Source organism: Anguilla rostrata, chromosome 12 (assembly GCF_018555375.3).
Source record: "Anguilla rostrata isolate EN2019 chromosome 12, ASM1855537v3, whole genome shotgun sequence".
In the NCBI taxonomy this organism is placed as follows: Eukaryota; Metazoa; Chordata; class Actinopteri; order Anguilliformes; family Anguillidae; genus Anguilla; species Anguilla rostrata.
Window position 1 is genome coordinate 34,767,084 of NC_057944.1, and position 72,089 is coordinate 34,839,172.

Genomic DNA, 72,089 nt, shown 5'->3' on the forward strand with positions numbered 1-72,089 from the left:
ACGCAATGTAAACTGCAGTCCGCAGAGATCAAATTACAACAAACACAAGCGTTGGCTAACCTGTCTTTATTATTGCCTTGAAAATGAAAGTCATGTGACGCATTGTCTTATTTGAAACCTGTTGGAAACAGGATGTAGGAGGATTTGCTCATAGTCAAAAGTAAAATTGTATTAACGTAGCAATCGCTAATCACACTTGGAGGCCTTGATACAAAATGAAAACAAATCAAACTGGAATGTGACGGAGTAAGATTTCTTTTTTTTTTTTTTAACCCTCTGCTGACTGTATATATCAATGTATGCTTTAACATGATGGCAGTTTGAATCACAAGGTCCTGGAATGACTCTGCTGCATGTCATGTGACCTGTTATCGTTTAAAAAAGCCACGCCTTCCCCTCATTTGCTCTCCTCTGTCTTGGGTAAAATGCACTGCACGTCACCTGTCCACTCCTTTCAGTATGACCACATGACAAATGGTGAACTCACAAGCATGTGCCCCCCCCCCCCCCCCCCCCCGAGTACTGAGCTCTGTGCTGTACACATAAGCCTGAACCATAAACAAACCTGCTAATGTTGATCTGCACTCACAAGTAATGCCTGTTTTTCTATTCTTTCCACCACTTCTTAAAATACTTATTTTCTTTTATCCAGGATTTCCTAAACTGTTTGGTCTCTTTGCAATATTTTTAACTCAAGACAAAAATATCACAAAGACATCTAAGCTCTTGTCTTGTTTATCCCACCCTGGTCAATGTTTGTATTTTCTAATAACCAGGAAGTTCAAGGAAAACCATTGGTTTGCTGCCAGAAGCAAAGGCAATATGATAAACAAACATAAATGTTTGTTTAGCATAAATGTTTACACATCAATTGAGAGACACATCTACTAAAACACAAAAAATATAACATTTATGGACACACAAAAACTGCAGTGTGTGAAACTGTAAATTTACCCTTACTATGATATTACAGTGCTACAGGCACAGTTTTATTGAGGAAATAGTGCTTTGTCATTTCAAACATAAATATCTCCTTCTGTATTGTTAAAGAAACGCAGCTTGCTTTTGCTTTCAGCATTTAAACAGAAGTGCAGAAGCCCAGCGAACAGTCTCAACACTAACCCCTCAAAATGGAACTGTGGTGAAAGCTCGCCATCTAGTGGCCACGATCACAGAAGGCACTCTCTAAGGGAAATGTTTTTCGACAATTCATGGGGAATTGAAGGGAAGCTCAACTGTTCATTAATGTTAACTGAAAAGAGCATGAATTCTCTTCAGTCTCCAGTCTCTGACTTTAGGCACTGTGTCTAAAACTACATTACTCTACCAAGCGATTGCCTGTGGTGCTACAGAAACTCTCTTCTATGCTCCCAGGCCAAAGCTACCTGACCACCCTAGCTCATTCACCCATTCATGGCTTGATTAGTCATCTCCATCCCTATCCAGGTCATCTCTCTCCCCTCTCTTTAGCGCCCTCTATTGGTTGCTAAATGCAACCCTCAGCTTCAACTCCCTATTCTGGAAAAGAAAACTGCCTCATTCTACAGCAGTGGTCCACAACCCTGTTCCTCGATATCTACTATCCAGTAGGCATTCACTCCAAACATAATAACGCACACCTCATTCAACAGCTAGAGCTAGAGATCTCGTCAAGCTGCTAATTTGTATCAGATGTGCCAAATTAGGGCTGAATTGAAAGCCTAACTGGACGGTAGATCTCCAGGAGCAAGGTTGGGAACCACTGCCCTACAAGCTATAAACCGCATACCACAGTCTTTGTAGACAGTCGCTAACCACAGAGGAAGAAATCAAGCAGAAAAAAATATTGCGTGCACTTGATCTGACTTGTTCGGTGACATCCACCCAGACCCATGTTCCTTACAAAGCGAAAAGGGGATCTGGAAAAGTCCTCCAGTATTGGCGAATTAGGTGACAAGGAAGTTTCACCAAGCCTTTGAGGTGACAAACCCCAACAGTTTCTGACCACATCTGAACAGCCATTTTCTGCAGCATCATGCGAGGAGACTCAGCCAATAGAAATGCAGCAATATGCAGTCCTAGGCTCAAAGAACAGCACTAGTACTCACCCTTGTATCACCAGTTAAATGCAAAACACCATAAAGCAATAAACCATCAAATGCAAAATTATTACGTGATATGATTGGATTGATATGATGGGTCAGTGACAGCTCACTGGGTTCACTGTCTCTCCCTCCCTCTCTCCCTCTCTCTCTCAATTCTTTCATCTGACTCACACATGAGTACACCTGTCACTCCTCAGCTATTTAGATGGTTTAATCATGACCTGTAGCATTTTGATCTTCTCTGTATAAATTATACAAAAATGATTTGGCACACTTAAACAGATGTAAGACATGCAGCAACTGGAATGAACACTAAATGTAATTACTATTGCTCTACAAGCCACTCTAGAGAATGGAGTCTGCCAAATAAATCAATAATAATATGCACAACCGAGGAAAAGTGACTAAAGCAGCTTGCTACTCAACCACACTTCAATCGATATTTCCGATTCCTTCTAAAGGAGCTTTTCCGAATAACGCACATTCCGTCAGGATGATATATAAATAAATAAAGTTTTGAAATTTTGTACATTCAATGGAGGAAGGAGAGATGAGATATGAAGCATGAGCCTGTAAGCGGAGCGCGCCTCCGTGGAGCTGGGGATGGCCAAGGAAACCGACACCTCCAGGCACCCACGGAACCCAGCGAGGCTGTTGCTATGGCGAGGACGGTCTGCAGCCTGGCGGGGGCGGAGCCAGGCCTGGTGAATAATTGATGCAGATCTAATATTAGGGGAAAGCTCATTTAAAGTTAATATCTCCTTCAGCCCTCAATTTTGTGTGTGTGTGTGTGTGTGTGTGTGTGTGTGTGTGTGCGTGCGTGCGCCAAGATCTAAATAACATCAGGAGCAGCAGAAGCAGTGCAGTTTGATGTGCGAAGCGCTGAGGGTTTGTTTATGTAAGAGGGGAACTTTGCGTTAATGAATGTGCACATGCACGGGAACACATCTGAGGAGCGTGACACGTACATCTGCTTTCCTCCTTGTTCGCTCCGGGCGACTGCTAAGTTCTACATCCTCTCCTGCAATCGAGCTACACGAGCCTCTTCCTCGTTTCTCTCGTGCCGTGGAGCTCTCTCACAGCTCTCTCTCTGCTGTCACAATCGCAAGCGCAAGCCTGGATCCCCCCGGAGGCTTTTAAAGCACAGCATTCCTACAGGGCAGCCAATCAGAATGAGGCTGTTGAGGAACTGAGGCCTACGCCGCTCTTTTTTTTTTTACACTCTTCTTCTTCTTCTTCTCGGTTTTTCACGCCAACTGCCTACAGACCCACAGTCAGGCATAATTGTATAAGCCTTACATAAACAGCAGATGCCTTGGAAATATATATAGTTTTTCAAAAAAAAAAAAAAAAAACACACACACACACACTACATACATGCACACATAAAAATACAGACATGCTTAAATGCATGTACACACACATACAGTGTGTCACACACTTGCACAAACATATGCACAAGTACACAAACTCAGGCATGCATGCATAAACATGCACACACAAGCACGCACATTACATGCTCTAACATGCTCGCACACTAACACACAGGCAGGCATTCTCTCACTCACACACACACACACACAGACACAAACGCACACGCACTTATGCACGTATATGTATAGCGCTGACTCCCAAGACCAGCACTGTAGCTTCCTAATTTAATATAATGACACTTGAACTAAACACCTACGCTTTCACACCCCCGTAAAGCTAAAAATACAACACGTCACAGTAAGGCAATGTGATAAACTGATGAAAACGACATGCTACATTACTGGTAGCCTGCAGGCTCTAAGCAGGTGTTCTACCTAAATCAACGCATAGTACCCTAACTAAAATCCAATAGCTTTCAAAGTTCACTTAATGTGGCAACAACAAAAAAAAACTGACACAGGGCCCTTTCAGAAGCAACAGAGCAGCACACGGCAGCCAGGCCAGTCCATTTAAATGTCCTCTTAGACCCCAGGGGGGTCAGACGCTCCAGCACCTGGTTACAGAATGGAGGGAGCGGCAAATAATGACCCCTTTCATTGGGAGCACGCAGATCACCAGGGCACACCTGTCCCTAACACACTGCCTGTCTGTCATCCGCCCAGGGGGGGCGGGGCCTGGTCAGGCCGCACACCCAATGAGGGAGCAGGAGAAGCAGGTGGGCGGCGCCCCGGGGCCGCTGACGGGCGAGGAGGAGCGGCTATCGCGTTACCGGCAGGGCGATTGTGTTCTTTCGCGTCTCGCGTCGACGCGGGGTTTCACGGATCCTCATTGTCCCCCCGGCTCCTAATGAAGGGCAGGGAGATCAGCGACCGGCCCCCTGGCCCTGACTGTGGAACAGCACACGCGGGGCGTCACCTGTATTAGGTGACACGCACGCACACACACGGAACGCTGCCGCTCCGCTTCCGCTCCTGACCGGCCCTGCCCTGCCGTCTTTCACTCCGAACAGATGAGAAAAAAAACAACGAGCTCGAAAAATCCAGTAGCTGCGTTCAAAATGGGGCGACATAGCTCAGGAGGTAAGACCGATTGTCTGGCAGTCGGAGGGTTGCCGGTTCAAACCCCGCCCTGGGCGTGTCGAAGTGTCCTTGAGCAAGACACCTAACCCCTAACCGCTCTGGCGAATGAGAGGCATCAATTGTAAAGCGCTTTGGATAAAAACGCTATATAAATGCAGTCCATTTACCATTACCATTTACCAAAAAAGATCAGCTCTAAACGCCCTTTAATTTAAAATGAGGCCAAAGGATTCAAGCATAGGTGAAATGGTGCCAGGCCTTATGTGCTGATAGTGGCCCTGTATACCTAACCCTTGAGCATTACTGCAGGTGAAGAAGCTCCATGGAGAGAGACTATCAGTCACAGCCTTGATTTTCAGGTAGTCTATTTACAAGTACTTAACTAGAGGCTGTATATCCAAATAACAATATACATTTAGAAATGGGCTCCTAGCTATATTACCACACTAAAAACAGACTCTCACAACTTCAGCAGACACTAAAGAGGGGGGCAATGAGAGTGTACAAAATATCAACAGACAATGTTGATTCACTGCTTCTTCTGAAGTGCTCTATATAAATGTTCAGAGTCAGTTCAACTGTAACAGAGGTTACGTAAGTCTACATCAGATCAGGTATACTCCTTTAGATAAATTATTTATTTTACTGTCGACCAAATATATCAGAGGCATTTGAATTGGAGATACATGAACAGAGAACTCCATAGCAAACCTATCTTTGGCTCCCTGTAGCTTCACATGACAGTTTGTCACCTAGGCGATGAAAGCGCATATTGTTTCACACCAAATGCACACTGTTTTACCACAGCGCCAACTGAAGCTCTGTGTGAAAGTTCCTTTTCAATACAAGCCTGACATCACCCGATTTCTCCTTCACAGGAAAAGATGTGCAAGCTGACAGCCACAACCAAGCCTACATTTGCAATGATCCTGACATGTTTTTGAATACTTTTGAATATATGAAAAGTTGAAGAAAAAAAATAATACACACACACACACACAGGTCTATACTGTTTTACCAATAGTTACTCAAACATTTCTATTTCATTACTTTATTTATTTATTTATTTTGCTTAGCTGATATCCACACCATCAGCATGTATAGAACTGAAACATTACTTATTAATGCTGGAATAATTTCAGAAGCTGTGGATAAGATATCCTGTTCGGTGCTGCAAGGGTGTGTCCAAACTGCTAATAGAACCAGTGACTGCCTATTCAAGACAGACAACAGCAGTCCTGGCAGATTGGGCAGGGCATGGCAAATATTTATATTTTCTTTAAAAGATTCGCAAAACAGGATTTTCTGTATTTGTAAAGAGAAAAAAAACTACTTTTGAAAAACAGCCAAACACACCCTTCCTTTTGAAAACACATGCCTCAAAACATTAAACACATGCTTCAAAACAAACTATAACTGTCATACCTTGAGAATTTTAAGAGCATTTTAATTTGTTTCAGAAGATAACTTCTCAAAGATACACTGCGACATAACAGCCACACGTGTTTATTTAAAAAACGAATTCCAGAAAAATTATTTACAGTCAATCCATGCAAGAAACGGGCTACAGCTGCGGAGCTCATTCACTGCGGGAACATATTCAAATTATGTTCTCGCATGTAAAGTCAAAAACAAGAGATTAAAAACAGCCCCCATCAGTCCAGCCACCCTTTCCTGAGTAATAGCCTAAAAGTCATATAGCCACATCGCTGATTCGCTGATGCAAGTTTGCATCTCGCGCTACAGGTGTTTGGCCGGCCGGCTCACGATAAAATAGTTTCCCAAATCGCAACTATACCCACAATGACTCTAAGCCACTGTAATAATGAAGAATACGACGCAGAACTTCTGTCAATTATTTCATATTTCGATGACAGCCGGCTTGCTAGCACGTTAGCACCTGCCATGTTAGATAACCAATGAACAGCAACGTCAAAATAATTTGCATCCGTATGGGAAATAACGTGCATTTGCATGCTCAACTAGGAATAAAAGGCTTGCAATCCAATAAAAGCATTTGGTTAGCAAGATATACCTCTCATCGGAAAATTCGAAATAGTTAAATTTACGTTATAAGCTAGTGTTACACGTAATTTCACCATTCAATACGATTAGCAAGAGGTGCGTGGTACTGTACCTCGCTATCAGCTAACACCAGCTACAGAAGCGAGGAGGCTTTAATGATCTTGCTATTTCAACACTCGCTCATTTACAGGCATTAACAGTTAGGCAGATTGCTTCTCGTTAGCTAGGGCAGACAGCTAAAATGGTTTATTGAGAACCACACTTATTTGATAGTTACACAATGCTCCAGAGTTAGATGCAGCAAGTGGTAGGCTACTGTTAGGCTTCTGAGCAAATATAGCTAATGAACATCTTTCAACGTCTTTCAACATCTAACGGTAGCCATTTACAACACGTTATTACCGCTTTTTGCTCGGGGCTTGTGCTTCACTTCCCCATTCCTTCTTGGAAGAACTTCGTCCAAGTGCAGCTTGACTGGGTCCCTGAATTGCACTTGCTCAAAAAAATTCTTCACTTCTTGCGACCATCATTTTTTTCCTCTTCCTCTCTCTCTCTCGCTCCTGAGTTGTGAGTGATGGTGAAGAGCAGGCTCCGCCCCCTGGTAACACATTAGATGTCCCCTTTACGAAGAAGACACCAGCGCAGTTCATTAGCAAGTAAACACCCCTGTCACTTTGGGTAGCCTACTAACTGATGTCCCAGAGCACATGCATTTCAATAATAATAATAATAATAATAATGTAAATTGTGGAAGACAGTAACGCCGTCTCTTTACGTCAAAATCATTTCCCCAATTGTGGAGTTTTGAATGAAGATGTCCCAAAACAGTCTCATTAATCTGCCTTTGACCTGGAATATGAATAATTCAAAAACTACTACCGACAACGATTTGCGAGCACAGTAGATTGAGAAAAACGAAAGAACCTGTAGAACCTTTTGATATGCCAAAACAGCAACGTGTGGTACTCATACCAATTTACCCACAAGATAAATTAAAAGAGCCCAGGCTTAATGTATTTTTTGTTTCACAACTTTTTAAAAAGTTCTTATGAAAGCATGCAGTGCTAATAATTCTGTGTGATGACAGTTCAGCGTGAGGTGGAGAATGTAAACTCGAGAGGATTCCTGTGCTAGAAATGACTCGTAAGTGGGACATTTGCTGCGAGCAATTTATTTTCTGCAAGACCATCAGCTTTTGACAAGAAGAATGTGTCACTTGGATACCATATAACGCAGCTTCTATCGCTCCTCTGATACCCTTTTTTGTGCCAATACAGAGGGTCGTTTTGGTCGGGAATAGTCCATATCTTAAAAACTCAGGCCCGGAGGCTGAGTATGTTTTAATGATCATCATAAAAACATTTAGGCTACACTAAGCTAAACATGCCAATTATAGAACAGTAGCGACATCAAAGGGAATGTTTTGCAACACAATTTTCATAACAGATGTAACACTATTTGCCGTACTTCTATAATGTAAAGCATCTAGAATATAACATGATATTGTATAACACCTATAAAATGTCACAGAGCCCTATACATAGAGCAATAGAAAAATAACTGTGAAATTTTCTTGCAATAACTGAGAAAAGAAAATGAAAAACGTTTAAAAGCGACAAGCTTTTAACAAGGATTTAGATTTCAGTTAAACAGAAATATAAGTATAAGTTATAGCCTACTTGTGTACATGAATCTTGAACATTCCAACGGAATGGAAATTTTAAAACTAATTATAGAATAATAACAACTGTGACAAAAGACCATTCAAACAATCAGAAGAATCGTGTACAGTAGCCTAAACGTGAAGCAATACAAGTAATGAACAATTGACTGCTGGAAAGGAGTGAATAATTGATTTGAACAAGATATTTCATATGCTAATTCCTTAATCCATATTATTTCAATAAAATGCCAATTGAAGTACAGAGTCAGATTGTCCTAACGGGTTAATTGGCCCTGAAGAATGCAGTTGAGTAGAAGGCAAGTGAACACTTGGATAATGAAAGCTGGAGGTGGCAGTAGTGAGGAAATGGTCCTACAAGAGAAAAAGAAACAGTTTGGAGACTCATATTCAGAACGGAACACTTCTAATCAGCACGAGTCAGAAATCATTTTTAAAAAGACTGTGGCTAAACCAGATTAAATGTGCAGTACAAATAAAAAGGTGACACACAGATGACATTTAATACTCCCATGGAGTGCAAAGTAAAAGATTTCACCCAAGGCAGGCTACATCTGTAAGCATGCAGGTCATTTGGTTGTGATGTGATGCAAGAGTAGCATACTGTAAATGAACAGAAAATTCAGTGAAAATTCTGTGTTCCAAAGACGTATAGCACTTTGCAGCCGAAGCAGCATATCTGACAAGCAGCTTATATTGAGGCCACATGCTTTTGTTCAGTCCCAAAATGTGTTTAATTTAATTTTTTTAAAAACCTTTTCTAGCTGGTCAGCAAACTCTAAAATGAGGCCAGGCAGTCTTTTGAAAACTGGGGAGTCATGGGGGATTACAAGAGATAAATTGGTCTTTTAGGTAATCTTGTAAGTAAGTCCTTTAACGCCATGTAAGTCAAGGGCTTACTTTGAAATCAATCCTGTATTTTGCAGGCAGCCAGTGAAGCAAGGCTAAAATGGATTCAATATTTTCAATATCTCATTATTAGGCCAGAGTCCTTGCCTCAGAGCTTTACAATAGATAGATGGCAGCAGATCAGGCACTTAAACAACAACCCAGAACAACTGACGATATAACAACAAGACATATATGCAATACAATATTGTGTAGAGACAGAACATGTCTGGCAATGGTTTTAATAGTAATTTTTATTTTATGTCCGTGAATAATATCTTCAAGCATGAATTGAATATTTGACATAAAACAAATACGCCTAAGAACCGAACCGTGAATTCAATTAAATTAATATTTGCCATGGACTAATTTTAAAAATGACTTCAGAATCCTGTCTTCATTCTGTCCACATCGGAAGGTCACAGACCGGGGTTTTAAATTATTATAATTTTAAAAGCGCACCATGGAGGCTCAGCTTAAATGAGGCAATTCCCAACCAAAAGATTGCTTACTAAAGAGGCCCCGGTACAAGATCACATAAGCAGTTCTGTGGGATTACATTACATTTATTTTTGCAGACACTCTCATCCAGAGAGACTTGCAGTGAAAGAGAGCAGCAGTGATTACAGGAGTTCATCCGCCACAGTTAAGTCAGCCGCAGTACCAGCCAACAACATTCCCAGACCGAGTGAATCTATGAGAGCATCATTAAATCACTGAACATAAATTAGCTTCCGCCAGCACAGCACCAATAAAACAAATCATAGATTCGCAACAGATAACATCTATATTACATTACAGGCATTTAGCAGACGCTCTTATCCAGAGCAACTTACACAACTTTTACATAGCATTTTTACATTGTATCCATTTATACAGCTGGATATATATACTGAAGCAATTTCGGTTAAGTACCTTGCTCAAGGGTACAACGGCAGTGTCCTACCCGGGAATCGAACCTGCGACCTTTCGGTTACAAGCCCAGTTCTTTACCCACTGTGCTACACTGTGTCATATATAAAGCCGTAACAACAGTCAACAGCAACAGCATTCAGCGTAAGGAGAGAGTGCCAAGTGGATGGGAACGGGACGGGAGAACAAGCGGCAGTCAGAAGAGGTGGGTCCTCGTTTGGGAAGAGCATCCTGTGATCAGATGCCAAGTATGGCTGGAGCTTCCGAGTCACAATCTATCCACTCTCTTTTTGTGAGTTCGTCTTGTGATAACCCTTAAATCAGTAACTTGCATTTATGTTTGCATTTAAATTACAGTGTCTAGGACCTCGTTGGAAAACTGAGCTTTCACTGGAGCACTCTTCCATAAAAAAAAAAACTATAAAAATTGACTCACACTATCTGAAATGGAACACTTCCTCTTAAGACTGTTAAGGAGCAACAGGCACAAATATGAGAGACAGTTACGTAGAGTGCAATATTTTTCTACCGGAAGCTTTGCCATGCCAAAACGTTGAACTCAGCTGAACTCATTTTGAAAATCCATGCGGTTTTTGGTGGAACCGAGGAAACACACAAATATTCTGAGCTCGTCGTTACTTCAAGGCCGAGTCGGACAGAACATAAGCTTATTGATCTGGCAGTCTGCCTCCTGAGCGTTAACAATGCGCTCTGCCTCCCGGACAGAGTCGAACACCAGATTTCCGTAGGATTCGTTGGGGAAGTGAAAGGTTATCGTCCTTAGCAACTAGCGGCTAAAGAACACGCCAAATGTACAACGGAGAGAAAGGCCATCAGACGATGGGATTATAAGAAATCCCTCTGTTATTTAGGGCAGACAGCTACTGCTGCAGGTAAACCGGAAATATGGCCCTGTTGGTTTCACCCCCGGGTGGATCCCATATTCACCGACTGCCGTTCAGTAATTGCACAGACAAAGCAAGCCTTCACATGATTACAGAATAGCTGTAATGCCAGGCTCCACGGTTTCTTCATATATCATGAAGCTCTGAAAGTCAGTCATACTGACAATCATTTATGACGTGAGAATTACAGGGTTCTAAGAGATATTTTTGTGGAAAATTGTTATATTCAAATAAATGCTTCATTGATCATTCTTCACGTGTCTGGCGCAAAAAAAAATTTGAACAGTTTAAAATCTGGGTGTACTTCCAGTTCTTTTAACTTACAAATTCCCAGTGATAAAACCAATGAACTGAAAAGAACTTTAAAGCTGAATATCTCAGAATTGTAGAAATGGCTGACAGAGCCCTGTAATCCCCAGGCTTTGCATCTCAGATCAGACTGAGACCCCTCCCTGCATAACCAACGCTACAGTAAGGCCTGCCTCAGCCGCATAATTATCAATACAATATTTTATTTACTCAGTTTATTTATTTTTTATTATCGTGGCCATTATGAAATTGCCATCTGGCTCCGGCCCTGGTGCATTATTTGCGACCTTGGTGGGGACGACCAATGGCGGTGAGCCAGCCGGAAGCACTCGTTCCCATTGGCTCAGGCATTGTACAGTATTAATGAACTGAAATGAACTCAGACGGTGCCGCCTTGCACACACAGCCCTGCTGTGGGGGGTGCACACCGGTGCCGTGACCTTCTGGAAGGCCAGAGGAACCCAGCGTTCCCCGGGGAAATTCGGCACAGTTCCCGCGCCACGCTCCAGGGGTTCCCTACCCCCGGCTGTGCTCACGTTGGCGAAATGGACTGCAAAGCAATATCACAGATTTTATATTAACTACTATTGCTTTATAGAATATAATAGACATTTCAATTGTCTATTAAACAATATAGTTATGTCTTTTTTTTTACCGCTAGATTTATACATCATACGTAGAACGACAACAGAAAAAGATAAATGAACACAAAACGAAACTCATAACACATGTTCCTGCCGGGCATCAATTTCCTGTCTCATTATTGTTCAAGTAGATGGCCATGAGATTGTTCAGACACATTCACTCTCATCAATGACACAGCACGCCTTCATTGTAATGGTTCATTTAACTTTCTGATTTAATGTAGTCCAAAATATATATATTTTTTAGTGTAGCCTGATTTGAAATATTTTATAGTTCTTCGTCCATATTTTTTTTAAAATGACGTTCTTACAAAAAAATTCCTTGATGGAATTCTTCATTTCTAAATTTTAGTAATAGTAATGTAATTTAAGAATGTAATTTCTGTAATTTTATGCCTTAACGTAATTTTTGTTTTGTATGCTGGCTACTTCACCTGAAGTTGCCCCTGGGAAAATATTCTATTCTATTCTATGGCTTGATCCAGTTACAAGTCCATGAGCACGAAGCAGCTCTGTCATCACAAAATACTGTATAAATAACTCAGTTACGTTTCAGCCCTGTTTTAAAACAGAACTAAAACTGACCCTGTCAGATTTTTCATGAATGACCAGTATGCACTGGTATCAATAATTAACCATATTTAACATTAGTAGTTTTACATTACATTTTTGCATCCATTTGTCCTTTTGTTTGCCTTGTTACCTGACATCGAGGTGTCAAAGATTCCATTCTTGGGGGGCCGCAACATCTGCAGGTTTTCAGTGAGCTTCTTTTAAGTCTGCGTTTGGTTCAGGAGTTCACACACCTTGTGTCCAAGGGCTAAATTTGCTGATTGAAAGAAAGTTTTTTTTTTTTTTTTTTAAAACCTGCAGACAATGCGCTCATTCAGGACATCTGTCCCATATTTTAATATGATCATCTGTATTGGGGTGCATTGACTCCATAAATGTGAATGTTGTGGAGAAACTTAAACTTAAAACTTAAACCAAATAATGTATGACTACATCGTCTATTGAATAATTTCTTGCTCAATCAATTAAAAAATATTAATTTTAAAAAAGTCAAACCAACTGACAAAATTGATGCAGGGATAACAAGCTTTGTCACAATTAACTATGTGTCCAAAAGGGGGCACTCTAGACCTTATTATCACCAAAATTCTGTACAACAGAATTGGTTACATTCTGATTCATCCTTTCATCCCTTCAAATTACTATCAAATCTGAACTTAAATCAAATAAATGTGTCATTACATTTGCGTGCAATTTCGTCACTGAGATTTAGGTTCAAGAAGTGAAACGTACTTGCAGGAATGAAATGCTCTCTCATATGCTGTATGTGAGAAAGCACTAACAATCCCTTCGTGCAAACTTGTTCCACTGCATGAAAATCCGGTGGGTTGACTTAACAGTCAATTTGCACCGGGAGATGAAAAGGGGGTAGAGGAACACACTTCTATTCCATCAATGACACAGTGAGACAGAGGAGAAGCGGATGACATCATTATAAAGGGGAGGCGGCTTTTACCTCCGCACGGCTCTGGCAAAACCTCTCCTGCAAATGAAAGCAAAAATATGAGCATTCATGATTTCAACTGCCCGAAGGCTTTCACCTGTTTAGAAAGGGCTATACGAATGCACAGTGCAGGCAAACATATCACATTTCAGTTCACTGTGTGTGTGTGTGTGTGTGCTCTCACTTAGGACCACCCAGTGCCACAGACAAGTGCGTTGTCAGTGAATTGTGTATTATAAGGCTACCCTACGCAGCTCACTCATCCACACTCCGTGTTCAGTTTGTTTTATTAGTATAAATAGATGAATCCCACAATGCACGCTGACATCACAGACAATGAGGTTGAGGTTTGTTCAGCTGGTAAGCTCCAGTCTGCTGTATTTTACAGACAGACCATGATTGGCTGTCTTATTACTGTAATGGACCTTGAGAATGAGTTCATGAGTAGGACAGGAATGGTATGTTCATCCTTGGCTCAAAAAAATAATCCAAAACAGGACTCTTTCAGTAGAGGCTTTGAATTTTACAGATGATACGCAACATGGTATAAAAATACACATACTAATAGGTACATATTATAACAGACACTGTCATGTTGATTACAGCTGAAATATAACACGTATTATAAATAAGACCAGGAATAATAATTTGTGCAAATGTTCAAGCTATGAAAACTTGCTGTCTGCTGGTATGCACATTTAATGTAAGCTCTAGCTCACCACAAATACAAATCTACAAATCTGTTCGGTAAATTCAAACTGGAGCTACATCCCCATGGGTCTGCAGTCGGAAGACCAGCCTTGGGTGAGTCAAAAGACGAGAACAGAACAGAACAGCAGGGTTATTTCTGCAGTTGCGTGTCACAGTTGGATATCACTTGGTTTTTTTTTTTTCACTTCCATTTTGTGATCTAATCTCCATCAGACACCGATGCTGTGTAATAAAATGAACACATTCCCCCTTTCGGTTCCAGAAGGCTTCCAGATGGATGGGGATTAAAACACAATCTTCCCCAAGGCCCCCCCCCCCGGCTCGGTCCCAAAACTGAAATGGGAGAAGAAACGTTCACGAGACCCTAAGTGTGAACTCCTGCTGACTGCGTCCCCTAAAGGTATCCTGCACTAGAAAATGGCAGCTTCTTGAACGTAGCTGCTCTACATACACGTATTCATATACAGGCAGTCCCTGGGTCGAGAACGTCCGAGCCCATTATATTAAAAATTTGAGTTAAATACAATGGTTCGTAATAACGAACGCACGCACTGCTTTGTGACGCTCAAGAAAACATGGCGCGGCTTATATATAGTATATATAGTAAAATATATACTATATACTGAGACAAACATTTGACTAACTGACACTAAATAAAAACCGTATGTACCTCTTCTGACTGACCCACAAATTCGACTTAAAGACAGACTTAGGAACGGATCTGGTTTGTAACCCGGGGACTGCCTGTACACATGCGTTCATACACAGCCCTATCACAGCCCTTGTTCCTAAGGAAGTGTCTCAGTCCTTCTGGGTCTGCGGGGGGGGGAAGGGGGGGCAGCGAGGCCCCAAATACAAGAGGGTGTTGCAGGTCACAGTTATAGGATGTGCCTGCTCATTCAGATAGCACCTCCAGAGTTCCGCTTCTTTTCTAACCAGTATTACAGAAGGGGTGTTTCTCTCTCTCTCTGTCTCTCTCTCTCTCGCTCTCTCTCTCTCTCTCCTCTCCCTCCCTCCTTCTCTCTCTCCCTCTCTCTCTCTCTCTCCCTCTCCCTCCCTCCCTCTCTCTCTCCACCCTCCTGCTTCATGTCCACTTGGGGTCCACTTCCGGGATGGGTACTCTGGGCACGTAGCCCCGGTGGTAGAAGTTTTGGCGGGAGGCCTCCACGTAGATGACCGAGCTGCTCAGGCTCTTGCGCTCCTTCTTCAGGACCGTGTGCCTCTGCCAGTGGCAGAGCAGCTGCTCCCCCTGCTCGCGGAAGAAGCTGGTGGTCAGGGTGTAGAGGATGGGGTTCAAGGCACTGTTAATGGGCAGGATGAAGATCACCACCCAGGAGGTTATGGTCCCTTTAGGGGTGGAGAGAGAGAGAGAGAGACTGGCATTGCAACGTTTAATACTATTGACAAAATAACTATAACTACACAGGCTTAGGCAATGTGTATTAATGAATACATAAATCCAGAAAAGAATTTCAATTGAAATTACATTGTGAACTAACACAGAGAGAGAGACAGACAGGAAGAGAGAGAGAGAGAGACAGAAGACAGAGAGAGACACAGACAGACAGACAGAGACAGCAGAAACAGAGAGGTGAACAGACAGAGAGACGCTGAAGAGACAGACAAAAACAGACAGACAGAGAGAGAGACATAGACAGACAGCCAGAAGAGTCAGAGAGACACAGACAGACAGACAGATGTGGTAAAAAAAGAACGCACGCAGCAGACAAAGACACTGAAAAGAAAAGTTGTTAAACAGTGGCAGTTATTCTAAAGGGCACCTTGGGTGGCTGACGGGGAAAAGTCAACTCAGGAAAGGCTTTGTGCCTCCATCAGATGTACTCAGCATGAATAAATCGGGCTTGAAAAGGCCACTGGCTGGGGATGGCCCAGCTCTGCTGCACGCGAATAAAGCTTTTAAAGCTTACTGTAAGCCCGCAGAGCACTGGGGAGAATCACCGAGACATAATATTATTCAGCTCAACTGCTCTTTAAATGTTCAAGGAAAACATATTTGCTCTTCAGAAACAAAAAAGGATAACAAGGATAAACAGTCGACGCGCACTCGCCTAACAAAGTCTCCAAGTTTTCATTGTGGGATTTGCTTGTTGTTGTTTTTTTTTTAACTGAACAATTATTTTGATTCAGATTAGTGCATGGAAGTAGAGCACATGAACACGCAAATTGCTTTTATTTTAAGAAAATATTTCTAAATTTCTTCGCGATAAAATGGCATTCGAATAAAATAAGACAGACTAATTTGATCAGAGTACAGAACCAACCACCTGTATTTAATTCAATTTAGAAAAGGCCTCTAAGTGCATTCGCCACAACTTCTCATTTCATAACGCGGCTCCCATTTTGACTTGAGCAGTAATTTACACCTTGCACTCTTAACACGAAGCCTCATTTGGACTTTGAGGTAAACAGCTGTCAGAAAGTATTATCTCCTCAAGGCTTGAGTGGAGGAAATATACTCCCATCCACGGCAATAAATTCAGATATTTCTGTCTGCAGAAAAAGATAAACTTCTATACACAGCCAAAAAAATCAGACCGGGGACAGACAGCCCCCGTGTCCCGAGTATCAGCTCAGTTAAAGGGAACAGACGACTTCCCCGCAGGACAGAGGGGAGGACCTGTGCCATTTATTCGGATGTAAGAAACAACACCAGTGGTTCCCCCGTGTGAGGGAGCCAGGCTGTAGGCACTGTGCCACAGTGCATTGTGGGATATAACCAGGCTGTAGGCACTGTGCCGTAGTGCATTGTGGGATATAACCAGGCCGTAGGCACTGTGCCGTAGTGCATTGTGGGATATAACCAGGCTGTAGGCACTGTGCCGTAGTGCATTGTGGGATATAACCAGGCTGTAGGCACTGTGCCGTAGTGCATTGTGGGATATAACCAGGCTGTAGGCACTGTGCCGTAGTGCATTGTGGGATATAACCGGGCAGTAGGCTCTGTGCCATAGTGCATTGTGGGATATAACCGGGCAGTAGGCACTGTGCCATAGTGCATTGTGGGACATAACCAGGCTGTAGGCACTGTGCCGTAGAGCATTGTGGGATATAACCAGGCTGTAGGCACTGTGCCATAGTGCATTGTGGGATATAACCAGGCTGTAGGCACTGTGCCATAGAGCATTTAAGTACAGCGCAGGGGCTAGGATGCGCTCCGTAGCGCTAATAACCAGTTTCCCCTGGATAAGCGCTCTTAAGTGTACATCAGCAAAAAAACCAGAAAAGCTAAAACAACTGATGAGCGACTGATGAGGGGACACCCGTTGAGCTGTAAAGTCACTCAGAGGCCACCTGTCTGAAAGAATCCACTGAGTGAATGAATAATTCCGATTAAAGCGAAATGGCACCCGCTCTCACATCCACAGGCGGTCTTTTCACCGGCACCCGTTCGAAAATAAAATGCAATATCGCCAAAACAATGTTTCCATTGCCTCCAAGCGATGGATTATTGAAATTCACCCCTCTCTACTTTACACAGAACTCAAAAATCATAGAAGATGTGGGCATGAATTTACCATTTAAATTTTTTTTTTTTTTAAAAGCCACAACAAAACAGGTATAATTCCAGCTATTCACACACACAGGGGTCTCTGGCTGACCTGGGATCTCCACCTCCAGCAGGGACAGCGTCTTCACCAGGAAGATGGGCAGCCAGCAGAGGGCGTCGGAGAACACGATGAAGAAGAAGCGGTTGGCCACGGCCACGTCCTTGCGCAGCCGGCTGCGCAGGTCGGTGGCGTTCACGCCCGTCTTGTAGACGGAGTAGAACATGCTGGAGTAGGCCAGCACGATGACCAGGAAGGCCGCCAGGTTCAGACCTGCGCGCGCAATGGGAGATGGGGGAGGGAAGAGGTCTGTGACATCACGCACCCGTTTGAGCTATTTTTTGGTAATCAACTCAGGAATATTCACCTGCGCGTGCAGTTCATTGATAACTAATAGCCAAGCCAACACTAGCAAGTTGCTCTCTGAAAAAAGAAAAAACCCTAAGCATAAAATGTTTCTTTGTATGAGTTGCTGGCTGAAGCAAGAACCAAATCAGGAAACACCGGAGGCACACCTATAATTTTAAATTAAATGTTCAGTCAAATTTTCTATATAAAAAGTGTGCAATGTGAGCAGCGGAAGCAGGTTACAAAACATAAAGGCCAAATGTATTAATGCATTTTTGCTAAGCGCACACAAGATCTTTACTTATCGTTTTCAAGCAATAGCATCAATTCAATTTCAAGCAAAAGTTCAATTTCTGTAGGCACTCTGCCATAGTGCATTGTGGGATATAGTTCAATTGTTCTGAAAAAAGGTGTAAAAGTTCTGAAAATTCAATTTTCTGAAGAGAAACACCCTTATCTAGAACACCTTGCACAGACTACATACCATCCATACGTACAGCTTGACAGTGACTGAAGAAACTCAGGGTAAGAACTTTGTTCAAGGGTCAAAAGGCTCACCTGGGAATTGATCCCACAACATTACGTTACAGCCCAGTTCCCTAACCACTAGGTTACACACAGCAAAAACCAAAAAAGTCCATTATAGCAAGAATTTCAGTCTCATATTTATACTTAATATCTTATTTATATTACTTTTTTAAAAAATTTTTTACAATGAGACAGTTTCAGTCATTTCAAGATTTTCCATTGGGGTAAGACAATTTGACAGGTGAAGTAACTTAAAACAAGTTAGTGTTTACTACTGGATAGAAAGAAATAAAATCTTTAAGTCTCATTAAAATACTAAAACACTGAAGACAGACTTTTTTTCTCACTGCACTGCCACCCCAACAGCCAGGCAAGTTTTGGTGGACAATAAAAACTGCTTTTTGAACGTTTTCTCTCACGCTGGCTGAACTGATTTTCTTTTTCTCCTCCAGGGGGAGAGGAGGGGGGGGGGGGGGGGGGGCTCACCCGGAATTGCCCGTGGTGTGTAGTCCCGTGGGGCCAGTAGGCTTCTCGCCCAGCTCAGAGTGCAGCGAGAGAGGAGGAGGGGGGGTGGGGCTCACCCAGGAATATGCCCGTGGTGTAGCCCCTAGCAGCGGGCTTCTCGCCCAGCTTGGAGTGCAGGGGGTGGAGGGGAGGAGGGGGGGGGGACTCACCCAGGAATATGCCCGTAGTGTAGCCTCTGGCAGCGGGCTTCTCGCCCAGCTCGGAGTGCAGCGGGAAGCAGACGCCGTTGCGGCCGTAGTAGTTGCCGAAGAGGTCGTCGCTGAGCAGCGGCGCGGCGGCGATGGAGAGGCCCAGCAGCCAGACGGCCGCCAGCACCGCCACGGTCTGCCGCCGGCCGGGCCGCAGGTGGCTGAAGGGGAAGACGATGACCAGGAACTTCTCCAGCGTCAGGTAGGTGAGCAGCAGCACCGACACCTCGGAGGAGAGCATGGCCAGGAAGCCCAGCGTGCGGCACTCCACGCTCTCCATCCACGCCTGCGCGTTCCGGTTGTACTCGCCGCGGAACTTCACGTCGAACACGCCCACGAACAACAGGTACACCCCCATCAGGCCGTCCGCACCTGCGCAGGAGGCAGCGTGGAGCGATGAGAGGCGGAGAGCTCGGGGGGGTCTACGGGTTCAAATCCAAAGTGGGACACAGCTGTTGGGCCCTTGAGCTAATACACTTTATCACACCTGAGTAAAATGCAAGCTATATAATATACGTATACATATAACTTATCATTGATCAGGCTGTGTGTAAAGCAAATAAAAAGAAAAATGCTTTAAAAACAAGTATTGTACAAAGCAATATCTTTTACAACTGAGTGTTGATTTATAACCTACCTACTCTTTATCATCTGATCTGCTTGTAAGCCTGTTGACTTTTTTTCTATTATATTCTATCATCAATACATTACAAGTCCAAGCATTCAGCTTACAGTGCTACCTTGGTATAGCAGGGTTGTTATTTACATTTAGAAATTTAGCAAATACAAAGAGAGATGTTCAAAGTTTACATTATAATTTTTTTTTTACAAGCAATCCATTCTAATGAAATCTACTGAAGCAGTTCACCTTGCTCAAGGATACAACAGCAGTGCCATGCAGCCTATAACCTATCACTTCCCTACCCGTTACCCTTCTCCGATTCAACAGGTCCGGTGAGAGACCAGGGAATTTTAGCCTCAGGAAGATCCGTTAAAACAGACATGCTAGACCAGTGGTCTCCAACCCTGGCCCTGGAGAGCTACAGGGTCTGCTGGTTTTTGTTTTCAACCTTAAAATCAGCACCCAGTTGAGACCCAAGACACCAGGTGAGTTGAGTGTAACTGTGTAATCGACCGCTCTATTTGATTCATGAAGTGCAGAGTCACTATGGAAACCAGCAGGCCCCGAGGCTCTCCAGGACCAGGGCTGGAGACCACTGTGCTAGACCAACGCACCACAACAAACAGCCCGGACCGACACAACCGTGAAGAGACCCTGAGTGGACTGACAGGCTGTAATAGAGCGCTACCGCGTGCAGTTCATACGCACAGGCGTGCAGAGGACACCACTGATTGGCTGATGGCCGCTCCTGATGCACATCATGCAAATCAAAAATATACGGATTTCCAAGACTGACGTACAATCAGGTAAGACTGTTTCTCCACCCTTCCCATTCAACCATTGAGAAAAGCAGTTTTCTGCCTTGTTGTGCTGGCATTTTATTATATTTATGTATTTATTTATTTACAAAACACTTGATTAATGGTGATGGTAATTCCATTACTGCTACTCTATTATGGCTGTGCAGTGTCTACATTAAGCAGAGAAGGGCTGTGCAGTGTCTACATTAAGCAGAGAAGGGCTGTGCAGTGTCTATATTAAGGATATAGACAAGGCTGCTGTTTAAACAATGTCTATTTAGGAACCGCAGAACATGAAACACATCTCAAATGGCTACACAGGGTGATTTGGGTTTTGCGCCCCCCCCCCCCTGCCCCCACCCCCGCCCCCTCCAAAATTATCACAACCTCTTAAACAATGGAAGAGCAGGAGCATGGATGGGGAGATTCTGGGCTGGCAATGGCCACAGGGAGCATTTCCAATTGGCCCATTTTGTTATGACTGCATTAACAATAATTCCACACAACAATGCCAAAAGAGTGCAGAGCAGGAGTATCTTTAAAAAACCAGAGGCATTAGAAATGACAGTTGCCAACTGCCAAACACATCTTTTGAACAAATCCTTGCTCTGTGAATGGTACAGAAATTCACTGCCAGACTGTCGAAAAGAGCTTCAGGGGCCTGGAAGATATTAACAGAAAAAAATAAAATCCTCAGCTGAAACAAACTCAAGAATTTGTTCAAGCAATTTATATTCGTTTTTGGCAATTATTCATTTTTAATCACTGCCAGTTTTAGTTTACACTGACCGCTATTATTCTGCATTAAATTCACAATACTGTCACACGAGGCCATCTGGAGTGCAGAAACAAAATGTGTCAACGGAATGTATGATGCACTGGGCAATCTAAATATAAAAATAAATGGATAAATCTGTGAGTGCAGAGCAGTCTGTGTGTCTGGAGACCGGGGGGGGGTGGGAAGGGGGGGCTGGGGGGTGGTGGTGGTGGTGGTGAGGGGGGGGGGTGACTCAGTCACGGTCCGTCAGCCTTGGGCATGTCTGTTGCCCGCGGGTGCAGTGGGGGCACAGAGAGGCCTGTCTGGACACTCAGCCGGCTGAAGCGTGAGAAGAACTCCCAGCACAACAGGAAGTACAACAAACCCGACAGGAAGTCCCAGCACAACAGGAAGTACAAACCCGACAGGAAGTCCCAGCGCAACAGGAAGTACAAACACGACAGGAAGTCCCAGCACAACAGGAAGTACAAATATGACAGGAAGTATCAGCACAACAGGAAGTACAAATATGACAGGAAGTACCAGCACAACCAGAAGTACAAGTGTGATAGGAAGTCCCAGCACAACAGAAAGTACAAGTGTGATAGGAAGTCCCAGCACAACAGGAAGTACAAATATGACCGGAAGTACCAGCACAACAGGAAGTACAAGTGTGACAGAAAGTCCTAGCACAACAGGAAGTACAAGTGTGACAGGAAACCCAAGAGCAATGGGAAGTCGCTCCATCAATCGCAGTCCGACATGCAGGGAACACCCCGGTGTGGAGACCGATAATGAAACACTCACCACAGATCAAGATTATCTCCTTAGTGTGAGGGGGAAAAAAAGAAATTTTTTTTTTTTTTTTGATGCCTCCGAGATGACACCATTTCTGAAGCCATCCGTGAGCTGCACCATTAGGAGTCTGGGGAAAGTCCCATTAGCTGGTGACAGGGCGCCTTGCTCCAGTCGGCTGGGTGTCTTCCTCTCACTCACCCTGTCTCTGTTTCCGCACGCCTGTCTCCCACGTGGCAGAGGTGCTAACACCCAGGGCTTTACTCTACTCTGATAGCGGATCACGCCACATTTAGGCCCAGGCGTTAACTGGCAGGCTAAAACGGGGACCGTCATAACAAGAGTGCCCGAAAGCTTTGACTTCCATACATACCCATTTACACACATGCTTGCTGTGATTTATGAAAATTATGATTTAAAAAAGGTGTGATAAGGCCTCCAATCTACTGTTACCTGGCCTCTCCCTGATTAAGCTATAATAAAATAAACCCAATTAACACGTTTAAGTTGCTTGTTTTTAAATAAAAATCTTGAGAAATACTCTTAAAGCCTACTTTTAATGACCACATGGGAGCGGTCTGATGCTCGAGCGCTGGACCACCCGCAGGGGGCGCTACTGCACCGGGGGGAGTACTCACAGCACAGAACCTTGATGCAGAGGGCGTGGAGGCTGTTCTCGGCCCGTATGACCGTGCGCATGCCGATGACGAAGAGGTTCCCGGAGCAGGTGATGAAGGCCATCACCCACACCGACACCCGCAGGACCACGTTGGCCAGCAGGTCCTCGAAGGACGAGATCCCGTCCGAGTTGGGCCTGCACTTACGGACGTGCGGGGCGTAGGAGCAGTACTGGAACTTCTTGAAATATCTAAATAAATTTTTTTTTCAAAACAGAACAACAACAAAAAATGAACTGAACATCATAAAAAAATGTGTGTGGACTCTTTCACTAGAACCAGGAAATCATGAGAAAATAGAACCGTGTGAAAAACAAGTGCCCCAGATTTTGTGCAAGCAGCAAACAGAGCATTCTGTCTGAAGACAGAATAAAGGTTTTCACATTTTAAAACTCCAGGGGATCACTAGAAAGATTTCGCGTTGGCAAATAGCATAAAGAACCCAGCTTGTACTACTCATATGTATATACTGTAAGTATAGTTAACAGTGGCATCAGGGAGAGCATGTCCTCCCTCAGTTTTTGCGGGAAACTCATTCTCTCAGCTCTCTTTTGACTGACGAAGGCAGGGAATGCCATCCCACTTCCCAAAAACGACCGAGTAACAGCCTTCCTCGCCCACTTTTAAAATGGGGAGCGACGCTGGGGCCTACATGAAGGAGAGGTTCCTCATCGGCAGGAACATTTGCATCTGAATGTCCGGGATGTCGATACCCTCCAAGCCTCTGTGGGGGGGGGGGGGGGGACGGACGAGAAATAGAAACAGAAACACACAAACAGACAAGATTAGAGCGCCACATTCCGCCGTGTCCGACCAGCCGCGTACGACGTCTCTCTCCGTTCCAGTTCACCATTCTAACCGCTCGGCTGGTCGGCCATCTTAGAACACACGTCTCAGAGCGATGCTCAGTGATGGCTGCGGTCTCAATCCACCGTAAACAAAATGGCGCACCCGCAACCCGTTAGACACGAAGCCGGAGTGCGCCAGGCCCTCGCAAAAAATACGAATAGAGGCGAAGGGACTGCGGCGATGATCGTCTCCACATTGTTATATACCGCCTAACTGCCTTTTGAATTGGTTTACGGAACATTTGAAATTTTTATGGGAACAATGCCAGGCTTTTTTGTGTAATTTGGCTTGCAGGAGGAGATGGAAATTGGAGTACATTAACTGCCTGGTGGAAGTGTAGTGTTCTAGCAAAAGAAAATCATCAATTTAGCAATCATCAATTTTTTTTTTTTTTTACTCACAAGGACTGAAGCTGGACGAGGTGATCGAACTGACCTTGGTGGACATGGACCAATGGATTGTTGGACACATTTCTGTAGCAGAACAAAATCAGCTGGTGTCAGCGACGAAGAAATCTTCATCATAAAGCGGTAAAGTGGCAGTGAGAATGTTGCATAATGAAAATGCAGAAACTATCTGTAAACAATTTCATATTATAAAGGGTGGTGCGCGACTCACAGTATTTTGAGAGACTTCAAATCCTTGAAGATTTTGTATGGCAGTGCTCTGATCCTGTTGCCTGACAAGTCTCTGTAAAAAAATAAGGAGCAAAAGTGAAATGTGATCCAATCTCTGCAACACGCTCTGCAACACGCTTCTAATTATGTGTCGTGGGAACAATCAAGGCAAATGCATTGTGGGTTTTAACTTGATTTAGATTCTCATTTCTGTGATAATGAGTCGAAAAAGATTCCGGCAGGCAAGAGAGTGGGGCAGATGGGGGGGGGGGGGGGGTGAGCGACTGAAACAAAGAGGAGAAAGAGTGAAAGAGAGAGAACGGAGAAAGTGAGATTTGTGTGTGTAAGAGACAGACACAGACAGACAGACAGACAAAGGAATATTTCATTGTACTTGCATCTCAAACATGGCCCTACTTATTACAGCACAAAAGCATATATACTGTATGTCTTAAGACCCTGAACATTTATCACACCAGGTCTAGTAAAACATAGTAGTTAAATTAACACATGGAATCTCTCCGTCAGACTCCATGGAAACAACATTCCGTGATACCCTTGAGAAATATCAGTGCATGAGAGATAGGGCTTGGTGAAAACACTATATAATTAAAATCTACATGGAACAAACAGAAAACCCTCTCCCAGGGGAAGACTTAACAGATAGAAGAAATGTAATCTGCTGCGAGGTGTTGGAAAAACTAAACCTCTTTCTATGAAACACTTAACAACTCTTGGAGCATGAAGCAACATAAAACCTAGGCAATGCTGTTCGACGTTTCCTTGTGTCGTCCTATCAGAGATTTTGTGTATTTCAGAGTCATTAAGAGATGACACTCCAACTGTAAAAAGCAGTTAAATGATCATAATAGAGAGCTGTAAATAGATAACCTCAATATACATTATAAGTCCATATCAAGCTTTCCGTTCATGACCAAATTTACTGAAAATCTGGTATTCAAACAACTCAATGACTTTCTCAGTAAAATGTTCTTTTCTTTTCTCAGTGTGGATTTTCCTCTAATCACAGTACAGAGATATGAGTCATTCAAAGTGGTCAATGACTCAAAACTAAATGCTGATGTACTGATGCAATACCGGGAATCCGTTTTTGTCATATAAAAGTTGAGTGATGCTTTAGATATTGTTGGCCAAGAGATTTCTAAAACACCATCTTAAAAATCGGGAAGATCTTTCTGGAACACCACCAAGCCGGCCTGACTACTATTATTTTGTCCGACTAAATTATTTAGCCAGCGTGAGCGACTGAAAAGGTCGATGCTTTTTGCGGAGTCCCGCGGCGATCGGCTCCTGACCCCTCGCTATTCTCTCTGTATATGCTCCACCCCAGGGGCAGAACCCATCAGAAGCGTATTACCCAACTCTACGCCGCTGCTAAATGATGATTATGATACCATTACACTCTAAGTGGAATATTTGGCAGATGCAGGCTGTTGTGTGGCACCAAACCTAGGCCCTCTGGCCTTAAATGATTAAAAAAAATAGGAAGTGAAGAATCGGGGGTGTTATGCTAAATTTACATTTGGGCCTCCAGTACCAATTTAAAGGCTGGATTTTCCCCCCAGCTGAGGAATGCAATCAAAGGTAAGATCGTTCTTCTCGCAGTCTGATGCTGCGAGACTGAAGCGTGCGTTCGGAAAGGTAAACCAGGTAAATTACAGTCCTGCAACTGCCTGTTCTCTGGCCTTCTGATACAAACACTGGCTGATCACAACTTGTACAAAATGAAGCAGCAGGAATATAAACAGGAACCAAGATGGAGGATCACATCACAACACTTTTCCTCGCTTTTTCTCGCACTGATTTTACGTGACCTTCGGAAATTCTTTAATTTGGTTTAAGCATTAAATGGTAGAAAAATACAATAATTACTGACATATTAATATATGAAATGAGTGTTACAATCTGAATGGAAACATTTCTTTTGTGTTTCCAAGATTGTGCTGTCATTAATTGTCACTGAATTTGTTTAAAAATATTTTTCTTGTTTTTGTATTTGAAATGCGATTCTAATATGATTCATCAGCTGGAATCACACTATTGAATAATTCATAATTTGATTACGCAGTAAAGCACAGATAGGTGCTATGAAAACAAAATGTATTTCTATTTGTTTTTCTATTTTGAATTTATATTTTGTTAACCAGTAACATGCTTTATAAGCCCAACAACAATGCAGACAAAATATCTGTAATAACATACAACATATAAAAAAGTCACAGTTTAATTCAAATGAATCACATACCATTTTACAGACTTATTTCAATGGTTTGTTTGACGCTGTCGTACAAGTACACATAGCCGCACATTCAAACGGGACTGACTGTGCAGCTACATGTAATTTCCTCAAATTTCAGGAAAATGAAATGAAGGAAAATGAAACGGCATCTATCTCATTACATTACGTTACAGGCATTTAGCAGACGCTTTTATCCAGAGCGACTTACACAACTTTTTACATAGCATTTTTACATTGTATCCATTTATACAGCTGGATATATACTGAAGCAATTCCGGTTAAGTACCTTGCTCAAGGGTACAACGGCAGCGTCCTTACCCGGGAATCGAACCTACGACCTTTCGGTTACAAGCCCAGTTCCTTACCCACTGTGCTACACTCCGTCCTGTACCGAAGGAGCAAGCTGGCCACACATCATGCAGCCGCAGTACGACGTGACCCCCAAAGGCAGGTCTGTGCTCTCTCATGTTAACAGTGAGGGCCTTACTTTGGCCTCTTAATACGCCGTGACATATATAAACAACGGCCAGTTACTACATGGGAATAAAATTTATCCGCCATCCAAAAAAAAGGTGTTTATGTTCATTTCATACAATACATGGATCAATATTACATCTTGTCAAATGTGACACCACTGATGATTTTTTAAAATTTTTTTTTACTTGCTCTCTTCAATCCACTAATACTGTGACCATCACTTACAGTTCCTGCAGAATCCTTAGGGACTGAAATGCATTTTCTGGAAGTGATGTAATTCGATTGGCACGCAGTGATCTGAAAAGAACAGTGATGAAAGTAGCGTTATTACATTCGGGGGGGGGGGGGGGAATGTAATCGCAGAAGCAGTTCATGTTTTACAACTTGTATCTCACAACGCTGAATCTGTCCATTTCAATCAAAGGCTTCATAAATTACGTTTGCCCACATCCACAGGGAACGACCCGCAGAGAGGAGCAGACTCGGACGAGAATTGGAAATAATTAAAATCAACCTGGAAAAAAAACAGGAACTTTTTCCCACAGTGGTGGAGTCAGTGGAAAGAAAGGCGTTAATAAGGTCGCTGACTGAAGACACAAACACCGTTACGAACAATCTCGCAAAAAGGCTTGTGCTAAACATGCGGTACAGGCTGTAGGGAATCTCCTGTGTGACTGTATATCTGTCCTGTGATCCAATCTCTCTGTCTGTAACCGTCTCTACTTTCCCCGTCTGATTAAACTGAGCACCACAAAGGGCAAAGCACACTACCCACTCCCCTTTAAAAAAAAAGCAGGACAAGAAGGAACAGCTTACAGCACTCCACACTTTCTATATGTGCCTTTACCTTATATCTGTGTGTGTGTGTGTGTGTGTATGTATGTCTCAGTGTGTGCATGCTTGTGTGAGTGTGTGCGTACGTTGTGTGTGTGTGTGTGTGTATGTATGTCTCAGTGTGTTCATGCTTGTGTGACTGTGTGTGTATGTTGTGTGTGTGTGTGTATGTCTCAGTGTGTGCATGCTTGTGTGAGTGCGTGCATACGTTGTGTGTGTGTATGTCACAGTGTGTTCATGCTTGTGTGACTGTGTGACTGTGTGTGTGTGTGTGTGTGTGTCTGTCTGTCTGGAATAAAGATGTCTCTCCTGTTTTTCTAGAGTCTAATTTGTCCTGGCTCGGCAGGTTGTTTTTATTTTTTTTTAAAACCCTTGTATTTTCCTGCTCAGAATTTCTCAGAATCCTTCCAGAAATGAAAAAAGGGCCAGCTGAACAGGCAACTGGAGAAAAACATGGTAAATATGGCTGGTCATGAATGTATCAAACAACACTATCAGTCAAAACAGCAACCTCTGGTATATACTGAATCACCTCCAAAATGTTTCATATGTAAATATTTGACTGGGTTATTCCAGAGCACGTTTAGTGTAAACAGAGTGTGGCCAGCGAAGACTACCTGGACTACTGTTTTCACATTACCTGTTTTTAACCCGCGTATGAACCCTTGCCCAATGCTATGTAAGAAATCCTCACATGTACAAGTATTATTTTCCCTCAGCTCCAAAGGCCTGCAGATGCTGAAAAATTTCCTACGTGTCAGGACACCCGTGGAAGTTAAAAGTTCACGGATCACAACCCCCCTTCGAGGAAAGGAGTGGTCTCAAAGCAAACTGAGACGCTGTCGTTGATGAGACGGGCGCCTTTGTTTGACATTCCTCTCTAATGGACGCAGAATTCTTTTATGGGCCTTTTATCCATGTGTGCATGGGGTTAATAAGCAAGCGAAGCCCAGGGGGATATCGTAGTTCTGTTTGAGGTTGTCACACAGAAAACCTGCCACACAGGCACGCTGTGTGGGTTGTCCTCCTCGACAATTCACATCAAGGGGGCGGGGCGGGGAGGGGGGGGAGGGGAAGGGGGGAGGATACAGGTTTATGAATGAATATTCATGACGAGAAATCTAAGCCACCAGAGGAGATCCCAAGATGGCTCCCCGTCCAGATGGCTTTTAAATTCCCTGACTCTGCGATTCCAGCATTGCCTTCAAACTTCGGTCTGATCCCACGTTTGGTCTGGAATGCAGCTCAAGCATGAAAAACAGGGGGAAAAAGCATATTAAAGTATTAAACAGATCTGTTCCTAGGCCAGGCTGCCTCCAGGGACTATCCGGGGGATTTCAGACAAGTTTGGCATAAAGAAAGCCCTGATCAAACGCTTACTAAGAACCACCCTTATCTCTTTTTCCTTCATCAGCACCAGAAGTCCGTATGTGCCTCACCGTAAAACCTAAACAAAGATCACTTACCGAATCCAAACACAACTGGATTATCTCCGGACCCCCGTTAGCCGGCCTCAGCGTGAAAAAGCACCCGAGAGTTTAGTTCCCCAGGCGTAGCGTCATACTCACAGCACCGTGAGGTTGTCGCACGTCGTCAGCGTGGAGAAGTTCAGGCTCCGGATCTGGTTTCGATCGAAGTCCCTGAGAAGAGAACATGGTGGAGGACACCAGAGGAAGCGATTAAGAGCCGTGACCAGAAACGGGTGACCTCTCCCCCCGAAACGTGCAGCAGGCCACGGATTCATCTGCCAGCGTTTCAGTATTTATGCATCTGTTTATTACTACCTGGCAATCTACCACTGAACTCCCCTGTTTGTCAACCGACCCATTAACCACTTAACGAACAGCTACCTGTGATGAGGTCCACCTGAATCTACAGTAGCTGGAGAGTGGTATTAAATTCTCTTGGATCGTAAAATGTCTTACCCCCACCCAAATATGTTTATGAAGCAAGAAGATCTGACTCCACTCTCCAGGTAGGCTCAGATCCCCTTCAGTTATGGCAGTTAAGTAGCTGTTTGGTGGGAGAGAGGGTAGCGAGAGCAAGCAGTGATGGACAAGCAGGGCAGGAACGGGCAAACACACAAACAAACGTCCTCGCAATCGATGACCTTCGTCGTTCGGATTGATGGAGGCGATGCAATTCTAGTCGAAGACGGAAGGAGGATTTTCTCGGATCACAAACGTTTTTCCACACAACGTTACGCTTTCATGCCGTGGCAGCGGTAGGCACAACCCAACAGGCCAGTGGCTAACAGCACAAGCAGGATGAGGGAGAGGGACACAACCCAACAGGCCAGTGGCTAACAGCACAAGCAGGATGAGGTAGAGGGACAAAACCCAATAGGCCAGTGGCTAACAGTACAAGCAGGATGAGGTGGAGGGACACAACCCAACAGGCCAATGGCTAACAGCACAAGCAGGATGAGGGAGAGGGACTCAACCCAACAGGCCAGTGGCTAACAGCACAAGCAGGATGAGGTAGAGGGACACAACCTGATAGGTCAGTGCCTAACAGCACAAGCAGGATGAGGTGGAGGGACACAACCCAACAGGCCAGTGGCTAACAGCACAAGCAGGATGAGGTGGAGGGACACAACCCAACAGGCCAGTGGCTAACAGCACAAGCAGGATGAGGCAGAGGGATACAACCTGATAGGCCAGTGGCTAACAGCACAAGCAGGATGAGGTGGAGGGACACAACCTGAAAGGTCGGTGGCTAACAGTACAAGCAGGATGAGGTGGAGGGACATAACCCAACAGGCCAGTGGCTAACAGCACAAGCAGGATGAGGTGGAGGGACATAACCCAACAGGCCAGTGGCTAACAGCACAAGCAGGATGAGGGAGAGGGACACAACCCAATAGGCCAGTGGCTAACAGCACAAGCAGGATGAGGGAGAGGGACACAACCTGAAAGGTCGGTGGCTAACAGCACAAGCAGGATGAGGTAGAGGGACACAACCCAATAGGCCAGTGGCTAACAGCACAAGCAGGATGAGGTAGAGGGATACAACCCAACAGGCCAGTGGCTAACAGCACAAGCAGGATGAGGTGGAGGGATACAACCCGATAGGCCAGTGGCTAACAGCACAAGCAGGATGAAGTAGAGGGATACAACAAACCTATGGGATACAAAAAACGTTATGGTGCTACACGAAACAAGGACAAATGGGGGAGAAATCTCTGTTTATTCAGAGATCTAAAAAGAGAGAGACCAATAAGCCAGTCCTTGCCAGAGTATTACCCTCTTCCAGGCCACAGAAACAAAATGAAACAAGCTAGAAAAACTCAGATGTAGTGAACACACAACCAACATACCACCAAGGCTCTGAAACTGATTGCAACACAACACAACTTTTTCCTGCGCCCATCTTAAATACCATACCCAGCAGCACTGGGGCTAGACGATGCTTGCTCTCATTGAGTGATGCCCAGGGGAAAAAACGGTCAGGTTAATTTATGACAAGACCTGGCCTATCTAAAAGCTGACAATTTACTTATTAATTAAAGTGACCTTATGCCATTGAAAGCAGGGTTAAGCATCATGACATTATTTTTATTAAAAGATTCATGGTTCCTTCTAATTACATGAAACATTATGTAAGGAGGCAATTCACCTCAGCTATTGAATACCTCTACAAGATGAAAATTTACTCCAGCTTTTAACAAGAGATGGTTGTAAATTCCAACTGGCAGACCTCCACAACCAGTTCTACATACACATTAGGAAATTCAGCTGAAGATTTCAATCGAATGTCATGGACTGGCATTCAGACTTAAAATGGGAAAAAGCTGGGTGAACAAATGACCCTTATGGAAATCTGTGGCCACACAGGGCCCTGACATCCCATAAATAGCGTTGTGTTCTGGTGTTTCTTCAGAAAAGAACTCTGCAGGAAGTGGGGCCCACAGATCGTATGACTAGATTAGGGTATTAGCGTGACTTTTAATTGGCCCAAGGACCTTTCCTTTGATGTTCGTGGGGGGGAGAACAGGCAGCATTCTTACATAGAAACAATGTAATATTGTATGGACCTTGAACAAGTTTGCCCTTATCCAATTACATTGTTTCTCTAAGGCCACAACCTAAACACTAGATATCCAACATAACTCTTACAACCATTTGGTACAATATGCAGCATGAAAAAATGCCAACTCTAAAAACACTGAGGAGGTTGTTCCTTCTAGGCAGATGCAGTTTGGAGTTATATTTCTTTGAGTTCTGGACAAAACACATACGTATGGTCAGGAAGAGCAAAATTTAAAACTCCCATTAGAGAGGTCACAAAGACAACACCTTACAGGGCAGTGAATGGAAAATCCCCCCCACACCTCCAATCAAACTTCAACCTCTACACCCTGCGAAGATGTCTTTATTCCACAAGCTCAAGATGGCTGGCTCTTTGCCAGGTCACTACTCCCAGTACACAACGTCTGTCTGTACTGGCTCTGCAGTGGTGGAACACACTTCCCAAAGCTGGTCCGACAGAGACTAAAGACCCAACCCTTGCAGAAATGCAGGTTGCTTCTCATCCCATCCCCACAAGTTTTTAAAAATGGTCTTATGTTTCTCTTCTTGGGGCTCACTACGAGTGCAGTCTGCATGCATTCAGAATTTCTACTTTGGCTCTTGGTCAGCACAGTTAACTTGTAGTAGCGCTTTAGCGATGTTTCATCTTAACTCGTTGGTCTGGGGATATCGCTAGCCAGGTCTGGCGCAATTAATTAACCACAGGAATGCACTTCTGTCAAAAGCCAAAAATAAATAAATGTATAAATAAAACCCTATGCCTCCTTGACATTCAAGAAAAAAACAGTTATTTCTGGCTCATGGGTCCATCGATTTGAAACCGGTTCGAGCCGGTCAGGACGACAGGGAGAAGCAATAGCGCCGAACGTGACGCTCGGCCTACATCGGCTCCTTTGAAAACAGCACAGCGGCGCGTCTTCCACGGGGGGCTGAGGCCACCGCTGGGATCGACCGCCAACCCCGCCATTATTGTGCCTCCATTCAGCCCTCGCTTGAGGCGAGATAGATTTTTAACCCACGCGATGAACCCACACAACTCGACGCGTCAAAACACACCGTAGGCCGATTACGCCGCCTCTTCCCACATAAAGGGGACGTGATTAATGGCTGCAAGTATATACTTACGCAAAGCCACACGGAGACACTTTATTACATTTCCGGAAAACACGGGAGGTTTGACAAATCATGCTGAAACAATGAGATGATGGGTCATTTATCAGGGATTTATCCTTTTGCCTGGACCTGACAGAAGCTCTGGCACATGCCTGTGTGTGTGTGTGCATGTGTGTGTGTGTGTGTAATGAGTGCTTATGTAAGATGGAGGACAGAGGTTACTCAATTCTGGGCCATCAAGGGAGCCCAAACCGCCCTGTCCCAGGTTGAAGGGGGGTGGGGCAGCAGATCACAGCCAATTAGGAATCCTGACCCAGGACCCTGACGTGCAGGCGGGTCCATACAGCACTAACCTGCTACAGGTGTGCAGCTGCATCTGCGCGCCTCTGCTGCGCTGAAAGCTAACAGCTGCCAGTCCCCTGCTTAACAGGGCCGCCATGCGCTGAGCGTCAACATCCATCCACCCGCCTGTCAATTTCCGAGACCGTGCCTGCGGCTGTTAAATATAAATCCTCCTGAACATAATGTGTTCGTCAGGGGGACGATGGCGAGGCGGATCTATTTCCTATGTGACGGGACAGGACCACCGTTGGCGTGACTTGGAGTATCCATGGGAACCAAGACCGTAATAAGTTCCGTAAAGCTTTCATTTAACAGAGCCCAATCACCTGGCTGCATAGTCTACACCTGGCCTACTCAACTCCAGGTCCTGCCGGCTGGCCACAGTTTACTGCAGGTATCTGCTCCAAACCACGCACTGAGCCACCTGATTTCACTAACTAGCTTGCTTACTGAACAAAGGAGGTAAAGTAATTAGCGTGATGGAATTAGTGAGTTGAGTGGTGATGCTCTATTCCGTGGCACAAAGTTTCAGGAATAAAACCGCACTGGAACGCGTCAAGCATTCACACTGTCAATCTACCAATGAGGCTCATCTGCATACTAAACCTCGCCCCCCTCCCTCCCAGCAAGCAGAGGGTTCTGGCTAAAGCCAAGGCGAAGGTCACTGTACCCACTGTGCCCAGATGGGCCCACCTGGAGGTGCCCCCACTTTCATACCCTCCCGCAGAATGGAGGGCGGTGGGGGGGGGGGCTGCTCCTGAGTCCAACAGAGCAGGAGACAGAGAGGTGGAGGGAAGGAGGGAGGGAGGGGTGGAGGGGTGGCAGGGGGAGAATAACGAATGAGAACTGGCGGGGGAATGAAAGGAACAGGAGGAGAAAAGGATGCTTAAAAGGATAAAAGCCAGGCGCCAGTGAAGAACCAAATTGAGTATCTGTTCCAGGGGGCTGAATGAGGGGATGAGGAGAGGGCTGGGGAACGGAGACGCGGGATGACTGATGGGACATAGTCAATGCATCACGCCTCCCCGCCGGTAACGAAAAAAACCCCCCCCCACTGCATTTCAGCCCATCTGCACGGAGCGCGAAATGAACTCATTTCGCTCGTCAGGCCCTAAACTGAAAGGGATTTGATTGGCAGGAAGTGTTCGCCAGTGACGTGCCCCCAGAGTACAACGCCCGAGGCTGTAAAAATCAGTTCTCTTCTTCTGTGCTTACACCACAGCCTGTATTGTTGGGTTCTCTGGTGTCAGCTGTTTCTGGTTTTTGCGAAGGACCGATTAGTATCAGATGAAATCAGACACGGCGAAATTGATTTAGCAGGGAGACGCTGTGCACACTGATACCATGCCTCCAAGTTTCCATGCGAAAACCACAATTGCTTCTCCTGTGGGTGTTCAGATGAGTCAAGTCTCCTCGTACGCAACGACCCTAAAAATAAACAGCTGCTAATGCAACAAAAAAATGTTTGCACAAAAACCGACCAAAATGAAATGCAGACCAGAAGCGGTTTCATTAACCGCTAATATTTATGCCAAGACAACGTGGACGCGGATACGCTGGCGAGCGTGCACAGCGATCGCTCAGAACAACGATAACTGAGACGGCATTGAGCGCAGCTTGAAAGGCGTTTGTAAATAAGGCGGGGGGAAAAACCTGATAAGATTATGTTCTGAATATTGCCATGCATGGCTTTCGTGAAGCATACTTCCATTATGTATAACGCTTATAACGCTTCTCATATTTAGCATACTATTAAATGTATGGTACATCACAAAACAACAACGGCAGCAAGAATAATGACAATCATAACCACAATCATCATCATCATTATCATCACCATCATATCGTGCCATTATTATCATCCATATTAATGCCATTAATAACATGTTTCAGCACTAGACAGGGTTGGCGCTGATGCGTGACTTACACCCAGCTGAGCGAGGGCATGTGGTAGCAGAGGCTCTCCTGGGGAAGCTTCTGTAGGGAGCTGCTGACCATGGACCTGCACAGACACACCCCGTCAGCATCAGAATCAGCATCATCATCATCATCATCATCATCATCATCAGCATCATCATCATCATCATCATCATCATCATCAGCATCATCATCATCATCATCATCATCATCATCAGCATCAGCATCAGCATCAGAATCAACTGCTCACGCTCTTGCATTACATTACAGGCATTTAGCAGACACATTAATCCAGAGCGACTTACACAACATTCTGCATAGCATCCATCATACAAGGGCACAACGGCAGTGTCCTACCCGGGAATCCAACCTGGCGACCTTCAGGTTACAAGACCAGTTCCTTGCCCATTACACTACACTGCCACCCTGTTACACATCAGGACACCACAACCACACTGCACCTCAAGGACGACAAGGCCCAGTGTCCCATTCTGCAGGGTGACAGAACATTGTTCAGGGCCTGCACTACGACTCTTTAAGGTGTAATCATAAATATGTGATTAGAATGTTCTTAACCGAACATTCTAATGCTGATGTAACAATCACTACTGGTAAAGGAAACCAATGGAGTTCTAGAACACTGATTTGATATTTTGAATGTTGAAAATGTTTTCCGGAATGTTGATTAAAAAAATGTTCTGCTTCATAAAACACAGTTTGAGGAGTTCAGTGTGCCCCAAAATTTACTAGGCAAAAAAACCAGGGAAAAATTTAAAATTTAAGGGCAAATATGAACTGAATCCAGGGCTGTGAGACACTATGAAACCTCAGTGCACCTTTGTCCCAAAGCACAATATATACTGTGATGTACTCTTCCTGCCTAGCCACGAAGTTAACCATAAACAACATTGCTTAAAAAAATACATGCTCAATAAAAGTAATACTTTGACTGGAGGATTGTTCCAAAACAGGAAAAAGAAGAACTTATGAAATGATGACTACACAACTTTTGTGCATAGCTGTGGCCTTGTTTGCACAAGATAAAAAATGGCCAACCTTTCTTTACTTCAACCTTTTAATTTACTTTTAAATGTAACCAGGTCAGAAAATGACAACAGTGAGGCGGGGGTGTTTATAAGCCCACAAAATCTCAAAACGCTCATTCTTACGTTTGGTGGAACTGTCTGAAAAACAGTTCCAACAGTGCCCATGGTGTCAGCCTGTCCAGGCTTTTCCACAGGACTGCCGAACCCTGTTCCATGAGATCCACAGTCCTGCGGGTTTTCACTCCAACCATAATTTGGCACGTCTGATTCCACTAATTAGCAGCTCAACGAGATCTCCAGCTGTTGAATGAGGTGTGCTTTGTTCGGGTTGGAGTGAAAAACCAAACCTACCAGACAGCAGATCTCCAGGAGCAAGGTTGGGCAGTCCTGCATTCAGATAACAAAAACCACGGCGGGGTGGCTCTCTCTCTGCGTAATTCCGCGTCGAGTCGTGCTAAAATGGAGACGGGCGCTCGTTCACAAAGGTCGTTACGGTGAGCCACCGAACAACAAGCCGGAAAATGGATGGAGGAAAACCAAGGCATCACAAAAAAAAAAAAAAACATTAGAGAGAGAGAGCGGGAAAGGGAAAGAAAGAGGCTCATAAATGAGCAAGAACAGAATGTGTGAAAAAATGAAATACACCCAGAAATATGAAAAATGACAATGCGGGGAATGGAAGGATCAGGATGAAGACGGAAGGACATATTTCAGCACTTTCATTTGCTTTCACTTTTCTTTCTGTTTACTGTATTGCTTTTTTTTTTTTAATAAAAAAAAAAAAGATTTGGGTTGGTGAGTGAAAAACACATTTCCTTTTCAGTCAAATAGATGAATTGTGCCAAGCCAGTGCTTCCTGCGCAACCTGGAATGCGAAACTCAGGCATTTTTAAACGCGTTCATTTACAACCCAGATTTCATTATTATACAGTCGATGACGCTGCACAGCCGCTGAACACAAGGCCACATCTGAATAATGAGGAATTTAAGCTTTAGTGCTTTGAATGAAGCGCACCGTAGCCGAGGAATACTTACAGGAAGAACAAACTCTTGAGACCGGTGAATGTGTCCTTAGAGATGCTCTTCAGCGGGTTATCATCCAGGATTCTGAGTGGGAACATGATACCCAAGAAGCTGTCAGCATCCCTCAAGCGAGGCACGTGACAAACTGTGAATGATCATCCCTAAAACGAGGCACATAATGACTATGAATGACCATCCCTCAAACGAGGCACATGACGACTGTGAATGAGCATCCCTAAAACGAGGCACATAATTACTGTGAATGAGCATCCCTAAAACGAGGCACATAATTACTGTGAATGATCAGCTTTCAAACGAGGAACATAATCACTGTGAATGATCAACCCTCAAACGAGGCACATAATTACTGTGAATGACCAACCCTTACATGAGGCACATGATGACTGTGAATGATCAGTGTGGTGTGGGGATGGCTGGTTTAAGCAGCCACACCTGCCCTGGGTCAAGCTAATTAGACCTGGCCAATTGGATAATTGGTTAATAATTAGATAATTGGCCAGGCTAATTGGACCCAGGAACAGGAGTGGCTGCACCTGTGCGTAGTGAGGTAATCACTGCGCACAGGTTAAATCTGCCATCCCCACCCACATCAGGAGCTTCTCTGTCATGACAGTGTTTGAGATCTGCTCACTTGGCTGTAACATCTTGCCAAACCCTCGTGGAATAAATGTGGACTGTTTTAACATCTTCTCCCTGTGTCTCTGTGCTGGAGGGCCCCAAAGAAAGCCACTTCGGTGGCCTGTGGCAGGCGTGTTTGCCACTGTGGCAAACACGCCTGCCACAGGCCACCGAAGTGGCTTTGTCATGACAGAGAAGCTCCTGATGTGGGTGGGGATGGCAGATTTAACCTGTGCGCAGTGATTACCTCACTACGCACAGGTGCAGCCACTCCTGTTCCTGGGTCCAATTAGCCTGGCCAATTATCTAATTATTAACCAATTATCCAATTGGCCAGGTCTAATTAGCTTGACCCAGGGCAGGTGTGGCTGCTTAAACCAGCCATCCCCACACCACATACCCCCAACGCCAAACTGAGGCCAGGGAGAATCCCTGGCCGAAGCCTACTCCCCCCACCCCCACCCCCACACTCCCAACAAAGCCAAAGACAACAAACAAAAACAAAACACTCCAAACACGCTAAAATTTAAAAAAAAAAAAAAAAGTCAGGGTGGGTGGCCCCGGAACAGTCCAGTACATGCGGTGACCCTCCTTCGGACGACAAGGCAGCCCTTCTTCCTCCTCCCTCCTGGAGCACGGGAAGTCCTGGGCTGCTCTGCTGGCTGGTGGGGGCGTCACCGGCTTGGGCTGTTCCAGGGGCTGTGGTGGGGTGGCTGGGCTGGTGGGCTGGTGGACTGGCCTTGTGGTGCTGGGGACCAGGAACCCTCGTGGCTGTGGTGGCCGCCAGTCGGCTCTGCTGGCGGGCGGCTGCAGGCTTATCCCCTCATGGGCTCCGGGCAAACCAACCAGGCCAAAACAAAGAGCTAAAAACAACCAAACGGACGAAAGGAAGCAAAACGGCGCGGCCACCGCTCGTGCGCCGCCCGTGGCTGACCCGCCTTCCCGGCCAAGTCCAGCTCACGGCGCGACCACCTCTCGTGCACCGCCCGTCGCTGACCTGCCTCCTCGGCCAGGTGCAGCTCCTCAGCGTCCCAGCTGAGGATTGCCTCCTTCCCCTCCCTGGTCATCTTCCGCTCCCCATTTTTGGCCCGGAGGATCCGCCCGAAGCCCTGTCGGGAACACCTCAGCCGCCCCTCCTCCAGTGTGCTTCCTGGCTGGCCCTCCTGTGCCTCTTTGCTGTGCCGGAGGAGCCCCACGTTGGGCGCCACTGTGGCAAACACGCCTGCCACAGGCCACCGAAGTGGCTTTCTTTGGGGCCCTCCAGCACAGAGACACAGGGAGAAGATGTTAAAACAGTCCACATTTATTCCACGAGGGTTTGGCAAGATGTTACAGCCAAGTGAGCAGATCTCAAACACTGTCATGACAGAGAAGCTCCTGATGTGGGTGGGGATGGCAGATTTAACCTGTGCGCAGTGATTACCTCACTACGCACAGGTGCAGCCACTCCTGTTCCTGGGTCCAATTAGCCTGGCCAATTATCTAATTATTAACCAATTATCCAATTGGCCAGGTCTAATTAGCTTGACCCAGGGCAGGTGTGGCTGCTTAAACCAGCCATCCCCACACCACAATCAGCTTTCAAACGAGGAACATAATTACTGTGAATGATGAACCCTCAAACGAGGCACATAATTACTGTGAATGACCAACCCTTACATGAGGCACATGATGACTGTGAATGATCAGCTTTCAAACGAGGAACATAATTACTGTGAATGACCAACCCTCAAACGAGGCACATGATGACTGTGAATGACCATCCCTCAGGCTGCACAGGTGTACTGCACAGGTAACAGGTGCTTCAGGGCGCGACTCCCTCCATTTTACCGGAAACTCGGAAAACAATTTCCCTGCCTGCCTGCGGCAAACACCTGTTCTCTGCTCCCTTCCCTGCCTTCAGTTCCTATTAGTCACACCAGCAATTGGATAATGTGCTTTTAATTAGCACAGATCCACACACACAGCTCCTGGGCCTGCAAGGCAGCGGTGGGGAATAACGCAGTTCTCTTCTAACCACACTAAAATATTATTCCCTCAGATTCATGCATCATGTCCCAACGCCAGATGCTATTTGCAGAGGCAGCGATGCTGCTGTAGATGGCCGCACAGCTGTTCCAGTCACACGGGCTGTAATTTGTTTTTTTTCGAAGCAGCCAAGACGTGTTTAAACCACATCCTGGCAAAAGCGCGATCGCTCCACGCTGCGTTGTCCTGAGTCGTAAATCACACGCGGTGAAATAAAACGGTACAGTAAAACTAAATTACGATGCGTGAATTACAGACAGTAACATCGCCGTAATGAAGGAGTACAACGCAATAAATCGAGACCTACCAGAGAACAGCTTATGACCTATCACTAACCCGTAACATCCAATAACACCAGCTAAAAGCACTGCCACTCTATTTACGTATTCACAAACAACCAATATAATGGCATGATAATCAGTGTTCCACTCCCTTGTTTGTGGTTTTTCCAATGGTCAGTCCCTTGCTGCCAATTTCAGAGGTCAAAAAAAACAAAACAGATTTATTATTATGCCAACTACATGTGGAGCAGAGTTTGTACTCACAGCCAGTCCAATCTGTGGAGATCTCTGAACACATCGGAACTTAACAATGTGATGCAGTTCTGGCTGAGTACCCTGCAGTGAGAGACACAGAGACAGAATTTGCATTTAAATCAATCAAAGATAATGAATCACCACAAAAAAAATATGGCAAATGGAATGCTGATTGTCACTCCCTTTATGACATCACAACTTAAAAAAAAAAACAAAACAAAAAAAAAACATTCTCTACAGTAGGGGTACCCAATCCTGTTCCTGGAGCTCTACCATCCTGTAGGAGTTTCATTTTCACTCTAATTTGGCAAACCTGATTCTACTATTTAGTAGCTCAAGGAGATCTCTGGCTGTTGAATGAAGTGTGCATTGTTCGGGTCGGAGTGGAAACCTACAGGACGGTAGACCTCCAGGGACAGGATTAGGCACCCCTGCTCTACTGACACAGAAAACATGTGGAGAGAATAGAGGCTACAGAGGAGTCTTAATCTTTAAGTTCATCACGCTGAAAGGACGACAAAACACGCAAACTGCAGCTTACAAGGAATTTATCACAGACACAACAAGATTTCTCCCTTTGCAGCTTCCCTGATAATAGGGAAGGCAATCAACAGCTTTCTTGAGGAAATTGAACAGATAATCCTTCCCAATGTCTATGGGCTTGCGGATATCTGCAGACAAACACTTTCCTTAAAGATTAATGCATGCATTTTTTTCCCTCCTTGTCTGGTAAAACAAAAAAAGTCATGTTTTAATAAGCATGCTAATCACTTCCCCTGGAGTTCTGTGAAGCCACATTTTGTCAATATTGAACACAGTCCTGAAGACTGAGGCCTGTGTTCCCCCATGGACAGGGAAGTCTCCGAAATGTCTTCCCGCAGTCTGCATCATGGCATAGCGAGAAGCTCGATTTCGAGGGGCGTGGACAGGGGGGGGGGGGGGGGGGGGGGGGGGAATGCACTCACAGTTTCTGCAGCTTGTACAGTCCCCTGAAGGCACGACTGGACAGGGTCCGAATGCAGTTGTTCTGGAGAAACCTGTCAAAGGAGCACAGCACCAGACACTCGATCGGATGAGATATCACGCTCGTAAAAAAAATCATGAAGGAAGGAGCTCCGCGGACAGGAGCGTACAGGTCCAAACACGCACCGTGCATACCGTCCCGGGACATGTTTCCAAAACGTTACGCGCGGCCTGCGCTGCTCAGGCCGCGTCTGAGGTGGAAAGTTTCCGAGCGAACAGTCGAAGGGCTCAGGCTTCGCCCAGCCTGAGTAAACACACTGACCTCAGAATAATTGGGAGAGCATTTGGAAACGGCGCCCCGCTTAAATGTCCGTTCGGGGGGGGAGAATTGGACACGGAGGTCCCGGGAAAAAAAAAAAAAACGAAAAAAAAAAAAAAAAACCCACGAAACAGATGGCTCTGCCAGGCTGTAACAGGACCGGGGCGAAGGCGAACAGACCCCCACCTTCTGGATCGCCGCAGGTGGAGCGGGGGTCTGGCGAGAGCGGGGGCGCTGGGCCGTCCACTTTTAGTCACCTTAATAAACCGAACAAATCAGCGCTCGGCCTCCCTGGCAGGGTCGCGGCGCGGCAACGGCCCACGCCTGGCGACGGTCGCCGACGGCGACACTCCTGCCGTCACGAGAGAGAGAGAGAGCGCGTGCCGTGGCCAGGGCCATTTCCAGAAACTTCCCCCCCGTGTCATTGGTCCCTCGCGAGCCGTGCACTTGTCGGCCGAAGATGAATCACTTCGGCACAGCGTTCCCAGATACTGTTGTGGACAGAACCACGTGCGTTCCTGAAATGTGTTTTGCACAGAAAACTCCTGCACTACCTGTGCTTGAGTCAAGGTTAATGGGATATAGTCTGGGACAAGCTTGACAATACTTGAGGGCCTGCCATGTTCTGTACTGTGCTGAGGTACTTAATGAAGTGGCGAATCACGTCACCCAGACCTGAACACACGCTTCTCATTGGTCAAAGCCTTCCGAGATCTGAGATCTGATTGGTGTTTTAATTTTCACCCTCACGCTCTGCAGCTACACTGAAAAAAATGTTTCACTGGACAAACAGAAAATTTTCACACAAATTTGTTGACTCCAAGTCACACCTGTATATTTTGTATATTAGGTTTTCTCAATTTAAATTTTAGGTTCATTTGAATGAATGGTCTGCACTGCTCAATGATTCATAAAAAATATATATATTGTAAACGGTATTGAAATAAAAAATAAAAAATCTTAATTTAATTAATAAGCCCACATCATAACACAGCTTTGTTTCTCACTGGGATCATAATAATTGCTCATATACATGCACCGGCAAGTACAGCCTGTAGTGCATCTATTGTACAGTAAATGTAAAATATAATTCCATAATGCATTGAGTGTTTCTTCAAAATATATTGGCAAGTGGATGACTAATTGATTGCAAATTCACTGAATAATTCATGTATACTGTAGATTGTACAGTACTTCAGCTGAGCTGCTAATTCCTTTTCAGTCTTATGGCCCTCAGCACATAATATGCTGTGTGCTGAAAAAGAGAGACAATGTGCGTTTATCAGTTTTACATTCTCAGTACGGGGGCTATGGACGACCGTTCATTTCCCCTGACAACCGCAAATCCATACACTAATGTGCTGCTCATTCAATATGTACTGAATGAACAGCACATTATCGGGGGGGGGGGGGGGGGGGGGCTAGGACACATTCATTTTGGTGGTATAGTTTGATATAATGTGCTGAGTGATCGTGTCAGCAGAGAAGCCGAACTTGACAGGGACTGCAGATGAAAATTAGCTCTTAGCTATATCTGGTACAATGCATCAAATTGTACATTGTCCCTGTCAAATAAATTAAATAAAAGAAAGAAAGAAAGATATATTTCATTAATTTAAAAGACTGAGCTTCCGTCATTGGGCAGACAGATTTATCTAAGAAGCATCTTTGCCAGATATTTCCCTTTCACCAGACCTATTGTGTTAGATTTAAAGTTTCTGTGTCCACTATGGACTGAGCTGTCAGCAGCTTAGGGTAGGGGAAGAATATTACTCCCGGTGTGAGCTCCCGGTCCTCGCCCCCGAACTGCGGAGAGGAACACACCTTTAAGCACCCGGGCTGATTAGTTAACGCAAACCCAGGTGCGTGTGCCCTCTCCGCCAGCCGGCCGATGCCGAGACCAATCAGCTTCTCCGGCCGACCGAACGCCACAGTCACTCACGCACTGACCTTTCTTTGTGTGCGCTGACCTTGGGACCGCCAGACTGACCTAACTGCCAAAAGGGAACACAGTGACTCCCCTTTTTTTTAGTAATTACTGTTTCCCCCCCCTCAGTCTTGAGCAGGGCACGTCACATTCAGTTACTGTGATAGCAAGAACAGGCTTTTGTCAAGTCTGCTTACAAAACAGACTAATGGGTTCCTGCTGGCCCCTAAGCACATGACCCTGAGAATGACAGCAAACAGCCAACTAGCTAATCACGCAAGGCCAATTCATGTAAAATATATATATTTTATAAAATTTAACTTTGGAAACAATAATTTACAAGGATGATATTGATGATGCTCTATGTGTTCTTGTGTAGTATCTTTCAAGGAACATGATTATTATTATTATTATTATGGGATCACAACCAAAAATGCCTCTTTGCCACCCTGCACTGTCACTAACCCACGCTGCAGAAGTTGTCACACCATTAATTTTTTATTTCTTTTTTTTTTTTTTACAAGACAACGTTTATCTTGCAGACAAATTTCAGTCCTCACAAGACCAGATACTGACACCAGCGTTTCGATACCTCACTAAGTCAAAGTAATTAATATCTTACAACAATGTATATACACAACAATTTCTAATCGATACCCAGTCCTTACCCATGATTTCCATACAGCTTGTCCCGACAAATATATACACTAGTCTGCAGTAGCTCACAAACTATCCATCCCTCATATATATTCTTTCTTTCCACAGTGAAACTGATGAAAGGAGAGGAAAAACTGAACGCCCAAATATTCTTGGCTTATAAATCCGCTTGAGTGCTTTACAGCTCCAAGGCTTTTACTGCCCCCACTGCATCCCCAGATGCCTGGTGGGGAATATCAGCCAATCAGGTCGGCTGGAACGACAGCACCACACCGTGTGGCCCCAGCCAAACTGAGCGTGTGCACAGACACGAATAAATAGAATCAAACTAATTTGAATCTCTGCCATTGGCGATAACCGTACCGGACCTATGGTAGACGAGACTGCGTTTACGTCACGTTGCATTCCAGTCACTTAGCAGATGCTCTTAAACACTTAAACGGAACAACATCCAGAAGTGGAGCACATCAGTGTAACTCTCAGGAATACAGAAATGCAGTATCACCAAGAAGGCACAAGGCCCATTAATAATCAAGGAGTGTAATGTTAACCTAAAATACAACACTTTGTATTGTAACTAAAGAAAGTGCCGCTAGACAGACAACCTCATCATCACACAGCTATAAGTATTTATTAATAACATTATTATTAAACATTTAGTTGGGCAAGCACACTGAAAATGTACAGCAATACCACGTGTAATGTTCAGTTTCATAGCACTCACTTATGAGCGTTATGAAATATTTCATATTTTCCACGGGCCCTTAATTATAATGAAGACGGTATAGTCACTCAGACCCAGTCATCAAGAGCCACTCAAAGAGACTCATTCTGTCCTTCCAGTATAGCTTTCATACTCACAGTCTCTGAAGATCAGTGTACTTGATGAAGGCGTCTTCAGGGAGCTTTCCGATTTTATTGCCCTTGAGGGAGCTGTTTCAAAATGCAAACCACAAAGGAACAGTTAAAGGTCCCGCAGGTGAGCCATTATTAACAAGGTGTGGAGACTCCTTGTTTAATCAAAGACCTTTGGGTGACACGTGACAAATCACAACCCACCAAAGTTTTATCACAGAGACAGATGCTCAAACTGAATCGAGTATTTAAACATGCCAAGGCTTGGTCATGGAATTTAGATCTCACAGAACTCACAGGCCCCAAAACAACATTAATTATGTTGCGTTTGTGTGAAGATTCAATGTGATCTAATCCAAGATCTCGCTGCTTGGTCGCCTTTCAATGGTAATCACGGCTGAGCATTATTCTCTCTCTGTGCGGAGGTAACAGTACAGTCACCCACAGCGAATGGTGCTTACAGGGAAGTCACGTTCCTCGACACCTGAGGCACCGCGGTCAGATTCATTTGGACGCACTGCAGCTCGGTTTTGGCGCACGCGCAGCCGTCTGGGAACTGCTGCAGAACTGCGAAGAGGAACAGAGCATGAGAGCGGCAACAAAAAGGTACCTCGAACACCACCCTGCCCCCCACCCCCGCCCACCCACCCGCTGAACGTCGTCAGTGACGACGCGGTCTCGGTGTTCAGTGTGAATTGGAAACGGCAGCCGCTGTGTGGTGAAGTGACAGGTACAGCAGGTAATTGCTTTCAGGGCAAAAAAAAAAAAAAGTGTGAAGCACATGCAGGTAGGCGTTGGGGCGTTGTTCACTTACAGCAGTGGCTGGGGACATACTGCGGGTCAAGCCTCTTGACGGTCTGGTCAAAAAGGTCCGCCCATCCGCTGTTGTCCCCTGCAGAGAATTTCAGGGCAATTGGCATTCAAGCGGGACAAGCACTCCCGCCTTCTTCACAATGGCAAAAAAAAAAAAAAAGATGACCTTCGTTACTTAACACCTCAGCATTCAGGTCTGAAGAACACTTTGCCTTCGGGGATTTATCACCATGGTTACCTTCAACAGCAGAGAACTGTCAAATACACATAGAACAATGTACATTTTCTCAGGCTTTTTTTCATTTGTTTTTTTTTAAACATTGTTAAATGCTGATTGCCCCTAAACAGCAAGCCCTGACTGATGCTTTCCATCTTTAAAAAAAAAATAAAATAAAACTTTAATGTATGGAAATTTTTCCTGAAATGTTCCATCGATTTTCAGTTTTTGCTGGAACCTGAGGTTCGACCAAGAACAGTGAGGGGCTTATTGAGGGGCTGTGTGACTTGGTGACTCGCTGACTCACTGAGTCACTGACTTACTGAGTCACTGACTCCCCGAGTCACTGACTCTCCATTCCTGAAGCCTGCGCGTGGAGGTGCTGTGCAGTCGGTGATGATTTTAATCTTAGCGACAGCAGGTGAGTATGATCAATTTCAAGGGCAGCTTGTGCAGGTAACTAGCTAGCAAGTATTATGTTAATAGCTTACAGCACACTGTATATTTGTTGGATAAGTTCAAATGACCCAAAGATCTTCGCTAGTTTGCTTTCTAGCTAATTGGTTTCACTATTACAGCTCAATGGTTAGTTACAAGTAGCTAACATTTAATGGTGCGCTGAAAGCTTAACAATGGCTAACTAGCTACTTACCTAACATCCATTTAACAGCGAAACTAGTTCAGTTGGCTATCAATAGCCCAAGACCTTGTTTAGGTAGGGCAAGGTATGGCGCTCACCATTCCTAGTATTCATAGACTTTCTTTTTTTGTTATTGATCAAAAAATATAAATAAAAATGTATACTTCAAGTAAAGAAGAAATGTCTTCTGGAACCTATGTGAAAAGAGGGTCCAGTACCATTTATGTACAAAAAGTCACAGGTCAAAGGTTCCAGTTTCTGACTGACAATGTTCCCCCCAGGCTATATTCAGGGTCAAACTAAACCAGGCTTGCCAAGTCCTGTTTTAAAAAGCACAATTTTCCAAAACTATATTTAATCAGGCTTTTTCCATTTTCTCTCCCAATAGCTATCAAACAATATTCTCCCATCTGCCAAATATAATTGGTCCAAGTAAAATAAAACTGTCTGAATAAATGCTGCATGTCAGTAAATAATGACCTTCTCCTGAGATATGAAGGCACAATGTCTTTTTCTCTCTCACTAGCTCTTTGTTCAATGAAAGTTGTGGGCCAGCAGCCAAATACCATCTTTGCATGAAGGTTTAAAAATTACAGACTGGTAAACAGCAAAGAATGAAGGCTTAATGCAAAATTCTCAAGCTAAAATAAAATAAAAAGTAAAACCATAAAACCATAAAATAAAGAAGCAAAACACATAATAGGCCATGAACCTACAACAAGGAGCCTTCACAGATCTTACCCTTACTAAAACAAGGAGTTTTCACAGAACTTACCCTTACTAAAAAATGTTTTCACCAATCTTACCCTTACTAAAACAAGGAGCTTTCACAGATCTTACCCTTACTAAAACAAGGAGCTTTCACAGATCTTACCCTAAATAAAACAAGGAGCTTTCACAGATCTTACCCTTACTAAAACAAGGAGCTTTCACAGATCTTACCCTAAATAAAACAAGGAGCTTTCACAGATCTTACCCTTACTAAAACAAGGAGCTTTCACAGATCTTACCCTTACTAAAACAAGGAGCTTTCACAGATCTTACCCTTACTAAAACAAGGAGCTTTCACAGATCTTACCCTTACTAAAACAAGGAGCTTTCACAGATCTTACCCTAAATAAAACAAGGAGCTTTCACAGATCTTACCCTTACTAAAACAAGGAGCTTTCACAGATCCTACCCTAAATAAAACAAGGAGCTTTCACAGATCTTACCCTAAATAAAACAAGGAGCTTTCACAGATCTTACCCTAACTAAAACAAGGAGCTTTCACAGATCTTACCCATACTAAAACAAGGAGCTTTCACAGATCTTACCCTTACTAAAACAAGGAGCTTTCACAGATCTTACCCTAAATAAAACAAGGAGCTTTCACAGATCTTACCCTTACTAAAACAAGGAGCTTTCACAGATCTTACCCTTACTAAAACAAGGAGCTTTCACAGATCTTACCCTAAATAAAACAAAGAGCTTTCACAGATCTTACCCTAAATAAAACAAAGAGCTTTCACAGATCTTACCCTAAATAAAACAAAGAGCTTTCACAGATCTTACCCTAAATGAAACAAGGAGCTTTCACAGATCTTACCCTTACTAAAACAAGGAGTTTTCACAGAACTTACCCTTACTAAAACAAGGAGTCTTCACAGGACTTACCCTTACTAAAAAATGTTTTCACAGATCTTACCCTAAATAAAACAAGGAGCTTTCACAGATCTTACCCTTACTAAAACAAGGAGCTTTCACAGATCTTACCCTAAATAAAACAAGGAGCTTTCACAGATTTTACCCTAAATAAAACAAGGAGCTTTCACAGATCTTACCCTAAATAAAACAAGGAGCTTTCACAGATCTTACCCTAAATAAAACAAGGAGCTTTCACAGATTTTACCCTTACTAAAACAAGGAGCTTTCACAGATCTTACCCTAAATAAAACAAGGAGCTTTCACAGATCTTACCCTAAATAAAACAACGAGTCTTTGCCTTTCTCTCTTCTTCCTCTCACCATACATTCCAATATAGTGACTGACTGAGCCTCCATTACTGTAGGTGTTGAGGATTTATTAATCAACCAATCAGAAGACGTTTCTGGTACATCCTCACTCTTTCTCTGTCCCCTTTCCCAAAACAACTGAATTTTATAAGAAGCATTTAATGTTGAAATACTTTATTGGCATGACACATTTTAAAATGCCAAAGCTTATGCGCATGAAACTGTAGCAAAGTCAAGCAATTAGACTGGTAGAAGAATGTAATGGTCTAATAACTGAACTGGATTGTATTTATATATATAATACTGTATATATAGTAAGTAAGTCCATTAAACACAAGATTCCTTAAAATAAACATCAAAGATGAACGATGAATACATTTTGATTTTACCTTAAGAATGGGAAACAAGGATGTAATCCTGCCAAGCCTATTTGCACACACATCTCAAAGTGATTTCTAATGTGTATATTAAATAAGCAGAAGATCGCAGCGTGCAGTCAACATTCACATTTTGTCATTCCAAGCATAGCAGGGATTAACAGAGGCCAAAAAATTAATTACTCTGTGATTAAAGGCTGATTTATGCTGGTGATTCTGCAATCCTTCTGCACAAGCGCACTTGTGCACAGGCACACACTCACATGAACACACACTCTCATATGAAGGGATGTATACAGAAGTACTGTGGACAGTGCACATGCAATCACTCATATGCATGAGCACATGTGCATATTCTGACACCAACATACACACAAACACATAAGCATGTAGACATGAAGACACACACACGCGCACACACACACACATACACACAGACCCACATACACTCTCACACACACGCACAAACACTCACACACACACACATACACGCGCTCACGCACACACACACACACACACACGCACATGCACATGCGCGCGCACACACACAGACCCACATACACTCTCACACACACACACACACACACACACACACCTACACACACAATCTCACACACACAACCTTCCTCACAGGCTACATCAGTGTCTGAAATGTCGGGACTCACCACAGCTCTCCTCGTCGGCCCCATTTGGGCAGTTGGGCTGCCCATCGCAGTGCCGCTCCTGCGCCACGCACGCACTCAGGTTGCCACAGGGGAAGTGGCCCAGGGGGCAATCTGTCTCCAGGGCAACCATCGCGGCCGCTACAGTGGGGAGAGAGGACGGACCGGGGTTCATCTCGCGGAACAGGGAGACGTTGTCTCGGCCAAACACACACACACACACACACACACACTCATGCACACGCTCAGTGCTCTCATCAATATGGTAATTTTATGGGACATCTCCAACAATGCAGAGAGGATTAGAAAGGACGAGGTTCTGAGATTTTTTGGGGGGCTTTCATTTTTATCTTGTTAAACTAAATGTGCGTTCTCTGGTGAACTGGAAGAGAAACAGGTTCAGACAGATGAGTCTGTGTCATGAAACCCACAGGCCTTGATCTGCACCGTTGAACTAACAAATTAGAATTCCATCAGCAGGCAATGAAGGGAATAAAAAATATATATATAACACTGAATATGAATGTAAATGGTACAGTCTGTAAAACTTTAGGCCATTAAATGCATGATCCATCTGGATTTTCATTAAATGTTCTTTTTTAGTTTGGAGTTTAAAAACAGTTTTGGAACAGTTTTTCAGTAAGTATTTAAGAATGATCTCAAGAAAGGTTTTTTAAAGCAAACAGCTACAGATGCATGAGGATATTATCTTCTGGTGCATGCAGCTACAGACGCAAGTGCATATAAAATAATACAAGTGGTTGAAATGTTCAGGCAAGTATTCAAAGGATTGTTCTTAGAGCAGTTCTATGTGCTTACAGTAAATACAATCAAACTTTTGAATCCAGTTTATTCTCTTGGGCTGGGAAGGAAATGACCCACAACCGCCAAAATAAGTAAAAGAAAATCATGTCCTTGAGAAAACACTGACACTATCATCTTATTTCATTGGCCACACAGAAAGCAAAGCAAAACTCTGGGGGAAAACTGTTTGGAGACATGCAGTCATTAGTAATATAATCACATATAGCCGTCAGCAGGGCATGGAAATCACTGAAAAAAACATAACTGACATAAATTCAAAGTGAAAGCTGAGTCATTGAACATAATCACTCGTTCCATCCCTTCATTTTAACTGAGTTATTTATCTGCAGTTTTCGGAGCCCGGCATTGTTCTAATGATTTAGATGCAACCTGTGAGTCATTCATTTTCGGTGAATCAAGCAGTCAAATGAATTTATATACCATCATTAACAAAATAACTCACACAGCGTGTACTACAAAAAATGTGGAGTAGTGTTATGCGCAGTTTGGGGAAGAAAAAGAGCATAAAATGACGACAAAAAAACCAAACATATTACAAAAATAAAACTAAAACACAAGGCTAATATAAGTATAATTCAAATCTTGTTCAAACATTGGTCAACAGTGAGGACGTAACCAAACCAATCAAAAAGCAGGAAGTGTATCACATGAGGATGACTTTATGGTTCCACGTGGAGTAGCAAAACCAGTCAGAAGCGGTACAGAAAAGGCAATCAGCATTCACAAGTACACACAAGTACAGCTGGAACTTTTATCTAAGGAACCGCTCCCATTTTTCTATGCACTTCGGTAGTATAGTCAAGTAGCACCACAGTACCTCAGTATCATTCACAAGCTTAAATACTGACGATAAATATCTGGGTACTATTCTACTATTCTAAAGAAACAGCTGAAGTGGCAGGGGCAAACTACCAGACTCTTGTTTAAAATGACACACGATTTGAGCCAAGTTCAAACAGATCTCTAGCACCACTTTGACCTGTCTATTATCACCATTATGTCCGTTGTTTGGATGTAAGAGTGAGAATTACGCGCAGCATTTGACCTAAAATTGGTTATTCGCCCTCGAAAGTGAAGATGGTGTCCAAAAAAAACCCCAAAAAAAACATTCCACTTCACTGCTTATTTTGTTTTCCCTGATCAGAGCGGATTCAGGAGAGGATCATCGCCGCTAACACATCCTGTAATCAATCACAGACAATCACCAGCCCTGGATTTACGGCTTTGTGTGTGTGTGTGTGTGTGTGTGTGGGTGTGCGTGTGTGTGAGGGGGGGCGGGGGGTGGCTAAGACATCCATCTGAGCGACCCTTAATCCCAGCACCACAGCCCTGGGATAAAGGATGCTGCTGAGTCCGACTGGCTGCTGTCCCAGAGAACATCCAATAATAACCCACAATGCAACAGAACGCTGACCGGTAAGCCTCAGCGAAGACCTACAAACGGCCCTCAGGGAAGACGCAGCGGATGATGTGTCAAAGGGACACATTAAAAGTCCTCCTGAATAATATGCAGTGACTCAAAACACGCTCAACGTGCACGACTGCAGTGACAAGGTATTAACTAAGGCAGAGAAAAACTGAAAAATACCACAGAGAAGTAAAAACAGACTCGCATACTGCTTGGCAGAAGGGGGAATCATCCCAACCTCGCGCGGTTCAATTTGATGGTGAATCGTGGACCGAGCCGGTGCCGACCATGGCCAGCAGCTCCGCAGGGTTGATGTCTCATCCAGGGAGGGAGTAATTTGGTCAGCTGCAGGTCTCTGATCAGCCTGAGGCACTGCTGAGTGAGCAGAGTGAGGAGGTGGAGACACTATGACCGAAATCTGGCCTGTAAGGCTGAACCAGAGGCGTTTCTGCACCCAGCTAAAGCACTAGCCATTGGTGCACTGATCTTTTTCCCGCATCACCACATCAAGAATCTGTGTTTTATATGAATGCCTGAAATTAATGATTGTCCAAAAGGGGGCAAAAAATGCTCCTGCTATGTCCACAACCTTACAAATATCAGTCTCATACCATGATTACTCAGTAAGCCAAGGATAGCGGTGGACGTTAATATTTGATGAAGTTTGGTTGGAATTTTCCTCCCTGTCAAAAACATTTGGACATTTTTGCAGACAAATCTCCCGACTGTTTCTACATGGCACGTGTTCGAAGTTCATAAATGCAGTGAGGTTCGCTGTGAAGTTATTTTTGCTGACTCGGTATCAACTAACTGCTTTTGTTGCACGTTAGAAGAGAAAAATGAACTGCGCAACCAAGCTATTTATTCGCTGTCTCAGAATAAAACAGAGCAAAATTAGGGAAGAGGAGTCTTCCACACAGATGGGTACAACAGAATCTACACCGAACAAAAAAAAACAAAACAAATAAGAGCAACTCAACTGCCTATTAATTCTCAAAATGGCAGAACAGATTTTGCATTGTGAAATCAAGGCAATAACTATGGTAATGTAGTGTATCCAAGCTGCAGGGGGGTGGGGGTGGGGGGGGGGGGACTTTGATTTATGACGTCCTGCTCATATGGGAGAAAATTAATAAATCATCGTGCATAAGGAGACTGCCTCGCGGTGGCACAGTGTCGCTGCAGAGAAAACTGTTAATCAACACAAGTGTTGTTCTGTGTGCCGGCTAATGCAAAAAGTCTCTCTCTCTCACTCTCTCTCACACACACACACACACACTAGAGATTTCAGGATGTTTACCATCTTTGCAGCTATGGCCATTACTTCACATAATCATATGTTGTCCTCGATCCTTGGGTGTGCTTCAAAAGCATTACATAAAATCCCAGATGACTCTCATTAGGGAGTTTCCATACACTCCTCTGGTCCAAGTGCAGGTCTACACTGTCCTTCAGCGCGTTAAACATCAGTGTGTTTGAGTTCAGCCAGCTTAGTTTCCACTGGCAGAAGGACATTTGGGGGCTGTTTGAAAAAGAAAAAATCACTGAAATATCTTTTCGCACTTTTAGCAGAGGTGAATTAAATATTTTTGCCAGTGACAAGACAAGACAGCTCCAGTAGTTTCAGAGTTGAACACAAATTATATTTATAAATAATGTTGGCACTTCACTGAAAAATAAAGACATAAAAAGCTTAAAGGTTTTATAAGGAATGCAAGAGTGGGAAGTTATACGTATTCATTAATATCCAGCTGAAAGGTGTTGAGGTGTTTCAAATTGCCAGCAATGATGAGTAAGGACAGGATTCATTTTTTTTTTACCCTGCACAGGCTTATCAACCGACCGCCTAGCATTGCAATGTCATGAAAAATAACGCATCTCGTTAGGGATGAGGTGCTAATCAGGTTCAACGGGGTGATTAGCGAATTCCATGGAGAGCACTGAAAGACTATTTCAGTTATGAACGTAGAATGCAGCATCATCCTTCAGTCTCGTCCTTAATTAAATTGCATCGATCAATAGCATGGGAGGGATACACAGAGTGTCGCTGGCACCTCCAAGGCAGCGGGCAAGCAAGGGGAGAAGCAGTGAGGATATCTGGCATGTGGACCTTACCTGGCTACTGTGGAACTATGACTGTTGGGGGTAGAGACTGAGCACAGCCTGTGGACCTTACCTGGCTACAGTGGAACTGTGACTGTTGGGGGTAGAGACTGAGCACCTGTGGACCTTACCTGGCTACAGTGGAACTTTGACTGTTGGGGGTAGAGACTGAGCACAGCCTGTGGACCTTACCTGGCTACAGTGGAACTTTGACTGTTGGGGGTAGACACTGAGCACCTGTGGACCTTACCTGGCTACTGTGGAACTATGACTGTTGGGGGTAGACACTGAGCACCTGTGGACTTTACCTGGCTACAGTGGAACTATGACTGTTGGGGGTAGAGACTGAGCACCTGTGGACCTTACCTGGCTACAGTGGAACCATGACTGTTGGGGGTAGAGACTGAGCACCTGTGGACCTTACCTGGCTACAGTGGAACTTTGACTGTTGGGGGTAGAGACTGAGCACAGCCTGTGGACCTATCCTGGCTACAGTGGAACTGTGACTGTTGGGGGTAGAGACTGAGCACAGCCTGTAGACCTATCCTGGCTGGCCTCACTGTGAAACTGTGACCTTGGAGCTGGAGACTGACAATGTGGCAAGGAATTCACCGTTTATCCTTTCCTGCTCCCAAACCACAGACAATCAGTGAGATTTCTGAGAACAGGGATAATGCAATCTCATTTAGCTTGACTGTAACTGTGGGAGCTGAATACAGTTAGCACAATGTAGAAAACCTAAAGAACAAAAAATTGTGGAACACTGGCACCCCCTACCCCTACCCCTACCCCTACCCCCCCCAAGGTCAAACGGTTTGTGAGCTTGTGATTGATCCAAAAAAACACACACTCAACCATTATGCTATGGTTGGCTTACTAGCCAGCTGTGATTAGCATTGCTTCTGTTGAAGAACACAACGGTTTTTGTTTTGTTATTATTTGATTTCATGATGACAATCACGGACCACGGTGTTCCCTTTAAAAAAAATTACGCGTTTCGGTGGGAGCATTACATCTCTCCGCCCCCCCCCCCCCCCCCTCCCCCCTCCCCCCCCACAATGCTGGCACACCCACTCATTCATTAAGCTCCGAGCCACTCGCTACAAATAAATAAAAAAACATGTTTCTTAGTCACAGTGTTCATCGCCCAGCCAAATAACACCCTCCTTTCTCAGCACGGGCCAATATCCAAAATGGAGCCCAATTATCCCCCATCCTTCCTCACAGCACAGCCAATATCCAAAATGGAGCCAAATATCCCCCATCCTTTCTCACAGCACAGCCAATATCCAAAATGGAGGTAAATATCCCCATCCTTTCTCAGCCCAGCCAATATCCAAAATGGAGCTCAATATCCCCCATCCTTCCTCACAGCACAGCCAATATCCAAAATGGAGGTAAATATCCCCATCCTTTTTCACAGCACAGCCTATATCCAAAATGGGGGCAAACATCCCCAGCCTTTCTCACAGCATGGCCTTATTCCACAGCTCATGTGAGACCCAGAAAAGGGCTTTTTCATTAGGGTGCAGGTGCACTGCTCTTGACAAAAGGGTGAAATCTTGGGTAGTGCAGACGGGAATCAATAGAGTCTTATTACAGACAGGGGGCAGCTTGGGTCCCCTCCCGGTGTTTCTCCCGCTGCTCAAGAGGAACGGTCATCTGTCAAAGTTCAGCGCACAACAATCCACAAAAAATAAAAGAGAGCTCTTATTTATCTTGGGGTCTGCTAAAAAAAAAAAGCACATTTGCCACAAGCTAACAAAATGCTGAAATGGGAGTATAAACGGGAAAGGAAAGGACATGTAGCTGCATTAGTCATAGTGTAGTTTCTAACCTGTACTGATCCTACCCCATCTTAAGCACATCCCTTTACTACTTATTTTTAAAAAAAGAATATATATATATATATAGATATAATTCACACACCACACATTCACGCACACAACATATCACACATTTTTCACATTATATCCGATAGGTCCTCTATAATAATAATAATAATACATTTTATTTATATAGCGCTTTTCATCATACAGAGATGATCTCAAAGTGCTTTTACAGAAGGCAACAATAAAACAAAGTAAAAAATAAAATAAAATAAGAAATAATGTAAAATCACAGAACAACAGCAAAACAGTGCATTAATATAAAATCACACATATTTTATCTGTATCATGCAATGGATAACCTGGGATAGGCACACTGATAAAAATGCCCGGTTTTAAGCCCGGCTTTGAATGTCGAGACTGACTGTGGCAGATGATAGGTCCTCCATAGCTCTTTGGTTGTATTGTGGAGGTCTATAATGTGGAGAAAAGGCACTAGTTGCTAGTGACGCTCCTTTCTTGGGTTAACGTGGCACCGTGATGCCTCTAAAGGGCCAAGGACTGATACAAACGCACGGACAAAACAAAATGCTGAAATCATGCTTTTTTTTAAAAAAAAAGGGTCTATTTCTTATTCACTCATTTAATGCATGTGCATCCTGAAGACTAAAGGACGTTCATTTTTACCCTGGGACCATCTGAGGGATTTTGGGAGTACCCACTCCCAAGTAACCTGAAATGATGGATCTAGCCTGCCATGATCCCCAAATCAACTGCCTAAACTACACCAAGACTCTGGCACCCATATGCTGCTTTCTGTCAACTTTTTTTTTGCACAGACTTTCCAAAGAGGTCTTTATGCCTCGCAATGAAACTGGCATCCTGTGAATGGAGATGGAAATATTTCTCCCCACAGTCCATAATGAAACACTGACACAGGTCCTGAATGCAGCCACTGACAAAGCAACAGACAAGATAAACGACTTGTGAGCTCACATTTTCAGATAAGAGGTTAGAAAGTGATCGCTACTGGTCACTCGCACCAAAAACTGAAACATTTAATTCCATCCAACTTTTCAGGTAGCCTACTATCTGTCATTTAACAAACTGACTCTCGCTCTCATTCGCTCTCTTCTCCCTCACACACACACACTGCAACAGTCACATGTAAATGTGACAAATGTGAGTAGAGATGAATCTGTGAGAAGGTGGGGATGTTCATGGTAAATTACCTGATTATTCAAACAAAATACACTCACCATGCTCAAAAAGCTGCATGGTAGGCTACTGTTGCACCGACCACCACACTGACGTAATGTAAATGCACACTCAGATCCCTCTGACTTTATGATACGATGATATGGGTAAAATAACAAACATGCCTTCTGTCGCAGGTATTTAAAAACACGACTTCAAGTTAAATATCCTTAGTGAATTGCCATGACACCACCTATCCACCTATCAGTGAACTACTGGGTTACAAGTGGCGGCGGTGAACCTCGAAGCTTATGAACATGGCTTGAAGCTCAAAAGTTGTAGTTCGGATTCCCAGTGGTACTCTTTAGCGAGGGGATTAACCCGAATCGCTTCGGTGAATACTCTGCTGTATAAATGGATTGTGCGTAAAACATAATCTGTGTGAGATAAGAGAGAGAACAGTTGAGCACTATGTAATGCTTAAACTTCTCAACTGACGACGTTCTTATTTGAAGCAACAGGTTGAACTGAATTTCGCAAGAGAGACAACACCACAAAAGAGGCGTAATTGGGTGGTGGGGGCTAAACGGACAACAGTTTTTAATACAGTTTTTGTTTTATGTTAATTTTTTACACAGTGGGGCACATTTACACTGACCGAAGCTATCGTTATAATACGAATGATGCCATTTTCCAGTGCACACATGAAAACAGACGCATTTTAGTCGTATTTGAACATTTATTAGTTATTTGTTCGGCTACTCTTTCGTGGGAGAAGTCGTTACACTGTCATTTAACACAATTGCTATAGTAGCCTATTAGGGTAAATTAGATGACGCTTTGTGCTCCCACGCGCCGGTTACAGTATTTGCATGTAGGCTACCTGGTCAGCCACCGTGTGTCAAATTGAAGCGGTTTAAAGCTTTGCAATAGGCGTTCGCCAGTAAAGTAGGCTAATAATCAATACAACACATCCAATTTCTTACCTTGACATTATCCTTAAAATTTCAGCCGCGGTAGACTATAAACGTCACGCTGACATTGCATTTCTTAAAAGTAGCCTACATCACTCTGACATGTAGAATAAGTTGTCTTGTTTGCCATAATAAGAATCAGTTTTACACAAACCACTAGCAGTCAGATTAAAATAATCCCGAAATAACTGACCTATGCCATTGAAAAAGTTGTAATAAAATGTTCTCTTTTTTTTAACCAGAACGAGTAGCCTACCATATTGAAGACTTCGCAACTTAAAATCAGGCTAACGGAGACTAAATAGTTGTCCCCATAATAATGCTGCCCGGTAAACAACTCGGTTGTGATTAACAAATGGTCTAAAATGTATTCTTCATGTCAGGTTCATTACAAAGTAGACCGCGAAAAAGACTGAGTGCAACCGGAGGTTAAAAACTTCCACGCGCCAACGAGATAAGCGTGTTTACATGAAGTTCAAGTCTTACCTTTGACTGTTGACAATGCCAGGTAAATGGGAAGTATTGTTAGCGGGGTATCCAAAGAACAGCGGAAAGAGAGTCCAAATTTGACTGATTCCATGTCTGTTTTTTTTTCGGGCGTCCAGGTCCCTCTCCCAAAGAGACAGAGTTCAGAATTTCCCGCAAGCCCACCATGCAGGTACACCCAATACCATCCGGGAAATAAAAACGGGTATCAAACCAAAAACAAACTATAGAAGAAAAACAAATTTCTTTCGGATTTGCCCTGCTGACAGAGTAACGAGTAACGACGCCAGTTGACTACTGTAAAGCACTGTATAAGTCTCAAGCTAGCTAATCAGTCAGGCTTCAATAAACGACACGGCTTGACGGTCGATCTTGGGGGCTTCGACTTGTGTTCCAAACGCAGCCAGTAGGCTATTGCAACCAGCTCGCCAAGCTAGAGGTCGTTGTATTCTTAGTGCGTCGTTCAGCATCTAATAATTATCAACTGTATAATGCATGGCATGGTAACAGTGTACTAAAGTTTTCATACAATGAATTGCAAATGTTTAGGGTCAATGTCTTGTTATTCGGTATAACTTAACTGGGGAGTGGCCACGGGGTGGCATGGGGACCTGCCTCATCTAGCGTACTAAAAACCTTGACACATCAGCCGCTCCCCCAATTTGAGTTGTCTGTTGTAACATTTTTTTATTTTTATTTTTTTACTATTGCCGTTGTCTGTAAATTACAGACAAAGAACGGTTTAATTCCAGCTTGTAAGTAGCGGGTTCATTTACACTTTTCTAAAGCGTAGATAGCATGTTTCTTTATAGTCACTTGTTCATGTTATCCACGTACTCTGTAAATGGCTACACTATGCATTATTTGATATTAGGGATGCATTAGTAAGTGCTTTGTTTATCACAATGTTGGTAATAGTCATAAAAATGTCTATATTAGTAATAGCACTGATTTTTCAAAACATAGAAAGTGTTTCTTAGTTTGTCCATTTTATAATACTGCTTCAAGACTGAACCTTTTGCCCTGTAATTTCCCGTTGCGTATACTTCAGAAGTATAGGACATAGTTTGCGATTTGAGAAAATGTGCAAATTTAATCTGGCTTGCACATTTATGGGTGGATGTGGAACTTGCGTTGCCCCGTGAGTTCTTTGTTCTGCCATTCTAGCTGAAAGACATTGCATCCCATACCAAAAAGAAATATATTGGTATATATTTCCATATATCCATAATATATATAAAATAAGTAAAATAATAATACTATATGTCAGTATATGTTCATTCCTGTTCAAATATATTTCTTATATTCAGAATATACAGAACATATATTTGAATATATGCTTAAAATACGTCTCAGTATATTTTGGTTAGAAATATATGGACAAGAATATATGCATAAATATATGTCACAGTACATTTTGGTTAAGAAATATATGGACAAAAATATGCAAAGGTATACAATTAGCCTACACTCCTAGCTATGAAATGTACACTAAAATGAATGTATGTGGCCAGTTTGGGCCAAGAACTTGTGCTTGAATAGCTTTTGTCTATTTGACTCTGTGGGTCAAGGAAACTCCAGACATCCTTGTGGAAGTTAGGTCCCCTGCAAATGAGGAATAGTTAAATTTCACTAATTTATCACAATGGCAAACAATTAAGAATCCATTCTAATCATAGGTTTCACTACCCACCTGCATACATTTGTAATCATATCTAATTAAATTTTTCTCATATGGGGTTTCTGGGACAAAATCTCAAACCTTGACATGAAATATTTTTTATGATCAATATACAACATGGTTTAAAAAGAAATTCTATACAGATTGTCTTCACAATCATTACAATAGTCAGAAAACATATATGGAAATATATTTAAACAAAATATATTTAATGTGCCAATTTTTTATATTTACATATATTGTTAAAATATATATATTTTACATATATTTATTTTCGGTATGGGATTTTCAGCAGCTATGGAAGTATTTTTTTCTTCCAAAAAATCTTCAGAAATTGTCACAGGCCGAAAACAGCCTATAAACATTCTCCCGTTACAAATACAAATCCCGATACAAAAAAAGAAATAAATAAATAACATAGTGGTTAATAAAAGTCAGTGTCAAAGGCTGTTGTGCTGTGGTGAGTTTTTAACGATGTGTGCATGCGGACGGAGTGTAGCACAGTGGGTAAGGAACTGGGCTTGTAACCGAAAGGTCGCAGGTTCGATTCCTGGGTAGGACTCTGCCGTTGTACCCTTGAGCAAGGTACTTAACCGAAATTGCTTCAGTATATATCCAGCTGTATAAATGGATACAATGTAAAATGCTATGTAAAAGTTGTGTAAGTCGCTCTGGATAAGAGCGTCTGCTAAATGCCTGTAATGTAATGTAATGCATGCGTGTGTGTTTGTGTGTGTGTGTGAATACATAAAATACTGTTCACTGATGGTTACATTTCTTGTGTGATTAGAAACATGAGAATGAGGGTTTGCACATCCCATCAGAACCAGAAAAGGTTTTGGGACATTGCTGTAATTAAAATGTGGAGAATCATTGCTACAATATGGAATTCAATATGGAAGTCATTATAACTCAATAAAAAAAAAAGAGTTTCATGTAAAAGTCAATTCTCGAAGAGCCCTACTCAAATGCTTTAAGGTAATCAGTTAGCTTTTGAGGGAAATTAATTCTATGCCATGGTTTTAAGTGTATGTTACTAGACAGTTGCTAGTCTCTGGCAGATCAGAAAATGAACTGTTTCTGGCAAGTGCATTCCAGGATCAGTGTGCTTCAGTACTGTATTACTACTCCAAGAGTAGGACAGCGAAGACACTCTCACCCCCTAACCCCCCCCCCCCAATCCCCATCCACAGCATGAATTGTTCAAAACACCGCCAAAACCACAGCCACCCTGATCCGGGGGTGGGGCCATCTTCTGTCTCCTTATCCGGCATCATTGACAAGTGCGGCCTAATTAAACTCTATTAGTCACTTCTGGTAATCAGCCAGGCACAAGAAATCGAATGCAAAGCAGGGAGTGAATAATTCATACGACCTTTTTTTCGCGCAGAGTTCAGTCTCCTCGTCTGTTTCGCTTCCCCCAAACCGTCTCTCAGACTCCAGTCCTTTGATGTGCGGGACAGGGCATGGCTCAGGAGAAAGTGACTGTGCCTTAGCACGAAACCGTTATTAAAACTGTGTGCGGCTAAGTTGCCGTTTTGTCCAGAGGAGAGAGCACACAAGGACAGCATTTTCAGCAGTTGTGTGCTTTGAACGTGAGGGAAGTGAAGGCGCACATTATCCACTGTTGAAATTTTCCACGGTTATCGTGCCGATTTAAAAATCCCAAGCCATTATCCGCCTGCCAAGGAAGCGAAACCCGCCACAGTAAAAGATTCAGTGGTAATTAAACTTTGACAGAGTACATTTTACTTGGAGAGAGGACAAGTAATCCCTGTTGAACACACGTAAACTCTTACAGTATTGAATGAACATGGAGCATTTTACTGAGACGATCTCGCTCTCCCCAAATAAAAGTCAATGCCCTCAGCAATGTTCATTTTTTTGGAGAAAATAAAATGCCACTAGCTTCTCAACAAAAAAAAAAGTCACTATGGAACTACTACAAGCATTTATTCTGAGGAAGAGTCCATTTCACTGATTAAATCGTGAATGTTGATGTTGATTAAATTGTAAATGTTGATTATTTGTTAAGTTAAACCCTGCAGGCCAGTGTTTGACTTACGACAATTTGGTTAAGGAGGCCAAAGCTGCCAATGCTGCCCCTGCCCTTATCTTGTCGATTTTCAATTCGAAGCGGGTTTGGAGCTGGAACGCTAGGTGAGTGGACGTCCTAATCCTAATGATGGCGTCAATAAACCAGCCGACAGGCCACTGGGCAGGACATACCGTACATCGACAGGTTCCCAAGAGTGCATTTTCCTGCTGTATGACTTTGGAAATGATTTGCCACTCCATTCAAGCAGAATAAAATAAACAAATCATACAACCTAGTAACATCTTATGATGTTATTATTATTATTCATAAAGATAATTTCCCTCTAAATCCCTCTGAACCATGGGCAGGCACGTTCAGTCCTGGAGTCCTGCTTGTTTTCAATCTCCTTTAGCTTTAATTGTTTGTGCCGCTATTGGTACAGAGGGTCTGGAGTTTTCCCGGTGCTTCATGGGAGTAAATCATCTACTGCTGAGAACTATTTTTGAGCTGCAGCTGCAGTAGATGTATCCATCCATCCATCCATTATCTATACCCACTTATCCTGGGCAGGGTCATGGGGGGGTGCTGGAGCCTATCCCAGCATGCATTGGGCAAGAGGTAGGAATACACCCTGGACTGGCCGCGAATCTATCCCAGGGCACACAGGCAGTAGATAGATTTTTTTTTTCTGAATTGTCACAATTTTTTTTTTTTGCTAGCTGTCAATCCAACTTAATAAAAACACCAGGTTAGAAATAAAATAACGAGATGGACACGTACCTGAGTGAAGATAGCCAGATTTGTATTCCATTCAAGATCTGTTTGTTGTATGAAGCCACTTGGCAGTTGGACTTTTTCGTTTTCCTGGCTGGTATTTTGCCTGCGCAGTGCCATTGCTTTGACCTCTCTGGCAAACAGATTGCATCGCTGGGAATTTTCTAATGATTCTGGAACACATCATCTGCAGCCTGCGGTGCCACAATGCTCAGTCCTGTTCCAAACAGGTAAACAAGCATATGTGCATGACAGTCCAATTAAATTAATGAAACACAACATCCTTATTAATCGCAAGCCACAAATGGAGAACAATCTATTGTCACCATGTCAAATTTGAACTGTAGAACTGGTATTATGATTAGTAATTAGTCTGGAGGGCATGTGTGCGATGACGTTATGCAAATTTTTTAATATTAATCATTGTCAACCCCCAAAAAAAGCTTTCTTATAGGTTTGCAAAAGAGGTTATTTGAGGTACATAATATATCAGTATTTACATAAATGCATTTGTAAAAATAAGAAATAGAACATGTTTTTTTTTTTATTTTTTAGTCAAGGCTAAATCAAAATATACATGAAATAAATTAAGGAATAAAATCCAAATGGCAAATAAAGGTGCATCTGAAGTCTGCTCAGCTTGAAGTAGACGTCTCATTTGCATAGAAACATAAGAAAAAATGAACTCTAATTGACGAATAAATCACCATCAGTAATAGATTATACACAGGCAGATGGATAGGACGGTGAGTGGATAAAAGTCGTAACAATGAATAATGACAATTGGTCTGATATAACTAACAAGACGCAAGCACGTATTCAATCAACATTCGTCTTTAAGTTTGACTTCCAAGTAAATGCAAACATAATACTTTTTCTTTGCAAACTTTTTTGTTTTGTTTTGGCAAACTTGGTTTAACAATTTCTCAACTGCTTTTAATTGTTAGTCAAAGTTAACAACAAATGTTGATTAAATGTCACTTAGCTGAATTTTAGCCCCAAGTTACTGGTATATTACTTTAAATTTAATGCGTGTAGTTGGCTGTCTGGCTTAATCACGTTAATATTTGTCAAACAAGTGGTTAAGAGGAAAGACATAGCCAGGCAAAGCCAATGGAGATATTACACGCTTATCAATACTCATGTGAATCAGACTGTACTTTGGAAAGAGGATCCGTGGTGGCAAGCGTATCGCGTGAAGAATGAAGGTGTAATGCATGGTTAAATTGCAGTGTCTTTGCAACGCTTTGGTCTTTGTCTTTGCTTTTGATGAATGCAAATATATTCCAAGTTGCCTGATTAACAGCAAAAGCAAGTGTCTCACACAAACCGGCCACTATATTGTCCAGGAAAAGCTGTGTGCATGTCCGAGTTGTTGAATGAATTGAGTTATCAGTGGGTCCAGGTGGCAGGCCTCACTGCCCAGAAAAGGAGACAGATTGTTCTGTGCAATTGTGGGGTGGGGGGGTGGGGGGCACAAGTACCCAGGGGCAGGTTGGATTCGCCGGATGCCTGCACACCTGTGCCCTGTCACCTCCAATGGGAGTGGAACGTGTGACCGGAACTGGTTCATACCTGACCACAATGCCAAACAGCATCAAATTTTCATTTTACTCCTTGGAACACATGAACATGAATCTGGACTAGACTGTCTGCATGGCAGCGCATGCATGAATGCACGTATATGTGCATTATTATTATAATTAATATTATAATTATTATTAATATTAGTATTAATAATTACATTTATATAGCACTTTTCCAAATGCTCAAAGTGCTTTACAGTGAAGGGGAACTCACCTCACCCACCACCAATGTGTAGCACCCACCTGGGTGATGCACGACAGCCAATTTGCGCCAGAACGCTCACCACACATTAGCGAAGGTGGAGAGGGAGAGAACATTTATTTAGCCGTGTGTGTGTGTGTGTGTGTGTGTGTGTGTTGGGGTGGTAATAAAAGTAAATCTGTGAACAAAGTAAATTAAGACGGCCACAAACTGTTGAACATCCATGTGTCACACGCTGTGTGTCTGATTGGTTATCACGACCCAGGTGCACGCCTACCAGTGTTCTCTCCATGCACCATGCTTTTAACGGCCATTTGGATGCCGTCAGTCATAAGCTGTTTCAGGAGCCCAGATAGCACAGAGGGGAAAAAAGAAACCCAGCATCTGACTTATGGATGATGTACAGGCAGCACAAAAGCATGACAAATAGGCCTACTTATTGAAGCAAGAAATATTTATGCGCAGATATTTAATATACAGACCTGACAAAATGATGCACTCATTTCCCACTGACACAAAATGAACAGGAAACTTTTTTTTTTAAGCCTGTCTGCTGCTATCTAGCAGAGAAGTGGAGGTGATCATTTTGACCCTGGCGAGTCTCAAAGGCTTTTTTAATTTTTATTTCTTAAAGTCACAACTGAGTCACCACTGTGATTAAGTCTGTGAACCCCCTGGCCCCAGAGAACGCATCCTGTGCCTACCATGCGCCAAGACCCCATCGCCCCCACGAATCGATGGACACCCCCCCCCCCCCCCCCCCGAGACACCTGAGAACGTCCCGTTCTGCTGTGCTAACCTCGCTTCACACTCTCACCGAGAAGCCATGCCATGAGTTTTTGAGCGGCTGTGCGACTTGCCGCTTAGCAGTTTGCAAGCTGGCCTGGAACTCGGGAGACTTAAAAAAATATTTGAAAAAATTTAAGAGCGTCTGTCAAAACTTTTCGGCCATTTTATCTCGAGTGGCTGATGCAGGCGGCTAATTAGCCTGCCGGCGCGTCGGTCTCATGCAGATCGCATGCTGACGTGGGTTCAGCGGTTCGCTCTGAGCGCGAGCGAGTTCAGCGGCTTTGAGAACTCAAACCTGCCGTCGACGGCACTGCTGTACCTCGCTGAACCGGCACACGCGGCACGCTCCGCGCCCCGTCAGGTTCCCCCCTAATCAGCAGCATCTCGGGAGCCGACTCCAAAAGCACTCCCGCGACCTCATCTCGCAATTTACAATTCAGATTCTCCTCCTTCTATTCTGCTCGCTTCTCTTTTTTACCCCCCCTTCGCATTCTCAGATAGTGTTCAGTCACTTCAGTACAGTGCTGATCGGAATTCTGATTGGAGTGAAAGCATTTTAAGTTCACGGTTTTGAAAAGAGAGCACATTTGGTTAGAAGATAAGTGCTGGTAACTGTCAAAAGAATCATCGCTGATCGGTTCAGGTATTTTCTTCTTTTAAAAAAAAAGAGAAATACTGTACAAAATACCCTGGGGATTGAATAAATGCTTTTGGTGTTCTTTTGGTTAGGCGATTTGAGATTTGTTCGACAGCTTAAATGATGCACCTTTGTGAACATCAGGACAAAAATCACAGAGAAGAATCTTACACTTTCTAAGAGAACAACAGCAGAAGCAGTCCATCAACGATAGGCCAAAAAATTGGGAGTCGAGCGGCACCATCAATACAAAACCAGGAACAAGACATCTTTATGCTCTCTCTATCTTGCAATAATTTATTGTCACAAACACAAACACGCATTCAGAGGGAGGTTGTTGTTGTTGTTGGATTGACGCCTGGCATATTTACAGCTCGATTATTTCCCAACAAGTTCGGAGAGCTCTGAGCGAAACACAATTTATTTCCCATCAAGAATAATAATATGCATCACCCTCAACCATTTCCTTCAAAAAAGGATAACACAAAACCTTGTTTTTCAATGTCACCCTGATTTATACAGAGGAAGGAACACGTTCTCTATAATAACTCAGCACAACCTGATCCGCAGTGAAAGGCTTTATTCCCGCGTTTGTCAGTGGAGGCTCGGATGAGAATGACAAAAGACGACGTGCCATCTCACAAAGGATGCCATCAGACGGCACCACGAGCACAATGCTGAGCCTCTTTTGAACAGACCGATGTCTTTGCATCTGCGACTTGGCGTGCAGTAAAACCAATCAATGAAGATGGAACTCATCCATCCGTTATCTATACCGGCTCATCCTGCATGCATTGGGCGAGAGGCAGGAATACACCCTGGACAGCCCGCCAATCTATCGCAGGGCACACACACCGTTCACTCACACACTCATACCTATGGTATAATTTTTTTTGAGTCTCCAATTAGCCTGCCTGCATGTCTTTGGACTGTGGGAGGAAACCGGAGTACCCGGGGGCAAACCACGCAGACACGGGGAGAATATGCAAACTCCGCATAGAAAGGCCCCAAGCCAAGATTCGAACCCACGACCTTCTTGCTGTGAGGCGACAGTGATGTGAATTCCATCCCAAGATTGAACTCAACATGGCTGATATCCCACTGCCTGGGACCAATAAGGCCTACAATTTAGATTAGTTTGATACACCTGGATGTTAATGTGTATTGCCTGTATAAATCGACGAGTGCACTGCTCTGAAGATAAGTGGCCTAATTCTAAAACACAGATGTGCCTGCACTCCTGAGATCAGTAAAGGCTTCCAAAGCGTTACAGACCGAGTGGTAAGTTCAGGCTCAATGCGCTACATTGCACATCCGCCATTTAGCAGATGCGCTTATCTAAAGCAGCTTACACAGTTTACACCCTTTTTCAAAATTTTAAATTTTTTTTTTTTTTTTTAACATTCAATCCATCCGTGCAGCTGAATGTTTAGTGGAGCAATCCAGATAGAGCCTTTGAAGAGTAAGATATTTGGAAAGCGTTCTCAAAATTGAAGGTCAGCGTTCTCAAAATTGAAGGTCAGCATTCTTGAACTCCATCGCTTTCAATTACCAGTAGTGATTGTTACATCGGCATTAGAATGTTCAGTTATGAACATTCTAATTACATATTTGCCTTGAACCTTACGGGGTTAAGGACCTTGGCTTAAGGGCGCAATGGCAGTGTCACACCTTAGGAGTATTCCTTATTCCCAAACCATATACACTGCATTGCTAATGCATCTCGGGTTGCAATATAAACCTGGCTGTTTTTGCGCCGATTGTAGCCAGAAATACCAGAGGGTTACACAACATTTACCATCCAATCTAGCACCACACATAGAGAGAGGATTGCGGGTACTAAGGAGTTCCCAACCTAAGCGCTCATTAATAGCTGCTTTGATGAATCCAGGCCCCGACTGCATGCACAAACTGCCTCACTGGTGCCCCCTTCTGGCAGAGTAACCACACAGCATAGGCAGCAGCAGTGAGACGGTCCTACAGTAATGATCCGGTAAAAAATGGGGAGAGGAAGGGGACCAAAGTGAGCTGGTTGATTAACACATCTGTTGTTACAGTATCTTGGTTCAACAAGCCCCAAGCATTTTATCTGGGCTGAATACCTCTACTTATGATCAGTTTGCTGCTTAAAGGCAATATACTCAATTATCCTCCTGCACCTACTGTGAGGTGTAATGTTATGCTTTAAGTTTATATAATGACTTTAACTTCTCGCTGTGATACTGATACCCATTATCTCCTTGTTTGTCTCTGCGGTCTCTGTCTTTGTCCAGAATTTCCGTTTGCACTTCGAAATGCCTAAATGTAACGTGAAAATGCGTTTTATTTTTAAAGACAAACTTGCAGTGCACTTACTCTTTTCAGAATTATTTTTAAAAAAATGCAGATGAAGATCTCATTTGATGATGATCTTCATCTGCATTTTGGCGGCAGGGTTCCTGGCCGAATCTCCAGAGATGCAGAGATGAGAGTCGGCTCCTTGATGATCAGAGGTCACGCGCTGCACCGCCAGATGGGGCGATGAAAATGTACAGCGCTGCTGACGGCACAGGACAGATTTCGCCATGTTGTTCCCGTGCGCGGAACAGCGCCCCAGCTGTTAAAACAGATGCGCGGTTCTCACATGGTGAACACGCTGCATTTTAGCATAGCGGGCTGGGGCGTCTATGAGTCCAGTGAAGCACCTCACTGAAACAGTGGTGGCCGATGAGCGAAAGTATAACTCGGGGATATAACTTATAATTTTTTAATGGTTTTTAAAATTTATTTCCGTTTGTACCCCACTTTAGAATATACATTTGGAACTTTCAGTCCGTTAAAATAAATAAATAAATAAATAAATAAATAAATAAAATAAAACATTCCAGCGCAACAATTTTCGTGATTCAGAGGAGATCCTCTCGCAAGCACGTCCGTTAAGCAGCCTTCGCCAACGAGCCGGAGGACTGCGCAGCTGTAGCAGGAGGTGCAGGCCGACTGCGGGTCCTAATTTGACCAGAGGAGTTTCTGGCAAATAATGTGGCAGGCTGAAACCCCCCTGCCACAAGAATGGGGATGGAAAGAGAGTGATGGGGGGGAACTCCTACAGGTCATCAGGTACACCTGCAAGACAGTCTGCAGCAGCCTGAGGTGCACATGCAAGAAGCATGCCATTGAGTGCTCTGTTGCATGTAGCAACTGCAAAGGATCAGGGCGTGCAAATTCATCTCAGGCTGCATGTGATGACGATGAAGATCATGAAGATGAGCCAAACAACTTACACTGATGATGACCAGCAATGTTTAAGTTTTACTTAAAAGTTAACATGTTTAAGTTTATGTTCATCAGTGCCAACATTTATGTTGATTAGTGCCAATTTGGCAGTCATGAATATTTTGAAAATAATGTGTGCTATTTTAAGTGATATTTAAATAATTTTGTTTTAAATTAATGTTAATCAATGCCAGCATTTATATGGATTAGTGCCAATTTATGTTGCCTTGTATACAAGTATACTAATGTATTGATGTTGCTTTAAAATATTATTTTAGGAAGCAAAAAAGTGGTACCAGGGATTAAGAAACACTTTTGAAAAATACTTTCCACCACTTGGATCTCTTAGGACTTTTTATATGTTATAGAGAAGACTTTTATGAGTAATAAACATGTCAGATTTTCTGTTGCAATTTGTGCGAGGTTCACCTCAAGCAAAATGCCTGTACTACCTACTTAACCTACGCACCCACTCACCCACTGCAACCCCATGCTCCATATTTCCTTTATTGGATAATTACAAACCTATGTTAGAAGTTTATGCGCAATTAGCCACCAGCGACCACCCCTCCATTTTCCTTGATTGCATTTAATCTCACAGTTCCAATTATGATTTCAAATAGAATTCGTGTTCATAAGTTAAAAACATCTTTTAAAGAAAAACTTCACTCAGTTTGCTACAATAGAAATTCATTAAACCGACATTAATTGCAAATATATAAATCTATTAAACCGATGTAAATTGTAAATTAACCAAATCCATTTAATATAATTAAAATGATTTCATGTGAAATGCACAAATGATAGGCTAGTACTACAGCACCACTGTGCACAAACTAAGTAAAAAAACAGGAGTGGGTTGCGGATAGAAAGCTGATACCAAGCTCATCAATGACGAGTATAATTCCAGGTTTACCCTAGTGTGACCGTACTGACCACTGACCGTACATAACCATTGCTCGTTATTACATTTCAAAGCCACCAGTCAAAGCGCATACACACACTGGATAGCGGTCATGGCAGACAGTATGCTGCTATACAACAACTAAATTCCTAATGACAGTCTCAGTATTCTGAAACACCATTACCTGAAATTACCATGTCAGTACTAGAACACTTATCGTAGTAATGCCCATTCTTATCTGTAGCGCCAGAGGCGCAGCTGACGATGCGGTATTGACTGCCCATCCTATACGGCGATGTCATCATCACAAATACGGAGAACAGGCAAGGCACACAGACAGAGGAGGTATCACTTTTCTTTGTACTCCCTCGTTTCCTGCTTGAAAGTGAAATAAAGACCTCTGCCGCTTTCTTTTCCTTTAAAATAGGTTTCAGTAATCAGCACCCCCCTTTCGTGCGCCTGTTTGAAATGGTAAATCGTATCCGTGAAGGTGAACCAATTCAATGATTTCAAGTCGGCTAACATGAATGGTGTGCTCGCTGGCACTACTGTGCGGACAGGGATGAATATTTAATTTCACTTTCACAATCTCTCTCATCTGAGATAAAGATTGGTCGGCGTGCAGACCAAGAAAGCACTGTGAAATCTTAATTTCTCACTGATGCCTGATAACGAAGGCTTGCTTCACACGGCAGGACTGGGTCTCGGAAGTAACCTATTTATAATGAAGTGGATTCTTTCTTTTCGTCCAAATACAAGCGTACGTTAACACGATAACTGGAAACTGTGTTCAATGAATTCGAGCAAAGTTATAGCCCATATATAACTTATTGGATTCCACAATTTATTACGAGCTGTAGTATCCATGCCCTCGGTTAAATTAGTGTAGAGACAACATGGCTGACTACTCTCAAGAGTAATTATTCAGCTCAATGGAATTTATTAAATGCAAGTTATTAAAGTTTTCCCAGGCCTTAGCTTGCAGAGCAGATGATTTTAGGCTTTTGACGGTTGACTGTATAGAGCTTATTTGAATACATCTGTACTCTGATCCCTCATGAGTCATGGTGAAAAAACCGTTTAACTGTCATTAATAATAACCCTCTGAGTGGATGAACACGATAGCGGTATCAGCTCCTTTTATTGAAATCTTACATTTAAGCAAATTCAAGCTAGCAAGTGAAAATATAATTAGAAAACGATTCACTGGAAGTGGGCCTTTTGAAGAATTCGTAAAGCCTTTGTCAAACTCACAATCCTTGCCATATGCGTTC

The 72,089-nt window shown here is 43.5% G+C and overlaps 1 protein-coding gene across 6 annotated transcripts; it reads right to left on the reverse strand.

Moving 5' to 3' along the window:
• Window positions 1-13,746: 13,746 nt before the first annotated feature.
• On the reverse strand, window positions 13,747-59,569 carry rxfp2b (relaxin family peptide receptor 2b). Of its 6 annotated transcripts, XM_064302310.1 has the most exons (19): window positions 58,953-59,060; window positions 53,664-53,885; window positions 50,134-50,271; window positions 46,242-46,319; window positions 45,889-45,994; window positions 45,434-45,505; window positions 41,672-41,743; window positions 40,716-40,787; window positions 37,516-37,587; window positions 35,445-35,519; window positions 29,600-29,671; window positions 27,423-27,494; window positions 24,462-24,533; window positions 24,245-24,316; window positions 23,647-23,718; window positions 22,956-23,185; window positions 19,212-19,715; window positions 17,809-18,027; window positions 13,747-15,535 (listed from the first exon to the last, which is right to left on the reverse strand). In XM_064302310.1, the coding sequence occupies exons 3-19, from the start codon at window positions 50,261-50,263 to the stop codon at window positions 15,273-15,275; spliced, it is 2,253 nt and encodes a 750-aa protein (XP_064158380.1). In that variant the 5' UTR covers window positions 50,264-50,271; window positions 53,664-53,885; window positions 58,953-59,060; the 3' UTR covers window positions 13,747-15,272. The 6 variants fall into 6 exon arrangements, with proteins under 6 accessions (XP_064158380.1, XP_064158377.1, XP_064158378.1 ...); XM_064302307.1 differs by lacking the exon at window positions 53,664-53,885 and having other exon boundaries at window positions 58,953-59,569; XM_064302308.1 differs by lacking the exon at window positions 53,664-53,885 and having other exon boundaries at window positions 19,305-19,715; window positions 58,953-59,567.
• Between the last annotated feature and the right edge of the window lie 12,520 nt (window positions 59,570-72,089).

Coding starts and splice junctions, on each gene's coding strand:
- rxfp2b (XM_064302307.1), bottom strand. CDS start 59,046: ATGGAATCAGTCAAATTTGGACTCTCTTTCCGCTGTTCTTTGGATACC. Junction 45,995..46,241: donor GTATGTCCCCAGCCACTGCT/GTAAGTGAACAA, acceptor TCCTCTTCGCAG/TTCTGCAGCAGTTCCCAGAC. Junction 41,744..45,433: donor TACACTGATCTTCAGAGACT/GTGAGTATGAAA, acceptor CTCCTTTGACAG/GTTTCTCCAGAACAACTGCA.